The sequence below is a fragment of the Lissotriton vulgaris genome, chromosome 5, assembly GCF_964263255.1.
Source record: "Lissotriton vulgaris chromosome 5, aLisVul1.2, whole genome shotgun sequence".
In the NCBI taxonomy this organism is placed as follows: Eukaryota; Metazoa; Chordata; class Amphibia; order Caudata; family Salamandridae; genus Lissotriton; species Lissotriton vulgaris.
In genome coordinates, this window is record NC_141693.1 from 1384398643 (window position 1) to 1384470731 (window position 72089).

Here is a 72089-nt window from a genome sequence, read left to right on the forward strand (position 1 = left end):
CCGGGGACGTCTGCGTGGGGCTCACTCGCACAAAGAGGAAGGAGGCGCATGGGGTTTCCAACGCAGTGGCTGCCTGTCTATCTCCTCATCCTGCTGACAGCGAGGAGGGTGCTGGAGAACAGTTGCTGGTTCCAGCGCAGGTCGGTGCTAATGTGCAGGAGGAGACTCTTGTTCCGCCCACTTCACTGCAGGCTACCGGCCAGGTATGTGCTGATGCTCGGGATTCTGTGCACACCCAGCACTCTGTCATGGGCAGGAGGAGGGGCAGTCCGCAGGAGGGCCTGGGAGACTGAGGGGAGGTGCCCTGGGCAGGCTTGCTGCTGTGGATAGGAAAAGCTTTAGGGGGAGGAGGGCTAAGAGTGCTGCTGCTGTGCCTGTTAAGAGGGGACAGTTAAAGGAGCCGGCACCCCCTTTCTGTTGGGCAGTCTACCAAATGCATGTTGCCTGGAGGAGCCAATTTAATTAATGTACAGGGCCAGAATTTTATTCCTGAGCCCTGCCTCGTCCTTTCCATGTTTGTATTCCCCAGCATTGCCTTGTGATGCTATGTCTGCGGGGACAGTGGGGGGTTTGGTACCTGGTGGAGTCTGCTCATCTCAAAAGGGGTTTTTATTGAGGCAGGCCACCAGTGGTGGGGACAAATTGATGCTGCCTGGGATGCAGGACTGTGTTGAGTCCTTACATTTGCATACCTGGTCTAGACGAGGAGGTAGCGCAGATGCCCCAGTTTCTAAGGATGTGGGCACATGTCAGGATGCAGGGCATTTAGCCAGCCCTAAGATTAGGGTGAGCCAACAGTGCTTGACCTTGGGAGGGAAGATTCAGAAGGTCGTCCCTGAGCCAGGTACAGGTCAGTGGGTATGGGTGGATAGTGGCGCCACTAAAAGAACGGATATTAGCGCTAAGACTGTGGGCATGGAGGGCAGGACCGGATATCAGGAACAGTGAAATCTGAGCGGCTTGCAGAGTAAGGTGCTCGCTCCCTTAATGGGGGGAAGTGGCTGGCAATCAAATTTCACGGACAGAGCATTATGCGACTCCTTCAGGTTGGATAGTGGATAAAGGGGGATCTGGAGCGGATTTTCCTGCTAATGTAGACAAAACAAAGACTATGAAAAAGTTCCATTGGAGATTTAATGACAGAGGGGTTGGTGATGGGGAGCTGCCGGGGGGGTGAGGGGCAGGTTTGGGTCGCTGTGATGAGCATTTGGTCCTGGATGCAGACAGTGATGACCTCGAAGAGGGTGAACTGAGGAAGGCAATTGTGGGGACAGTGGGGTGAAGTATATGAATACCGTTGGGTAAAAGAGGGGTTTATTGGTGCAAACCAGTGTTCTTAGTTTTTTGCAGAAGTAAAGTGCGGACCATGCAATTGTACGGGAACCTGCAAATGTCAGTCTGCAACAGTATGACTCTCAGGACTTTCACAAATGAGCATCTCAATTAGCAAAAGGTAAGGCGAGTGTTGGACAGCTTGGCAGCAAGGGGGAAAATCACAAAAATCGAACAGATCTATTGGAGTTGGGGGGAGGCAGGTCTGGGCACATATCTTCCTGGGGTAGGGCATCAGGGCCCTTTACAAGAGGCGATATTTGCAGGGAAAATTGTGCTAAAGGTGTTAAGGAGGTTAAGAAGGTTCCGAAAGATGGCCGAAAAGTGATGGAGGAAGATAAAACTATTCATAAGAAACTTCCCTACATGGGGATCGCTACCCCTTTAGATTCTCATGTATCTGAGGATACCAAAAGCAGAATTTGAAGACATGAATTCGTCAATGTTTTTAATATTTTACATTTGGATATTCCGGCCAAAGAAGGCTCAAAGGAGGAGGAATGGGAATTGGCCAGGAGACCTAGTGTCCCCAAAACAATTGAGAACTGGACATCTGCTTTTCTTATTTATGCTAGCATCTACGGCAAGAAACATCAGGATAGAGCGGTAGCTATGTTCAAATACATGGATATAATAAGGAAAGCTCAAAGTTATTTTGGTGGCTATGCTTGGCTATCATATGATGAGGAATTTAGAGCCAGACTAAACGTTTTTAAAGATAGGCTGTGGGGTGTTGTGGAATCAGAGTTATGGTTACAAGGGATTGCGTCTTCTCAGCTGCCAGCAACCACCCACAATGCGAGTGGTCTACCAGTATCTTACCGGCCCTTTCAGTACCGTCCCACCCAGGCTGGGGCGGGGTTTAGTGGGAGGGGGCCAAACGACCGTTTCCGGAACCTACTGGAACTTCAACAGAGGTTTTTGCAATAGACAATTCTGCAGGTACAAGCATGAGTGCTCTCAATGTTGGGGCAAACACCCCCTCACACGATGTTTCGCAGGCCAAAGGTTTGGTGATCAAGGAAGGGGGCAGAGGGGAAGAGGTCAGGCATTTCAATTTGCCCCAAAGGGCTCATACTCTAATTAGGCTGGAGATTTTGGTCAACTGGCTGGGGGACTATCCCGACACCGAGGCAGCATCCAGACTACTTTGGGGTTTCAAAAATGGGTTTAAAATAGGTTACCAGGGTCCTCGACAGAGCAGGCAGTCTGATAATTTGAAATCAGTTAAGGAGTTTCCACAGGTTTTCAGCAGAAGTTATGGTCTGAAATAGAGGCAGGAAGAGTTGCTGGTCATTTCGTCCATTGCCCAATGAGAAATCTGATTTTTTTCACCTCTAAGGGGTGGTGCCTAAGAAGAAAGCTGGGGAGTTTCGTTTAATACACCACCTGTTGAGGCCAGAGGGCTCTTCAGTTAATTACTTAATCTCACAAGTGGATTCTACTGTGTCATATGCCTCACTGGATGATGCACTGAGGTTGGTCAGGTCAGCTGGGAGAGCTGCGGAATTGGCTAAAAGTGATAAACAGTCAGCTTTTCAGTTCTTACCCAGTCACCCTTCTAACTTTGAAGTTTTAGATATGCACTTCTAGGGAGCATTCTATGTTGATAAAGTTCTTCCAATGGTTGTGTTCAGTATCCTGTGCCCTATTTGTTTACATACGTTAGTGGTCATGAACTCATTTGTCACTACTTGGACAACTTTATGTTCATTGGTGCACAGAATACAAGACAATGCCAAAATGCTTTGCACATTTTCCAGATTATGGCCCAGGAGCTTGGTGTGCCATTGGCATCCGACAAAACTGAAGGTCCTGGTACAAAGTTGCCTTTTTTGGGAATTGAAATTGACACTATGGAGATGGTAGCTATGTTACCAGTGGAGAAAGTGCAGGAGATTTCAGCCTTTTTGTTATCACTGATTGAGCAACATAAATTGGAGCTCAGGAAGGTGCAGACATTGTTGGATTGTCGTTTGCTTGTTAGGTGGTCAGGGCTGGTAGAACCTTCCGTAGGAGGCTGGAATTGTCCATGTCGGGGGCCTATCACCCTCACCACAGAGTGCGTATTTCGGCAAGCACTAGGGCCGTCCTGCACATCTGGTTGACTTTTGTAGCAGAATTTAATGGTGTATCTTTGTTTTTTACGGGTGAAGATTTGATTTGGCAAATTCAGATTTACTCGGATGCATCTGGTGCTAAAGGTTTTGACATATTCTGGGTGGGGTGTTGGTGTGCGGAAAGCTGGCTGGGGCATTGGCTGAAGCAGGGTCACAGTATAGCTTTAGAGTTCTTTCCTCTGCTCGTGAATTGTGTGTTTGGGGTGAAGAATTCTAGAGTAGACCATCCCTTTTCAATGTAGATAATTTAGCTGTGTCGAGTTGATCAATAAACAAAAGGCCAAGGATTTGAGAGTCTTGAGGTTGTTACATGCATTTATGCTCAAATGTCTGCAGCTTAACATTGTTTTTAAAGCAAGATATATTTCAGGAGTCAATAATTGTATAGCAGCCGCTCTGTCTCATTTTCAGTGGATGATATTTCGCAGTCTGGCTCCTGGGGCAGAAAACAACAAGACTTAGATCCCACAGTGTGTCTGGGCATGGGGGGACTGAGAATTGTCGAACTGGTAGAGAAATCAGTTGCGGCCTCCACGAGATGAAGCTATCAGCAAGCATGGACCGAGTTCATAAGTAATGATAATACCTTTGCTAACAATGGGAGGATGGTTAATGATAAACAGTTTTTATTAGGTTTTGTGTTACACTTAGTAGATAGAGGTTTTTCCAACACAACCATTTCTGGCAAATTAGCAGGAATTTCTATTTATGGGCAGTTAAGGTGGGGGAAGGATCCGGTGGGAGGAGTGATAGTAAAAAAGGTTCTTAGAGGTTTAAGTAGGGAACAGGCTGGTAACATTTGATTTCTTACAAAGGATGTTGTTGCCGTTGCCTTCTTGCTGTTATGTTGAGTTTGAGTGTTGCAAGTTTAGGTTATGTTTTTTATGGTTGTTCTTTGAAGCATTTAGAGCATCTGAGTTACTCGGTTTACGAAACAAGGCAGGCATACGCAGTGATGAAGTTTTTATAGAACAAAGGTTGAGGATTTAGTTGAGGGCTTCCAGGACGGATCAATTGGACAGGGGAAAATGGGTTTTCTTGAACAAGAGTGGGGTGGAGTTTTGCTGTCCTGTGGGGGAATGGGAGGTTTTCCAAGCCTCTAAAATGTTAGCACCAGGGAACATTTCTTGCCACGCCCAGGGATGGGCGATTTCTATTGCCCAGCTGTTAGCAGTAATGAGGAAAATGCTCATTAAGTTGGGTGAGAATCCTTTGCGATTTGGCATACACTCCTTCTGTATTTGGGCAGCAACGGAGGCTGCAAGATTGTGATGGTCCTGGTTAGACATACATCGGATTGGGAGATGAAAGTCCAAAAGTTGTGAAAAATATGTTAGGAAATAAGTTCAGTGTTTCAATTTGTTCTCTTGTTAATGTTTGTTTTTCTGTCTAGGTCTTGTTCAAGGGCTTGTAAGTGAGAAAAAGACTTGGATAGTGTGACACTACTTCGTAAAGTGGGCTGCTGTTTATGCTGAGCAACAGATTTATGGGAGATCGCTTGGACTTACAAGTGTTAATCATGAGGTGGTATGGAAAGGATAAGGGTGAATGCATTGGGGGGGTTTGTTTCCCACATTGTCTCTGATGTGTTCCAGGGGGGCCCTCCTGATTTGCTTATCATTCTCCTAGGTGAAAATGATCTGGTTAACTTTTCTGGCCTGACTCCAATAAAGCAAATGAAACTGGATCTGGCCGTTATCAAGAATAACTGGGATGGTACCACGGTGATTTGGACTGAATTCATAACACGGCTGCATTAGAGAGGAGCAAGATGCCATACATCATTGGAGAAGGCAAGACGTAAGCTTAACCCCTTCCATGCTGATGACGGTCATGCACTACGGTGCTCGTGTCCTGATGACGGCTGGGGGCAGTCATGAACCTGCCCACTCGCGATTCTGCCGCACAGGCGCAGAATCGCAGCCGCATGGAAGGGGTTAATAGAGCCATTAGAGTTTTCTTTGGGGACATCGGAATCACAGTTGTGTCTCACTGTAACATAAACACTACAGAGGGGCATCTTTTTTTGTGAGGATGGGGTGCATTTGTCCCAGATGGGACAAGCATATTACTTACTGGAGTTGAGGGATTTGATCACACAAGTTTGGAAGGAAAATATATGGTGCTCCAGCAGAATGTCATAACTTTTCTCGTGGGGGGGCAGGAAAATTCTTTAGATTTCCTGGATGGTTGATTTTTTGGGGGGTTGGGTAGTCTTGAGCGGGATTTTCTATCTTCCAAGGGGGGTGGTGGGGTATACAGATCACGGGGAAAGGAAAAGAAAATGATGGGCATCTCTCAACATGAGGGGGTTGCTTGGGTCAACATTTTGGGGGTTATATTTTTGAAGATATGTCAAGCTGAGTTTGGGGATCGCTTTATCGTCTATCTGTAAGATGTGTTTTTGAGAAACATAATATGCACCTGTCTTATTAAAGTAGCCTTTTTTGCTATTAAAGAAGTTGTGGGTTGTGAGTTATTGTGCTAGTGGACGCATCTCACTCTGAGAGGATAAAACAATCAGTGAATCAAATGACCATAAATAAACAGAGGAATTAACAGAATCATACAATCTAGCCAAATTGAGAAGATTTTTATTGAGAGCCCTGAGGAAGTCAGAAAGGACAAAAGATGTTGGCCACGTGTCTTAACTGATTATATAGAAGAAGATAAAAGATCATAAATTGAATATGCCTGATTGATGCTTTGTATTCAGAACATGTAATTTGTGTCACACTAAACTGCTTTGCTGAACTTTTGCTCAAAGTAAAATTATTTGCTTCACACAATGTTGGGTGCTAAATCATTATGCATTACGTCACATTACTTTGAGTAACAAGCTTTAGTCCTGCTACCTGCGATCACAGTTGAGCAATAGGGTCCCAACCACCCCAACCATTTTCTGGACCATCAAGCAAAAAATATTGTCCTTGGCTTGAAAACAAATCAAGTACTGCCTCCTGACATTTTCATGTGTTTCTGTGGGCATCCTCGTGTTCTGAAATTTGGCATCTCCAGGGTCATGTAATTGTCTATTCCTGTACTACAATCTTAAAAAGAAGGGGGCTCAAAAGCCTTGTCTTGGATGTATCCCTATTAATAACCAATATGTAGCAGAGACATGTTATAAGGGTTCAAACTTTTATCAACATTTGTGTTTAGCAGGGAAAGTGCAGAAGTTGCCTCTTACCCCACCCCACTACATCTTCCAGCATACAGTAAAAAAAACAACTTTAAAAGACCTAATTTTTCTGCTATGCTGGAGCGTTTATATAAAGTCTCCTGCCTGTCATTTACACCACAGGCATACTGGGGAACCTCCATACATTAAAAGTTGTGAGGTAGGTGCAATAGATATTTCAGATGAATAGGTCTGAACTGCAATGCAAGGGCTGACTCTTGTTCGGCATTTTTGCTTCCTGGAATTCATCACTCATCTGTTCCCCCATATCCCTCTGTCATTTCAGCTATTACAGATCTGGGATGATGATAATTAGTGAGCAATACCTAAATGACAATTTATGCTCCTTTAATACCCCAATCAGTAATTTCAACTCCACTAGATTGCAATGAGAACGTTCCCCAAGATCAGATATATATGGAGTGAGCGCAGGACACAACCGGAAATATCGGATAGGCTGTGGTGCTTGTATTCCTACTGGATGTCCACAAAAGAAAGAAATATCATCCTGGAGATCACATATCCCTCTCTAAATAATCTAATGGTATAACACCCCCAAAGGCCAATCAATATGAAAACAGTGATCTAGCCACTTACCTATCCATAGAGGGGTCTCCTGAATAATGTATTCTTCATCTCAAGTCTCTCAAAGCCTTGTCCCATAACTGAAGCAATGTTTGGGTGGTAGGAGGGAAGAGTAACCTGGACTTACCCTCACAGAGTACTCATTATATATGAGCACTTTCCATAGCCACCAATGATTCACAAGAGCAGGGTCCCCTTGTGTATCATAAAATATTTGGAAAAAGGGGACCCCTATATAATACAGTTGCACTTGCTATACATAGGGAAGAGACAGAGTTGGAAAAGGTCTATAGCCAAGTGACAGACAATGATTAGATTATTTAGTTTGTAGTTTTTTGTAAATAAAAACCTGGAATGAACAGTATATTAAGTCCACTTATGTACAGAAATCAATAAACAAATTATTTCTGATAAAGCTTTATTGTTTATTGTTATTGATTCTTTTTTCTTTGTTTTCTACTGTTTTTTTGTATATATGGTTTTTATAAGTGATTATGTGTTTAAATTTATATAGTCTTGAATTAAAAAATACAAAAGAGAAAATACACAATCAATAGACATGAAACATATATACAGTGATGAAGGCAAAGCGGTAGACACCACTACGCGCGTTTCGGCTCTTGAGCCTTCTTCAGGTGACCGTCTATTGTTAGGATTTCAAAGAGTTTGGGACTCACAGTTAGGTGTGGCGTGGCTAGAAAAGGTCAGTCGGTAAAAGCAGCTTCTCAAAGTCTTGAGATGCGGAACGATGTAGTCCTATAGCATGTCATATGATGTAATGACATCAGAAAAAAGAGGGCGTGGAACAGTATAGTGGAGGTAGCTTTGATTCAGATAGTTACTTGTATTAACATATGTCGAACCTCCACCCTGCTTGCATTCCAGCATACCGGTGTGCGGTCTTTTGGCGGTCGATTGCTGTTACCAGTCCCTCTATACCAGGAGCGTTACTATCTTTATCAAAACTCACGGGTGGATACAATATATTCGTGCTAACAATTATACATCACTGTTGCTCACCTCCGGATACTTTATCTACTTGTGGAGATAAAATACTCGTTTCCTTCTCTATCGCTCTCATCACCGTACCATCTATTCGAAGGCAGTTATCCTCGTGGAGGTTCGACATATGTTAATACAAGTAACTATCTGAAGACGGCGTGGAGGTTCGACATATGTTAATACAAGTAACTATCTGAAGACGGGGAGCCAGTATAGGTCTCTCAGGTGGAGTATGATGTGGCAGAGGCAAGGGAAGTTGAGGATCAGGAGTGCAGAGACGTTCTGAATGTGTTGTAGTCATTTCAGGAGTATGGTCGAGGTACCTGCATAGAGGGCATTTCCGTAGTCCAACCTGCTGCTGACGAGGGCCTGGGTGACTGTTCTTGTTTTGGTAGGGATCCACCTGTAGATCTTGCCAAGCATGTGGAGGGTGTTGAAACAGGAGGACAAGACAGCGTTGACCTGCTTTGTCATGGAGAGAGTAGAATCGAGGATGAACCCCAGGTTGTGTGCATGGTCAGTGGGATTTGGAGCTGTTTCCAGTGCCGTCAGCCACCAGGAGTTGTTCCAGGCAGAGGGGGTAAAGCATAGGATGAGGACCTCCGTCTTGTCCGAGTTTAGCTTCAGTCAGCTGTTCTTCATCGATTTGGCGACGGCTTTCATCCCTGTGTGGAGGTTGATTTTGGCGGTGAGGGGGTCCTTGGTGAGGGAGAGGATCAGCTGGGTGTCATTGGCATAGGAGATGATGTTAAGGTCGTGCAATCGGGCGACATGGGTGAGGGGTAACATATAGATGTTGAATATTGTTGGGCTGAGGGATAAGCCCTGGGGTACATCGCACATGGTCTCGACTGCATTGGACTGAAGGGGGGGGAGGCGGACGCTCTGAGTTCTTCCGGGGAGGAAGGAGGTGGTCCAGTCCAGAGTCTTGTCTCGGATCCCAGTGTCATAGAGGCGTGTGCGTAGGATGCGGTGGCAAACGTTGTTGAGGGCGGCAGACAGGTCCAGGAGGATGAGTGCCACGGTTTCTCTATTGTCCAGCAGGGCCCTGATGTCATCAGTGGTGGCGATGAGGGCGGTTTTGGTGCTGTGGTTGCTTCGGAACCCGGACGGGGATAGGTCCAGGATGCTGTTCTCCTCCAGGTAGCGGGTTAGTTGTCTGTTGACGGTCTTCTCGATGACCTTCACCAGGAATGGGAGCAGAGAGATGGGTCGGAAGTTCTTGAGGGCTTTGGGGTCGGCATTGGGATTTTTGAGTAAGGCTTTGAGCTCGGCTTGCTTCCAGCAGGTCGCTGTCTCGAAGGAGATGATGGCTTTCCGGAGGTGGGGTGCGACGGTGGTGCTGGCTATGTTGAAGATGTGGTGTGGGCATGGGTCTGACGGAGATCCAGAGTGGATGGTGTTCATGATTATGATGGTATCGTCATCATTTATGTTGCTCCAGGAGAGCATGGGATTGGTGCGGATGGTGGCTGTGGGGATGGAGGTCTCAGTGGTTGTGGTTGTGGTTGTGGTCCTGACTCGTGACATTGAAGCTGTCGTGGATGTCTGCGATCTTGCAATGGAAGAAGGTGGCAAGGGAGTTGCACAGGTCTTGCAAAGGTGGGATATTGTTGGTGTTGGAGCTGGGGTTGGAGAGTTCTTTCACAATGTTGAAGAGCTCTTTGCTGTTTTGTGCATTGTTGTACAGGCACTCTGTGAAGGAGGCCCATTTGGCGGGTCTGACGAGGTGATGGTGTCTGCGGGGGGGTGTTCTTGTGGGCTGCGTAGCTGTCCGGTGTTGGTTCCTAGAGCTATTTCTTCTCAAGCTTTCGACAGGTTTGCTTGGAGGCCTGGAGGTCCTCGGTGAACAGCTGGCTTTCTTGCTGCATGTCTGTTGGAGGGTTTCTTGATCGGGGCAAGGTGTTGGTGCAGTCGTTGATCCACTCTCTGAGATTGAGGGCAGCAGAGTCGGGGTCAGTGGGGTCCGTGGGTGGGCTTTGGACGAGGGTTGTGTTTGGCTGGACTTCAGTGACTTTGCCCCAGCACCGCCGGGGCATCTGTTGAGTGCGGTGGTGCGTGGTGGGTTTCCAGAAGGTGAAGTGGATGCAGCAATGGTCGGTCCAGTGGAGTTCATTGGTGTTGTTGAAGGTGACGTGGGAGCTTGCGGGGAAGATGGGGTCAAGCGTGTGGCCGGTAGAGTGGTGGATGTTGTGACGAGTTTTCTGCGTATCTGAGTGACGGATTCAAAGGTGGCATTGATGGTGAGTTGTAGCTGGGGTGCTATGGCAGCTCTGTGGAAGATGTGCAGAGGGCAGGGGTCTGTGGTGGCTCATGAGTGGATGCTCTTCATGGTTGTGGTGGTCTCTTTGGTGGTGAATGGTGTCCAAGTTGTGATGGTGGGCCAGCTTTCGTTGCTGGAGGAAAGGTTGGGTTCCGGGGTCTGCTTGCTGAAATTGTCGTAGAGGGCTTTGATTTTCAGGTGAAAGTAAGAGCCGAGTTTGTTGCAGAGGCCTTGGGAGGGGGTGAAGTCTGTGGCTTCTCTGTGAGGCTTGGTGAATTGCCAGATGATGTGGAAGAGTTCCTTTGAGTTGCTGGAGTTGGTGAGGATTTGGTTCTGGATAAAGGTCTTCTTTGCAGATCTTATGCATTGGTGGTAGTCTGTCATGCTGTTCTTGTAGATATTTAGGTCTTCTGTGGTTTTACTGTTTCTCCATCGTTTTTCGAGAAGTCTGCAGGAGCATCTGGCTTCTTGGAGGTCGGCGGTTGTTACCCCTTTCCCTGTTTTCTATGCTTCCCTTCCATTACTTTCCTGTCCTGCCCTTCTCATGATTTACTTCCACTTACTGACTGGTCCTTATTGAGTCAGGTTTGAAGGGAGGTAGCATATAAGTCCCTCCCATACCTGACGTTAGTGCTTGGCTCTATAGTAACTTTTGTTTCAGGCCCCCAGTGAATGCTGGAGCGTCTCGCTCTGTTGCACTTTTTTTTCTCCTTGCTTCCCACTTGTCACCGGGAGAATACGGCAACCATTGCTACCTAACAGTGCAGACACGGCTGGAGCTGCAAGACACTCTGAACGTGGCAACCTCTGTTTGATTTTAAAAATACGCGGTCAGAACCGCAAGAAAAACCCAGACACGGAACAGCTGCTTGACATTTGAATCGTGGCGAGAGCCGCAAGGAAATCCCAGATGCGGCAACAGCCACTTTCCATTTGAATCACGGCCGAAGCCGCAAGGAAATTCAAGACGCGGCTACAGCAGCTTGACATTTAAATCGCGGCCGGAGCCGCAAAGAAATTCCAGATGCGGCAACAGCCGCTTTACATTTGAATCGCGGCCGAAGCTACAAGGAAATTCAAGACGCGGTACCCGCCGCTTAATATGAAAACACAGTTGGAGCCGCAAGGCAACACGGACGCGGCAACTGTTGGTTGACATTAAACAAAACACAGCCAGAGCCGTGAGGCAGATCAAACGTGGCAACCGCAGCTTAACATTGTAAGTGCGATTCAGAAAGGGGGTGGTGATGAACAGAGTGTCTGAATTAAGCAGACCACTCTTACCCAGTCAAGAGATCAGGGCTGAATACATCACCGTTATTTAGCTCACTGCATCACCCCAGTTCAAAACCTGGCTATATGCAAATTAGTCTGACCCAGTGCCTCATGGGAACAGGGCAGACCAAACTACCAAGCCAATTCTTCACCGGAAAGGAGACAAGCTTCCGGGGACCGGTTTCCGGCATTTCAGCCGTCGTCGGCCCGGCTTGCTTGAATCCTGGTGGTGCAGTGAGCAAGGGACTCATGTCTGAGTATACCCTGCCACACCTGTAGTGGCCAAAAACGATTCAGAAAGGGGGTGGAGATGAACATAGCACATAGCCAGGTTCTGAGCTGGGATGGTGCAGTGAGCTAAAAAACGGTGATGGATCAAGCTCTGATCTTTGGACTGGGTAAGAGTGGTCTGCTTAATTCAGACACTCTGTTCATCACCACCCCCTTTTCTGAATCATTTTTGTCCACCATAAGCGTGGAAGGGTATACTCAGATGTGAGTCCCTTGCTCATTGCACCATCAGGATTCAGGGGATACAAAAGAGGGTTGCTGAACTGTTCCTATGGAGAGCTAGGGAAGATTTAGCTGGCGTGACCAAAGGTGTTGGAGTAACACCCTGGGGCATCCATTTTGTTGGATGTAGTTGCCTCACACACCCAAAAGGGTGTCATGCTTCATCATAGGCGGTTGCTCCTCGTCGGGGAGGCGGTGCAATCCCCGACGGGCTCACCTCGAAGAGGGGCTCTTTGGCGGAGATCTTTTATCCAACAGCCTTATGGTGAGGTGGGGGTGTGTGGGCAGGATGGTGTGTTATTGTGAATGGGATATTAAAATGTAGCAAGGGGTACCGGAATTCACTTTATTTTGGGGGTCCCCTGGCTGCAATTAAAACGAGGGGCTAGCTCGCTAGATATCAACAGGTTAGGTCGGGTGACCCTAGATGAGACTAGAAGTGAAAGTGGTCGACATGTTTCTCGCAATGGGTATAATCACCCGCGATTCATCAGGACCTTACAAAAGTGAGGAAAAACATGCTAGTGTCATGTGTGTGGTGTATGTTACCTCTGTGGGTTCTCCTATGCCTACTGGTCAAGGACTATATGCCACATGAGGGATCGGCGGGACAAAACATCAGGGATGAGCCCATGGGGTTTAGCTCGAATCGCCTGTGTCCGTGTTATCAGACCTACCCATCTCCGCCGAGCTCGAGTAGATCATCTACCCTTTTGGGTGTGTGAGGCAACTACATCCAACAAAATGGATGCCCCAGGGTGTTACTCCAACACCTTTGGTCACGCTAGCTAAATCTTCCCTAGCTCTCCATAGGAACAGTTCAGCAACCCTCTTTTGTATCCTCAGTACTAGATACGGACACAAGCTGTTACTGGACCTTCCACCACTCTGAGTGGTAAATAGTGTCCGTTGATCAAGTGATCGATTGTCCTTCCTCCCTCTTTTTGATATAAACCATCAGGATTCAAGCAAGCCGGGCCGAAGACGGCTGAAATGCCAGAAACCGGTCCCCGGAAGCTTGTTTCCTTCCCAGTACAAGAATTGGCTGAGTAGGTTGGTCTGCCCTGTTCCCATGATGCACTGGGCTAGGGACAGACTAATTTGCATATATCCAGGTTCTGAGCTGGGATGGTGCAGTGAGCTAAAAAACGGTGATGGATAAAGCCCTGATCTTTGGACTGGGAAAGAGTGGTCTGCTTAATTCAGACACTCTGTTCATCACCACCCCCTTTTCTGTAACATTGTAAGTGCGGCAGGAGCCGCGAGGGTATTTGACAATGCAGTGAAGAAACCGCGAATGAGTCATGAACGCGGTAAGGTCCACTAAGCCTACAGACTTAACATTTGTTTAGTGCTTAAAGTTCTTACTATTGGGTACTAAAGTGCGAAACTCTGTCTTCTCAGCAGGACTCATCGCCATCCCTTAATTCCTTTTCTTTACTCACAGAGGTGCACGACAGGAGCCAGCAGCACCGCCTCGGCTATCCCTTGATTTCTTTTAATTGTTCAAAGAGGTGCACAGCGGGAGCCGGCGGCACCACCTCCAACGCAAGATATCTCGAGACTTTGTTTTGTTGTTTGCGCCATATTGGACCAATGGGAACATTCCTTCTTAGAGGACCATATCCTACCAAAGCAGAAGGTGTTTTATCCAGGGTAAGAGTATACTTCTGCTTTTCTTTACTCCGACATTGCATAAGAAGTACTTACTTTTCCTTCTTTGGATTCTCATCTTTTTCCAAACAACCTCTTATCTTTCTGTATTCCAGGACCTACTGAAGGTCAACCCGCAGACGCCATCTGATTTCCTTTTCCTTTGGTCAGAATCCCCTGTTGACGTCTCACCTAGTGCATCCCTTCATATCCTGAAAAAACCTTGTGAGTGATGTAAATTCTCTCTCCCTTCACCTTGGAATCAATTGCACATACTGAGATACTCTGTGTGGAGGATTGGTTTGAAGGTGAGAGAGGAGGCTCTCTTTGTTCCTGCTGTACCTGTTGTTCAGGTGAGTGGGGGTTGTGACAGTGATGAACCCGGGGGCCTTCAGGGGGCTTTGTATTTTCATGATGCGGATGGGTGTGAGCTTGTCTGTGCAGTTGGTGATTCAGTGAGGTAGTTTCTTGGCTGCAGAATTGGCATTGGTCGAGGCAGGGGGTGAACTGCTGAGTGTGGATTTGAGGTGCTCTTCCGTGGCCTTGCTCCAGTTCCTTTGCGGAGGGCAAGAAGAGGGTTTGAGAGCTGTGGTGGTGTTGATAGAGAAGCGTACGCAGTGGTGGTCTGTCCAGAGGGGCTGGGTGGTGTGGCTAAAGCAGATGTTGTTCCCACTTGCGAAGATGGAGTCGAGGGTGTGTCCTGCCTTGTGGGTGTCGGTGGTGATAAGCTGTTTCAGTCTGATGTTGGAGAGGGTGTCCAGGAGGGCGATGGAGTTGGGGTCGCTGACGTTGTTGAGGTGGAATTTCAGGTCTCTGATGAGTATGTAGTCCATGAAGTCAATGGCATGGGTGCGATGAGGTCAGCAATAGTAGTGGTGAATGAAGCACGGAGTCCAGGGGGTCTGTAGGTGAGGGTGCTGTGAAGAGTGATTCTAGGGCTGGGCTGGATCTGGAAGTGAAGGTGTTCGGTGGTGGCCGACTAGTCGCTCATTGTGGAGGTGGAGAGTCAGAGGGAGCTTGTTTGCAATTGTGAGTCCAAATCCTGGGAGATTGTGTCCTTCCTCTGGATCTTGTAGCTGTTGTGCATGGCGGTGGCAATGTCAGAGGCATGGGAGGCATTGGCCCAGGTCCATGAGGAAGGTGACATCTAGGGAGAGGCATATCTGTGCAGGGAGCGCACATTGAGGAGGATGCACTTCAGGGATGGCTACGGAGAAGCACGCCTCCGAGTATGAACAGGTGACCACTGCCCGCCCCTAGCAATGGAGGTTCGTACCTGGCTTGTTGCAGGCTTGCGTTCCTGGTAAACTCTGCCGAGTGAATGTGTTTTTTCATCGCGAGGAAGGCGCTCGATTCCAATACCAGGACTGGGCTGGGCTGGACTGGACTGGGCTGGATACAGGCTCTTCAGGCGGCGGCGGTGGATTGCCTGCTATGGTCGTGGACGACATCCGTGCAGGTGAGGAGAAGGTGGCTTTCCTGAGCAGTGATGGCTGCTGGGATTTCCGAGTGACCGGAGGCGACCTGAGGCTTAGTGCCGAGTGCAATTAGTAAAGCAGCTGTGGGACCCTTATAGCTGGCGAAATTCCCCAATTGGAAGTTGCGTTATGTGAAGAAGGCATCAGTGGGGATTAAAAAAAAGCCTCCTTAGTAACAGGGGAAAATAAACAAAACAAATAAATAGAGTGCCTTTATGGAGCCTTTTGAAGAGAAATAGAAGAGATGAAGGGGTCGACCCAAGGTATGTGCAAATAATGGGAGATCTTCAGTCCTGGCATGGGAAAAGGCAAATAAGGATGACTAAAGGGGACTAAAGGCGAATAAAGGAATGGCAAGGCTGCAAAGAGACAAGAAAAAGGATATATCACAGTCATAGAAGCTAAAGAGGCTGTGAACTAAAGGCAAACAAAGGAAAGGCAAGGCTATGAAGAGACAAGGGGAGGAAATAATATAAGGATATATCACAGTCAGAGAAGCTAAAAGAAACAGAAGAGGTAAAATTAGGTAAACCTCTTAAACATGGGAATGTCATTGCCAAAATTGACTCTGCGGCCCGTCTTAAGGCTAAAATACACCGAGTCCAGGCTAAGGAGGCTAGAGAGGCAGCCCGGCTGGCTAGTGATGAGAATATCTCCAACTCGTACGGACTTGATAGCACTTTTGAGAGTTCGGAGAAGGACCTGCCTCCTACTATATCTCCTGAACAGGTGGATGAAGCAAATATGACCACAATTCCAGATACATCCTAGCAGGACAACCCTGTGGCAGAGGGTTTTAAGAAAGGGAATTTGAGTAAACAAATTGCTCTATTCTTGAACAAAGCTACCCTACAGTCTCCTTCTCCAAGCTGTAGCCTAGCCCCGAAACTATCCAAAGTGCCTTCAGGAATATCAGCACTGCCTGTATCGGCAATAGATCCGGTAATAATCAGGAGAAATCTCAATACAATCCGAAATCTGATCATCTGACAAATTCTGAGGTATGTGTGAGCCAAGACCAAAGTTGTGGTGGGATGACCCCTCTAAATTTATTACAGGAACCAACTACTCAAAGTGTGAGTCAACTCCAGACACAAGGAATATTAGAAAAAAGCGAGCAGAGTAAACAGATTGCTCTAAATATTTCTGCAATCTCAATGACGACTCCCAAGCTGAGATGCAACCCCAATCTTGTGTACCATTGCAGGATCAGACATCGTCAAATGGCCAGTTGTCTCCTGAAGACGTAATAGTCCGAAATATGTCTTCTGGTGCTGGTATATCTCAAATGTATCCTAGCCTAAGTGTGGAATCAGTAGGCGAATATCAACTGAGTACTAATGATATGTTGAATTTAACTCTGGATGAAGTTCGCGAGATGAAGAGTTCTCGGAAAATTGAAATTCCCTCTCTGCACCAACGATTAGTGAAAATTGAAGAAACAATGTCATGCCTTCCTATCAAAATTCAGGATGCAGAAGCCCGAATTTCAGTTTTAGAGGACCAGATGACTATGGTAATCGGGGAAGTTAAAGAGGCAGTCAAAAACAAGAGCTATTTGGAAAACAAACTCGAGGATCTTGAAAATCATTCTCGGAGGTTCAATCTCCAGATAGTTGGAGTTACTGAAGGCATTGAAAGCTCTCAAACCCTGCTATGGGTTAACTCTTTTATCAAGCAAAATGTTCTTCCAGAATTTGAAGGTGATCTCACTATTACCTGGGCTCATGGTGTCCCAGCCCATCTTTCCCAAATTCTACGATGCCGCAGACAATATTATTAAATTTTGCAGACTATCGGGTAAAAGAAAGAATTTTGGCAAAAGCTATTCAACAGAGACAGTTTATAGTAAATGAAACTGCTAAATGTCGTATTTTCTCCGATATGACTGCTGCCACTGCACATAGGAGAAAAGAGATTCTTCATTTATTTAAAGCCAATAGTGTTGAAGCATCAAATGCTCAGCAATCAAAATTGAGAGTTTTGGACAAAGGCAAGTTCTTTATGTTTTCTGACCTAGATAAAGCCCAGGCACTATTGAAAGAGATCTTGCAAGGCTCTCGGGCCTAAAAAGAAAGGAAAGGTTTAATGCAATTTTATTAGATGGAAAGGGAGAGTAGGTAAGGCTTCTTGTAAAGCTTTTTTACTTAAAGGCAAAGTTTAAATGTTGATTTGTTAAATAGCAAAGAAAGGGGTCTTCCTCTCTTTTGCAAGATGAGCTTGCCAGCACGCTAACTGATGACTGTGTCAAGATGTTGTTGGGGACATAGGGGCTAGTTGAATCATTCGGGTGCAATTACATGACACCCAGGTTAGATGGCAGAGGTGAAATGTGGGCAGCGTGGTTGGTAAGAGTTTTTCCACATTTCAGAGTGTTTTTATTTCTAGGGGTGGGAAGGGTGAGGGTAGGATTGGGTTTATTGCAGTGAAAAGAGTGAGAGCAAAAAGTACAGATATTACACAATTGAAAGCTTGTATTAATTCCATAATTAGAAAACTTGATAGAAACTAATAAACATAGGATCCTGTCAGTCACCGCTAATGGAATTCTAAATAAACAAAAATACGGCGCTCTTATAAAATGGCTTATATCATTCAATCCCCAACTGGTGTTCTTTAAGGAGACAAATTTAAAATCATATTCTACTAAACTATTTTTACCCAGGTTTTATTCTCATGCATTCTTTGCGTCAGCCGGTCTTGCCTCGAGAGGAGTTGCCATCTATTTCTCTAGAAAGTTACCCTGGGAATTTCTACAAGTTCATAGGGATCAGGGGAGATGGTTATTGGTCACGGCAAGGTTACAGGGGAAGATTATGAATTTTATAAATTACTATGTTCCGGTTTCGGATGATATTTCCAGTCTGGTCAGAATTAATGAGCTTTTGAGGGAGTTCCTATGCAGCGTATCATAGGAGGGGATTTTAATTTCATACAGGATTTAAAAAATGACACTTCAAATAAAAATAAAAAACAGCTGAAACCAAACACCAAAGAAATTGTGGAGGCCATTAAGCTAGAATATCAACTAGTAGATCTCTGGTAAAATAACAAAATAACAATCCTGACAAAACAAATTTTACTTGCTATTCGCATCATTTTAGAACTGCATCTCAATTTGATTTTTTTCTTATATCAAGATCTTTCCAGGTCTCTAGGGTAGATAGTGAGTCTAATCCCTTCTCGGATCATGCAAAAGTCGAGCTCAAACTTGTAGTTGAGGGGTAGAACAGAGAGCGGTCCAAGTGGCAGCTGGCCTGTACTCTGCTCCAGAATCAGGATTGGGTGACAGGCTTTAGAAAATGGATCTATGAATATTTCAAGATCAATGAAAATACTGCCGAGCCTTTCTCTGTGTGGGGCGGGTTTAAGGCGGCAGCCCGCGGTCAAATGATCGCCTAAACAGCTGCTCAGGCAAATGCTAGGAGGCTTAAAATAGCCAAGCTACAAACTGCAGTCGAAAAAGAATATATCCTTCAGCTTCAGCAGCATCCCAACCAACTTGAGCAGGCGAGAACAGCTCTGATGGACTTTCTTGTGTTAGAAAAGATTTGCAGTTTTAAAATGAACCAGCAAAAGGTTTATGAAGATAGCCAGTTAGCAGGGAAACTTTTCAATAATACTACAAAAAAAAAACAGGAAGCATCAATAATATCGCAAGTGCTGGACCCCCAGACTGGTCTTGAAGTGGTCGATGGCGACAAGATTACACAGATTTTTTAAGAGCATTTCCACCGAATTTACTCTACAGAATATTTGGTGGGGGAAGAACTGATCTAGGATTATTTTTTTAATGTAGATATTCCTAAACTGTCAGATAACCGGAACAGTCAAATAGGATCTGATATAAATTCCGCTGAAATATTGACTTCTATTAACGTAACAGCTGGGGCAAAAGCATGTGGACAGGACGGCTTTCCCATCAAATTTTATAAAACCTTTTCAAAACAATTGTTTGCACATTTGAAAAAATGATTTAATTATATTAAACAGAGTGGTTCGGTTCCTGCAACTTTTAAAGAAGCTATAATTGTGTCATTTGTTAAAAAAGATAAAAGTCCTGATGTTGTCAACTCCTGTAGGCCCATTAGTCTTTTGAACTTGGACTATAAGATTTTAATGAAAGTATGGGCCGAACATTTTTTATTTGCTGCTCAAGAGGTAATTCATAGGGATCAGATGGGATTCAAAGCAGAGAGAGATCTATGGCAACTAATACTGAGTTTTTAATACAAGCCCTGGACTATTTTAATACAATTTTACACAGGCATGTATTACAATGGTCGATGCTGAGAAAGCATTTGAACTGGTTAATTGGACAACCCTGTTTTTTGCCCTTAGTCAATTTGGTTTTCAATCTCAGGTTATTGACATGCTGCGTAATATTTATCAGGAGGCCTCGGCCCAGGTATCAATCAACGCGAGACGAGCAGGATCTATAAAAATAAATCGGGTGACTAGACAGGGCTGTCCACTTTTGCCACTGCTTTTTACTTTTGTTTATAGAACCATTAGTAATTAAAATTAGAAATAATGCTGCTATCCAAGCCACTATCCCTGGAATGGCCAAGCTAAAACTCTCCGCTGATGATATTATTTTAGATTTGATGCCCAATAATAAAAATATGGAAATTGCATTGAGGGAATTTAAGGATTTCAAGCAAATTGGTGGCTATAAAATAAATCCTAATAAAACAGAAGTCCTAGCCATCAACACTGATTTAAATCTTCTTCCATCTTGTTTGAGTGTTCAAGCTGCTAAAAAAAAAAAAATTAGATACCTTGGGACATTTGTAACTAGCTAGTACCATCAGCTATATCATCTGTAATATATAAGAATAAAAGATAAAATTAAGAGACTTCTGGATCAGTTGCTTTTACTCCCTCTGTCGCTAGTGAGCAGGGTTTCATTAATTAAAATGTTGATATTACATCTACCCATATTTCTTTTTAGTAATGTTCCTATAAAAACCAACTTGTCCTTTTTTAAAGAAATTAAAATGATGTTTAGAGGATTTGTATGGAGAAAGAAAGTATCGAGGGTCAAGCTGTCAGTAGTGCAAATATCTATTGCTCAGTAGGGACTAGCTTTGCCTTATTTAAGAACGTACTATGAGGCTGCTTTCATAGATATAGTGGCAGGATTGATAGGATCTAAATGTATTCGAGATAGCTTCTTCTTTGTTAAAATGTTACAAGAAATTGGTTCTCAAACTCAAGTGTTTTTAAAAACCTCCTAACTTCCAAAAAAAGACCTTAAAGGAGTATTCTCTCAGACTTCAGTCCTTTTTTAAAAAGACGGGCTGCTCGTATATGCAATATCTAAGATTAAGAGATTGTACCAGTCCTGGCCTCCAATTTAGAGAAAGCCATCTACTAAATTGAGAAAAATGTGGACTAAGGAAGTTAAGACATGTTGTTATTCAAAGCAGGGTGATTTCCTGTCAAGAAGTGATAGCAAGGACTGAGAACCCTAGGAAACCCATCTTTTTTGAATATTTGCAAGTTGTTCACTTTGAAAAAAAATATTAGTGGTCTTTTTGATAGTTCAAACAAACTTGTGGTAGCCCTTTACGGGGCCAAAGTCAACGGCATAGAAAACTGGTATAGGTTTCTACATAGCCAGGGACAAGTACCACTGATAGAAAATCATCTGGGTAAAATAGGCCATGAGACACTATGTATTTTCTCCTTCAAGGACTGGGAAACGCTATGCCACCTAGGAAGTAAATACCTGCGGGCGGCCAATTTTAAAAGGATGGCACTTTTATCATGATGGCTTGCTTAATTGACTCTGGAAGCCTTGGAAAAAGATATCAGAGATTGAAAATAAGTGTTTTAGATGACAGGCCAACTGTGAGGGCGGGTGGCACCACATTTTATTTACCTAACCATGGTTAGAGCCCTTTTGGGAGGCAATTTTTGCGGACATAGAGCTGGCAATTGGAAGGAGAATTCAGCCCGAGGCTGAGGGTTTTTTGTTTGGTTTATGTAAAGATAATATGATGTCAACCTAGGCTGAAGACGTTTTTTTGATTATTTCTTGTATGGTAGCCCGCTCTCTAATTCTTCAGAATTGGAAATCTCATTTGAAGTGGTTCAATAAAATTTAAAGGGCTCGAAACTTTGTAAAAGCATATGCAAGTCGGGTGGGAGCTATTAGGACATTTGAATAAAGTTTTTTAGTTACTTAGAAAAGTTACAGGAGGGAAATTAACACAGGATATTGATGTTGAAATTGTAGCAGTTTTTGTGAGTAAGAGCAAAAGCACTTTCTTTCTGTGGTTGCACTTAGAAGCATTAGCACTTTTTTCGGATGCTGCACTTTGCAATATTTGCAATATTTGCACATTTCTTGACTGTTGCACTTTATTGTAAGTTTTTGCACATTGCCTTTTTCTTAAATGATTGATGATGTCATTGGCTGCTACAGTTACATCTTTATAATCTTGTTATGTAAAAGAGGAAGCTATTCAATTTTTTTTCTATAAACAAAAAGTTTCAATAATTATTATTTTTTGTTTCCTTTAAGTGTAAAATGTATATAATGTACCTAATGCTCTGCTCAATAAAAAATAAAAAAATTAAAAGGATGCACTTCAGGGCTTCGGTCATGTTGGCATTGGTGTGGGGGCAGAGACCATGGCAGTGCGGAGGGTGGTGAAGGTTCAGCGGCAGTGGCGGCAGGAGAACTGACAGTGGGTGGTGTTTGCCGTGGACAGCTGGCAGTTGTTGTTCCTTCCTAGGTTGAGTACGTGGAGGGCAGATTGGTTGTAGCGGGTGGTGGTTAGAGATTCAGGGCGCTGGTTGCGGTTGGGTCGTGGACTGGTGCAGACGGGATTGCCTTTGGCACGCTTAGGGTGCACCAGCCATTAAATAGGGAAGGGGGAGGGAAGCGCAGCTGGGAGGCGGGAGCAAGAGTGGCAGAGGGAGTGGCCATGGGGGAGCAATGGCGGGAGATGGGAGGCGGGGGAACAGGCATGGAGGAAAGAGAAGCGCACAGGCAAAATATGGAAAAGGGCTAAAAATAGAGTCACAGACAAACAGGCACAGAAATCGCTATACAAATACAATAAAAAAAGACCGACAAAGACACAAAGACAAAACGGGCACAACAAGGCAGACAGACAACAGAGGAACAGCAGAAGAGCAAGGCTGTCCCACTGGACCACGAGGGATGAGGCGCAGGCAAGTGCCTGTGGGTGGAGGAGGGCCTCGAACACCTACCAGAGAGAGAGGTGTCTAGGGCAGTGGCAGGCAAGGCTGCAGCGGATCTGCTTGTGCAGAGAGTGGGACTTTGATCCCGCTCCTGCTAAAAGGCAATATTGGTGGAGCCAATAATCCCATCGTACTAGGATTTTAAAGATTCCGCAAGAGCTATTCCAGGGCTTCCCTGCTTCCATAGAAAGATTCTCATTTTGACATTAAGTTGTATGAAGAAGGTATGTGGTACCCCAACAGAGAAGCACTGGAGCTGAAAGGTCACTTGCTGCAAAGCTATTTTTTTGAATATTAAAGCTCTGCCCATTACAAGTAAAGGAGAAGTTGACTAGACCATGATGTCATTCTGTAATCTATCTATTTGCAAATTAATGTCATTCGACCAAGTGGTGCCTTATAAGTGGTACCATACATTTTTAAGTATTTAAATCCCTGCTAAACAATCAGTAAATCATGTATCCAACTCAGATCCTGCAATTTTGTGTGTACCTGTTATGCTGTAGATTTTGGGAGATTAATCTTGACACCTGGGTATTTGCTGTAAAATAGTAGGATCAGGTGTGCCTTCTGGCCGGACCACTATGAGACAGCCTTCTATGCAGATCCATTCCGCCATTGCTTTTACATCAATGGCAAGGAGCGGTTGGGTGGCAGACTGCCTAGTTCCAATTTTTTAATGTGGAATGCACCATAAACTTCTCAGTCCACCCTCATTCATTTTCTTCATTAATTTAAATAGCCCCATCCTACAGAATCAAAGGCTTTCTCAAAATTGGCCATAATCAGTACCAGTGGCATCTCCAGTCTGCCAGCAAGGACTGATATGTGAATAGATGCCTTATCTTGTGCCTGGTGACCCTTCATGTCATGAAGTTTAATTGGTCCAATCAGAACAGAGAGTAGATCAGGTTTTAACCTTGGTATTTATGAGAAAATTGGGTGGCAAAAAAGGCATCTCTCAAGGGTCTTTCTGATAGATGCGTCATAAACCCTGCTCATCAGTTACCTGAGCAATGTATCCCATCTCACTGTCTTTAAATGCCAGTGAAGTGTTTTGCTGCCTTTATTGTCCCATTGACAGATGCAACTCTGGATGTGAGGCCTTGACGCCCTAGCTTCATCAGTAAAGTGTAGCTGTATCATCATTTTACTTTGCACAATATTACAGTGTATGGCCAGGTTCCAACTATTGGGTTTCCCGTTCTAAGAAGTGTGCCTCTAGTTATTATTATGGCTTCTTTTTACTGACTATAGTTTTCACTCATCGTAACGCTAATGATTTTACTCCAGATTTTCACCTTAAAGGCATCCCAGAGAAACCCAGGTTACATTATCTTGCCACAGTTTTGCTTGAACCATCTGTCTGTCTCCTCACTAGTGTGCATTCTACATTCTGCATCAGTCAACCACCAGGTATTAAGGTACCACTCTATCTTTCCTGCCTTTGGCCTGGACTGCATGGGTAATTCAAATGGCGAGTGGGCCAAAAGGCCCTTAGCCAGTATGTGGGTATTCAACACAACCCAGCATAGAGATTGATATTAGGAAGTAGTCTATTCTGGACAAAATGTGTGGGCTCCACAATAGAACGTGAAGGAGTACTCTCAGTGGTGACGCATGAGCCTGTCATGAGCAATCCAGCTGGCCTTAAGAAGTGTGTCTAGTGTGGTACGTCCCTGGTTCAAGTGTCCCGTCAGCCACCCCTTTAAGGTCACACCCCCAGAATCCAGTCTAAGACAAAAATTTGAGCCAGTAGACCACCAATGCACAGCTGAGCTCAGTGGACGGGGTATAGATCACTCACAAGGATCTTCCAGGCAGTGTTCAGAGAAGCCAACATATCTCCCCATTATGTTTTGCTTTGTACATGTTAGGTGAAAGGGTAAGTAGCTACGAATTAGTATAGCTGTTTATCTTGAACTCTGTGGTAAACCCTGCATAAAACACCTGGGAGAAATCATATGTTACAAAAAAGGGTATTTATTTCCCATTGGGTGAGTCTCCTGCCGAACGATTACATCAAGTTTAGCTTCTTCAGGCTGGTGTTGCAGTTTGGTTTGGACCATTTTGACAACTTCTGATGTCAAAGAAGAATAACCCTTCATAAGGAACAAAGATGCCTGTCACCCACATTCCTTTAATTTGACTTTGAGGGATGGGCTGGCACTGGGCAAAAATGTCAACCACCTCACCATTTGCAAAGACCCCCAAAGCCCTACAATTATATGTTGAGGGAAATGAATGTGCTGCTTGAGGACAATTCGCATTTCTCCGAGTTCTAAACATTTGTATCAAGAAAAAGTAGATAACTGGGACATTAGATGATAGTAAATTGCCAATGGCAACCCCAAGATTACATGAAGATTTCATGGGAATAGGCATTAAGGCAAGATCATTTGGTAACAGACCTTCTGACCCAGGTGAAGGAGGTTTCCCAAAAAAGAGGACCTCAATCTTATCTTGGGTCGAGGCCTCAGGAATTCCTTTCAATTATATGTGCAATGGCCAACAGACGGCTATTCAAATTCAACCGGTCTTCAATGATCGCTGTTCATAGAAATTATGGGGCAGATTTACAAGAACTGATGAATCTCTGAATATCAGCAGGGATGCGCCAGTTAATTTGCATCACGCAAAAAAAACCTTGCGTTACCATGGAGGCATTGCATTTACAATTCTGCGCACCGCAGCGCAAGTATTAAGAGAAGCATGACGCATCTATTGGGGTAAAGTCAACGCATTGCTGGAGTTGTGTCGCAAGCATGACGCAACTCCAGCAATGCTTTGGAATGCCTATTTCTATTATGCTGCATCACTCCTTATGCCTGCTTTAAGTAGGCATAAGGTTTTGATGCAGTGGCATCGCAATTGTGACTCAGTAAAATCTTGTAGATTTCAGAGCGCCACTTTTATGAGGCTTTCATGCGTTGGAACGCCCACCCTGCATACATTATATTTGACGCAGGTATAATGTACAATGTGACACATCTCCCTAGATGCATCCAGTTGTAAATATGTTGCATTGTTTAGATGCCGCAGCATCACAAAAGTGACGCAACAGCAGTGCAAAGGTGTTGCAAGGGGCATGTAAATCTGCCCCTGTGAATTGAGGGTTGTCTGAGTCTGGCTAAAAGTGAAACCACTGGAATTAAATCAGCAGGGGGCTCACATAGTATAAAGAAGACAGGCTTTATCCTCAACCCTGTTATACTCTACATGTTATCAGGATTTGGGTGATAGTTTAAAAGGACACAAAACACTACTCGTGGTCTATCTGCCAGGAAGGTTTTGAGATGAGATGAGATAGTCAAATGGGAGAGTGTTAGACCTCATATCCCTGTTGTGATATTCCCTCTGTCAGGTTTTCATTCCTCAGGGTCTGACGAGAAGATACAATGACCCACCTCTTGACACTTTCAACTCTGATTTAGATTTTAACAGAGGATTGAAGTGATCAAGTGGGGGGAAGGGAATTAGGGTAGGAACCAGCAGGGAAGGAGATCTGCAAAGGAAAAGGTTAGTAGACAACAACATATTGTACCTTTAAATAATAAGCTTCACAACTTGTTCTGAGTTGTGTGTTACAATCAGCTCTCAAGCAGTATGTATCTGTAAACAAGTTTCAGCACTTCAATCAATACACTGCATAAGTCTCCAGCTTTTATTACCAAAAGAATCTTTTAAGTATAATCTGCTAGGATTAAATGACTAATTTCTGCTGTTTTGTCTTGTATTTTTGACAGTCTATGATTTAGTATGCAATTAGGATGCTTTTCTCAAATTCCTGAATATGTAAAATATTGCAAGGTCTTAATGCAAAGAAAACAAAATATAACAGTTCTTACACGTTTGCTTGTGACAATATGCTAATCAGTTGTTAAGAGACAGAATCGTAATACCAGGTCTCATAAAGGTAATTGAGTTCTCCCCTTCAGAGTACGACCTACTCTGTTAACTTTATGAGGAGAAACCGGATTCAATTATGAAAGCCCTGTGAGCGCCGGCACGGCCTTGCAGAGAACAGCGGGAGGCCAACGAATGCTGCGGGAGCTGGCGGTAATTACCAAAACGCTCTGGGAAGGCTGAGGTGAAATAAACCCGTCCAAAAGGATTTCGTGCCCCTGAAGAGGAAGAAGTAAGGCCACTGACCTGATCAACTAGGCGTCTGCACAAAGAACACCGGAAAAACAACAGAAAGCTCCTCAACCGGTGATGTCAGCAGAATAGTGAGCACGGGACAAAGGGCGTGGCCGCTGACTTTGGCATTGCCACGCTCACTGTGTTGCTCGCTCATGATGGGAGTTGTAGTGTAGTAAGGACAGGAGCCCCTAAAAAGATAATAAAGAGCTCTAAGAAGAGCTTTTAACCATACAAACGGCAATAGTCCAAACATGTTAGTAATAGCCTGCACATATTATCAGTTTGTAATACATAAATACATAATAAAAATAATACATAATAAGATTGTCCAACAAACAGGTCAGAACACATTATCTCAGATGAGAGCAGTATAACCACCAATGGCTTAAAGAAGCAGACTCGTGTTTTCCCACAAAAACCCTTGGCGCATAAAGGCATACATACATGAGTAGAGAGTGGGGCAGGCCCTAGACCGCATGCCGCCCTAAACTTGACAGTACTTCCCGCTCCCTAGCCCGGTCTTGGGCCTGGCTTTTGAGGATTCTGGGGGTGGAAGCGTCGTATCAAACGAGAAGCATGAACATTCATAGCAGGCTCCCATGAGTCATTTTCGGGTCCATACCCTTTCCAGGATATTAAATACCACAATTCTGAACCTCTGAATTTGGAATCTGAAATGTCTTGCACCTCATATTCCCAGTGTCCATGAACCAGAAGTGGTGCCAGACGTTCTAAGTAGGGGTGGGCGGAATTTGTGTAATCGCGTTACGTAAATCTCCGCAAAATGGTTAAAAATCTCCGTGATCACAGAGAAATTCCGCGAACACGCGGAATTGCATGTTCGCAATGCTTTTTTCCTGTTCGCAAATGCTGTTTGCGTGCTCGGGAGGAAATATCTCACGAACACGCATTTTGAGAACGCGAACAAGCAAAAGATTTCGCGAAGTCGCGGAACGCAGAATTTTGGGCAATTTTGCGTTCTCCGCCTAATGCGAAATTACCCAAATTCTGATGGCGTAACGAAATTTATCACCTGTGCCTAGTTCTAAGATTGTGTTTCCGGCAGGTTTTAAAAGAGAAGTGTGGAAAACAGGATGGATTCGTAAAGATGCTGGCAAAATTAATTTGAAATTAACTGGATTAACTTGACACCCCACCTTTTTTGGCCCAATAAACTTAGGCTGAAACATGCTTTTTTGCTTGAAGACAAAGTTTACTGTGGATAGCCACACTTTATGCCCTGGGCTGTAGATTGGACCAGGTCTATGATGTTTATCATACTGTTGTTTGTACTTTCTTTTAACTTGAATAAGATGTTTGTGAATCCGATGATGGATTGCATATGACACACCGTATCCTGTACTGCTGGTGTATCTGAGCTTGTCTGAGGTAAGGTCAATGGGATAGTGGTGGGAACATATCCATATAAACCTTCAAAAGGAGATGTCCCAATGGATGAATGAGGTGATGAATTGTAAGCTACCTCTGCCATCCACAATAAGTATAACCAGGAGTTTTTTTACTTCAGAGGAATATCACTGTAAATATTGTTTCAAAGCCTGATTGAAACGCTCAGTTTGACCCTCCGTTTGTGGGTGGTAACTTGTTGACATATTTGACATGATCTGTAGACTACGAACCATTGCTGCCAAAACTTAGAAGAAATTTAAGATCCACGTTCTGATAAAAGCACAGATGGCAATCAGTGTAACTATACAATTTGTTGCAGAAATATCTGTGCCAATTGACTGGATGTTGGTAAGGCCTTACAGGCAATGAAATGAGCATACTTCGTGAAACTGTCTATGACCACTAGAATAACCGCATGTTGGTGCACAGGAGGCAACCTTGTGATAAAATCCATGGAAACATATTCCCACGGAGTGGAAGGTGTGGGAAGAACTTGTAATAATCCTCTTGGTTTTCTATGAGCAGTTTTATTTCGTGCACAAACTTCAAACTCCTGAACCATTCTTGCAATGTCTTTATTCATAGTTGGCCACCAAAAGGTTTTTTGTATCTTCTCCACCGTCTTTTTAGATCCTGGATGCCCAGCCAAAGGGAAAAAGTGAAGCCAATCAAACACCGTTTCTTGTAATGCTTTGGTAGAAAGATATACCTGTTTTCCAAGAAAGGGTATACTTCTCTGACGGATTGACTTTTGCTTTGTTTAATTCACTGCCACCAAGAGGAAGGGGGAAAACTCGAATGGATATTGTCCAAAAACTGTTCAGCTGTTAAAACACATACTACCTTGGTAGGGGTGATGATAGATTGAGGTGAACCTTCTAGTCTTTGTAAAGAAGAATCTCTTCAAGATAAAGCATCAGCTTTTTTATTGTCAAGCCCAGGTCGATAGGTTACAAGTGTAAAAAACATCATCCAACGTAACTGACGTTGAGTCAAAACCCTAGTTGAACTCATAAACTGTAGATTTCTATGGTCTGTATAGACAGTAACAGTAAAACATGCACCCAAAAGGTAATGCCTCCATTCTTTGAAAGCATCATGAATGGCAAGCAATTCTTTTTCCAGCAATTGTATAATTCTGTTCAGCCGGATTTAATATCCTTGAAATATATGCCACTGGATGCAATTGACCTGATTTTGAATTTCTTTGGGATAAGATGGCGCCTACAGCTACATCTGATGCATCTGCCTCTATGATAAATGGTTCTTGAACATCAGGATGCATCAAAATTGGAGCAGCTGTGAATGCTTTCTTCAGGGCTTGAAAAGCTGAATCTGCTTCTGAGGTTCACTCAAACTTTACCTTTTTCCTCAACAACCTTGTGAAAGGAACTACTACTGATGAAAAATTATCAATAAAGCGACAATAGAAATTTGCGAAGCCTAAAAAGCATTGCACATCTCTGACTCTTTTAGGAATTGGCCAGTCCACAACTGCTTGTATTTTCCTATCGGTCATTTTCATTCCAGATGGTGCCAAAAATTCAACTTGGGTAACGTGAAAGTCACACTTTGATAGTTTACAGTATAAATGTTTTTTTTGAAAAGTGGCTAAAACCTTTTTAAAATGACTTTCATGAATGTCAAGAGAGTCAAAATAAATCAATATGTCATAGATGTATACTAAGACAAATAGGTCCAAAAATGCTCATAGGATGTCATTTAAGAAAAATTGGAACACCGCTTGGGCGTTACATAGCCCAAAAGGCATGCTCAAGTACTGTTTAAGAGAGACGGCTGGGTGGTTGCACAGGAACTCCCTACAATTTAACTCCTCCAAAACAGAGGTTCTGTTTTGCGCTGGTAACAACATACCTCGCCAGTTCCCGAGTGATTTCTGGCCTCCAGAGACTAGGGACAAACCCCAGCCAGTTACCTCGGTCCGCAACCTGGGAGCCATGCTCAATAACAAGCTGAGTATGGAAACCCAGGTTGCCAAAACAGTGGGGATCTGCTCAGCTCTTCTACGCTCCCTGCGTAAAATCATGCCACTCCTTCCTGCACAAGCTCGGGCATTGATAGTCAGGTGTACTATTCTCAGTCGCCTTGACTATTGCAATGCACTGCTCCTTGAGTCCCCAGTCACACTGCTAGACCGGCTTCAAAGAATTCAGTCAGCCGCTGCCAAGCTAGCTCTTGGTTGGACAAGGAGATCCTCGGCCACAGCGGCCCTAGCTGAGCTGCATTGGCTACCTTTGAAGCAGCGTGTGGCTTTCAAATCCCTCTGCATTATCTTCAAGGCTCTGCATGGACTCGGTCCCAGACCTCTACAAGCTCTGTTCCGGTGGTACACCCCAACCAGAGACCTGCGATCGTCCTCGGCCTATCTGGTAATAGTGCCCAGATTCAACAAAGCCAGAACCGGGGGCAGATCTTTCAGGGTCGCAGCGGCCAAATTATGAAACAGACTGCCCATCGACATACGCCAAATCCCTCAACTCCTTCCCTTTCGGAAATGGATTAAGACCTGGCTATTCCCCTAATTCCTCCCGCCGGCCATTTTCCTCAGTTTCTCCTCAGTAGAGTATTCTCCAGCGCCAGGAAGCCTGCAAGGTATCAGCCGCGCTTTACAAATACTCAAAATAAAAATAAAAGAGTCCATATTGTGTTTTAAAAGAGGTTTTCCTCTTGTCTCCTTGTCGGATGCGCACCAAATGGTACGCACCCCGAAGATCTTGTTTGGTATAAATCACAGTAGTTTTCACCTGCTTCCAAAAGGACAGGGATCAAAGGAAGGGGACATTTATTTTTAATTGTGATTGTGTTTAAGGCTCTATAGTCTATACTTGTTCTTAATTCTCCGTTGGCCTTTGAAATGAAAAATAGAGGAGACTGCTGGAGATCGAGATGGACGTATAAAACCATTCTCTAATTATTGGTCGAGATATTGTCACAAATGTTGGTTCTCATTTTCAGATAGAGTGTATATACGACAATTTGGTATACAGGAACCAGGTACACGATCTATTTGACAATCATATGTCCGATGTGGTAGGAGAATGGCAGCTTTGACTTCACTGAACGCGTCTTGAAATTGTTCATATGATGTGGGAAAAATTATTTATTTTTCTTCTGCTGTAGCAATCTGTCCTTGTGTTTGTTATTTAAATGACAAAACATTGAGAGTGACAGTGACTAGAAAGGAATACAAGTTCTCTTTTTTGCCATTTGATGGTAGGATTATGTAAACAGAGCCAAGGCATCCCTAAAATGAAGCCATATGGCGGGGCTTGGATAACATCAAATTGCACTTCCTCAGAATCTTTTTGTTCTTTTGCATCAGTACAGGACATGGGTATTTTGGAAGTTTGCATGGTTACTGGTCCTCCTCACAACATTTTTCCATCAACCGCTTGCACAATTTCTGGTGATTCTTTCTTCTCACATATAATGCGTAACCTTTGTGCTGTTTCTTAATCAACAAAATTCCCAGTTGCTCCAAAGTACACTAACACTTCCATTTGCTGAACTGTAGTGATGAGTTTGGTTTGCACCACCAAATGGAAATGTGCTTTATAATTTGAAAGACAAGAATTTATTGAAGGGAAGGCAATGGTACCCAAGAGATCCCCTTCCAAACATCTTGGGCAAATCAGTTTTCCGACTCTTCATCTGTAGTTACTGCACTGTTTTACTATTAAGATTTCTTCCCTTAGGTTTTATGGGACATTCCTTAACAAAATGTCCCTTTCTGACACAATACAAGCACTGTCCATTCTTGCGTCCAGTGTCTTTTTCATCCTTGGACAATGGCTGTCGAAGGGTTCCTATTTCCATAGGTTCAACTGTAGACTCTGACATACTTGGCTGTATTTTGGACTTTTCGAATCGCCAACTCAATTTGTCACATTTTTTCTTATCAGTTCTTCATTCAGAGAGGCTGTGATCTAGTTGCAAAGTTAGATTAAATTTTGGTGGCTCACTATTCTGTCAGGTTTTCATTCCTCAGGGTCTGACACAAAGATACAATGACCCACCTCTCGACACCTTCAACTCTGATTTAGATTTTATCAGAGGATTGAAGTGATCAAGTGGGAGGAAGGGAATTAGGGTAGGAACCAGCAGGGAAGGAGATCTGCAAAGAAAAAGGTTAGTAGACAACAAAATAACGTACCTTTAAATAATAAGCTTCACAACTTGTTCGGAGTTGTGTGTTACAATCAGCTCTCAAGCAGTTTATTTCTGTAAACAAGTTTCAACACTTCAATCAATAAACTGCATAAGTTTCGAGCTGTTATTACCAAAAGAATACCTATCTTCTAAGTATAATCTCCGAGGATTAAATTACTAATTTCTGCCATTTTGTCTTGTATTTTTGACAGTCTATGATTTAGTATGCAATTAGGATGCGCTTCTCACATTCCTGAATATGTAAAATATTGCAAGGTCTTCATGCAAAGAAAATGAAATAGAACAGTTCTTACGCGTTTGCTTTTGACAATATGCTAATGATTTGTTATGAGACAGAATCATAATACCAGGTCTCATGAAGGTAATTGAGTTCTTACCTTCAGAGTACAAACTACTCTGTTAACCTTATGAGGAGAAACTGGATTTAATTATGAAAGCTCTGTGAGCGCCGGCACGGACTTGCTGAGAACAGCGGGAGGCCAACGAATCCTGCGGGAGCCGGCGGTAATAGCAGAGGCCAGCCCCAGAAGGGGGCCTCAAGGGCCGGAGCCTTAACGGCCACCGAGGTCCACAAAGAACGAAACCGGTTGGCGCTGGTTAGCGCCACCAGGAAGGGCTGCGCGGCGAAGAGTGCCTGAGGCCCTCCCCCTCCCCAAGGACAAAGGGAAGGGGGATATAAGGCGTGCTCCCCCTGGGCAGCTCACCTTTTTCATCAGGTAGCTGGGGGAGCGGCACCCACAAATTTCAAGTGGAGAGATACCTCAGCAACCGGGTGCACTGGAGGGCTCCTCAGATTACTGCCACGACTGAAAAAGGCATGACCAAAGGGACCCCCACTGGCAGATGACCACGGCACTAGTGGAAGCGCATCTCTGCAGGCGCAGGGGAAGCGGGGACACTGCTGGGTGATCAGCCCTTCACACCCCATGCCTGCAATATATCCGTCGGCGCACGAGTCGCAGAACCGAGGGATGCGATGTTTCCAGGGTGCCTGAGAGGCCATCTGATGATGCAGCAGCGGTGACCTCGGGCCGGGTGGGGAGAACAAGGGCCGGAGCCGGCATCCCACAGCTGCAGAACAGAAGTGAGCGGTAGGCATCAACAATGCAGGGGGCTCTGTTAAGTAAACTAGAACGTGGGAAGTGCGTTAGGAAAATTGCTTGCAATGTCGGGGTGGGGGTTGGCAAGCAACTGGGTTATTGCCTTGATGTGGGCAGCGATATTCGACAGTGAAGCCGGAGCCTCGGCCACACACGCAGAGATTAAAGAGCCCAGTGCAACGAAGCGAGGGTTATCCACGTGGCATGGTACGTGGTGTGTGCCTTAAAGCAGCTCCATCTTAGATAGCGCTCTACCATCCGTAAATGTGCGTGTAGCGTTGTGGAAGGCACCTTAGCAGCTGCTAGCCCCCAGGGCCTTGGAATCAGATATACAAGTTTAACCGCCCCCCATTCACCCAAGGAAGGGGTTCCTGCTCAGGAGCAAAGCTCGCAGGTAGATGTGTGAATTTGTGCCAAGAATTCACCTTTCCAAGGAAAAGGAAACAAATACCAAAAGTGAAATATTGTGCAGCTAGGCAATGCTGCCCTCTTGTGGCCTTATTACCAGAGGCGCTTTAAAAAACTTAGGATTGTATTAGGAACCTGTGCTTTGGTTACATTTCAATGTATCGCACTAACTGCGTTTTTGTTACCACCCTGTTTATGACTGGTTGCAATCTTAGAATATTCAACAACCCGTAATATGTTTGGGCACACTATAGACTTCTCCGGGCGCCATATATGTTGCATGCAAACAAGGTGCCTTCATAAACAGATCACTTTCTATTTTGGAAAGATTGGCTAACCCTTTAAAGAAAGGCATCAAGGCCCTGGCAATTCTTTGTCAAAAAAGGCATTTTCTGCAGCATTGCGTCGCAGCTTCGCAATTTTTGTCACAGTACTAGCATAAGAAATGCTGTGACTCGAAAGCAGATGAAGAGGCGGGAGTTACTTACTTGAGCCTCAGTATAGGGCGCAAAGCTAAAGGAAAATTCAAACGCCATTGACTGTCCAAATGTAAAGTATGGCCAAATCAGGTGTTCGGTAGAGCCGCGGAAACGGGGACACTAAAAGAAGGACAGTAAAAAAAAAAAAAAAAAAAATAAATAAATAAACATGTCTTTAGCTTCTCTAAAGGGATCTCCAGAAAGGAGAGGTTGTGGCATTATGATCACGGCTGCCGACTCTGGAGCTGGGGGATCAGGGTTCGATCCCCGGCATCAGCTAGCATTCAGTGATTTCAGTCAAATCACTTCACCCCCACTGTGCCCTCCAAACAATGAATGTGTGATGTATCTGGTGCCCATCTAAGGAGTCTTGGGGCACACGGACATTGAACTGGCTTAAAGGCTAGGGCTGAGCGCCCCCACTACTTAGAAACAAGGTTCCAGTCATGGCGTTGACGCTGAACAAAGCCGGTGATGCTGTGCAAATCACTTAAGCTACCTGTACCAAATAAGAACGCCCTTAAGCCACACAACTGGTGCTCGGGTAAAGCGCTCTGGCGCTTTCGGGCCAAGTTCGCTGTGCTGTTTGCGCCTGGTGACCCGAATGAAAGGTATACATTAGAAACCGCTGCCTGTGCGGTAACATACTTTTGAACAAATCCGTGGAGGTTGCCCTTAAAGTAGGGACAGATTGAACTTCTGGTGGAATTGTTTGTTTGGGCTGGATCTGCAATGAGTATCTGGAGGGCTTTACTTACAAAGCACGCGCTGCTGAGCCCAAACTGTGCACGTGGCAATCAGGGGGAGGACTGGGTATGAGGCGGGAATCAAGGCTTTTGAGTGGAATGCAATTCTCATTGCGGCCTTTTTATCAATTCATATCAGGCCAAAATGTGACTTGGCAGCTTCCCCTGTGCTCTCTAAAAGCTGTTACCAGTCATAAATGTTCGGCACAGAAGGGCAAGTTAAATACTAACGGCTCGTTTAGTCAGGTGCTGCCACTGACGTCTGGTGTGACCTGTAGGTCACGAGTTCTAATCCTGGCAAGGCTGACAAATTGTGTGAGAGTATATCGTGTGATGATCTTGATATACAGGTTACGCAAACATCTTCTACCAAACGTATTTTCAAAGGATTGGAAATACATCAAGCGTTTATTTATCACCACTGTTGAAAGCTCCTATCAGTACCCTGTAGAGTGAAAAGTTTAGACCTGCACAATACCTACTGCCATCAGATTTTCCTGGTTAAAAGTTTTAGGGCCAGATGCAGGTAATTCATATTTACCGACTCTTAAATACCGAATTCTACCGATTCGGTATTTAAGAGTCGGTAAATATGAAGGGGGGAGATGTAGGTATTACAGATTCTGTAAATACCGAATCGTTAAGAATCGGTATTTACCGAATCTGTAAATACCGAATCGGTATTGCCCATTGATTCCTATGGGCCGTAAAGCCCATAGGAATTAATGGGTAATACCGATTCTGTAATTACAGGATCGGTAAATACCGAATTTTGCAAGGGTGCAGGGGGTGTCACTTTGACACCCTCTGGCACCTCAAAAATAGGCATGTGCGCCATGTGGCACACAGACATGCCCTAAGGGCATGTCTGTGTGTCACATGGCTAGGTGTGCATGCACACATGTGCATGCACACCTGGATTCGGTATTTTAACACCCAATTGGATTGGGTGGTAAAATACTGAATTTGTAGGGCCTTTGGGACTCAGAAGAGTCCCACCTACATCTGGGAATTACCGAATCGGTAAAAATACCGATTCGGTATTTTACAGATTCTGTAAATTTACTGATTCGGTAAATTTACAGAATCTGTAAAATCTGGTCCCCTACATCTCAAAATGCCAAATACCGGTCGGAAACGGCCAAATTCAGCCGTTTCCGATCGGTATTTGCCACCTACATCGGGCCCTAGATGCGCAAAATTGCGGAATGCCAGAGTTCCTATAAAGCCCCCAACTGATCTTCAGTTTGCAAGGACAACAAACTACCAGGCATAGCTGTCTGCAGGTGGGCAGCTAATGCAGAATAGTTATCATTCGAGTTGTGGAGGAATGTGATGCTAAACACGCACACAAGCGGCTCTCAAGCAGCAAACAAAGCCAATCAACGATTTCTAAAGGCACTTTGAGTGAAAGGCAGAAGGTTATTAGGTATTGACAATGCACGTATTGCCACTAAATTCTGCAGGGTGACAGGATGGAGCCATATTGTAACTAAGGCAAGGAAAAGACATTCTAGCCAGATTCTCTGGGGAAGGTAGCTTCAATCAAATATAACAAATATTATAATATTTATAATATACTCTGCCCAGTTCTCCATGAGCGGGATGAGGGCGAAAGGGGGGCGTCCGAGCCAGAATCATCTGGTGATTTCACCGCGCCGACCAAATTAAGTGAGGGCCTAGACCAGTGCTGGCAAGGGATGTGGAGTTGCAGTTGGCAACAGCGCCGGCTATCAAAAGGAGATCCCATCCAGCGTAGCAAAACCCCTCAGGACATAGACACTCACATCATCTCCTGGCACAGATGCCAAGGCAAGGGTGAGAGATTTGGACACAAGTGTCTCTTGAAATAAAAGGCTGGGTGGGTGGAATGCTAGGGAGCCAAAGCAAAAAGAGGCAGAAAATCCGGCAGACTTGTGAATTGCCTCAGACCTGGGCAGCAGGCCAATATCCCAGGACATGTAAGTGGAGGGTGTTATTTAAGTAATGTAGGTGGGAGTGATTCTAGGCAGATCATGAATGCTCCCGGGGCCCACAGAAATAATCAAGGTGTCCTTGTGTAACGTAACTTATGCTCAGGTAAAACGACCCAATACCTTTGGGCCAAGATTGCGCCATATAAGTCTGCGAAACATAAATAATTATATAAATGACTAAAAGGGATACCGTTGTTAGTTTAACGAAGGAACTTCAAGAATTTGGCAGGAGGAATATTTACAAACTGGACAGTTCATCATACAAAAAAAAAACACACTTAGTCAAGGTCCCAAAAGGGGGGTCCTTTCCAAAGAGAAAGGAACAAATTAATAATCTCTTTCATATACATGAAGCCAGGTGCCCTCCATCCTGGGAGCGTAATCTTGGGTTTTTCTTCCTCCCAGAGTAAGAAAAGTTCAGTGGAGGGGGTAGTACACCCGGCAGAACACCTTTCAGGGTTACTAGTTTCGCAGGGATCCCCATCGGGGGGGGGGCCGCCAGGCGCATGGGTGAGGAGAGGACGAAATTAAGTAATGTATGTTGAAACGTGCCGCCATGAGAGGTATCTGACTATCTCCGAATTTTGTTTTTATTGCATGGATGACCCATGGCAAGAGGAGCGGTGCCATAAGACTCCGAGCAGGACACAAGCATGGCACGCTAGAATGACAAGGACGGAGCAGAGCAAATCATGGCGTTTGGGGGAAGATTGCCATCAGACCTTACCAGATGTCAGCCTCCCAGAAGACACAGCAAGAGGTGGGTGTCCTGGAGCTCCAGGGGTACAATAGCAGAGCAGTGGAGGCTCAAAGAGACGACACAGGGTAGGGTGAGCCGCAGGAAGATGGAAGCCTCCCTGGCGGCGTGGCGGAAACAAAAGGTTATTGGTTTGGTTATGGAGACACACCGACAGAGCGGTGTGGAGAAGGAGGGCCACTCACTCTCAGATGCCTCACCGCTGGGTGAGTACGCCTGATGAAAAATTGGGGTAGCAAACGGAAACGGCCCTTGCAGCTCAGCCCCGGCAGACGGCAGGACGCAGGAGAGACTAGCAAGGTAGCAAGTTGGGCCTTGCTCCGGGAATAGGCTACCCCCCACACACAAAGGGGCGTGGAAAACAACAAAGAACAATCTACAAGCTGTCAGGTTGATTTACGACCCTAGGATATGCCAATGAGCAAATGACAAACCAGTGATTTATGGTCAGCCGATGAATTATGGCCGATCATTTATGATTTGTCATAACAAGATGATGACCGATCTGTGACAGAATGATTTATGATACCCAATGATTTATGACCCACGATTTATGACGTTCGAATGACACTGATCGATAACCAATAATGATAATGTATGATAATGATTTATGACCCCAGACTGAGAAGGTACCCAGGGGAGTTGTATAAATATGGCGTATATCATGAGTAATAAAACTGCGGTCGACAACCACCACAAAAAAGCAATATCTGTTGGCTGTGTGTAGTTATACATGTACATGGGGATAGTACAGTTCTGGGAATGGGGTAGTGCGGCCATTATAGCAGAGGCCAGCCCCCGAAGGGGGCCTCAAAGACCGGCGCCTTAACGGCCGCCGAGGCCCACAAAGAACGAAACCGGTTGGCGCTGGTTAGTGCCACCAGGTATGGCCAAGCGGCAAAGAGTGCCCGAGGCCCTCCCCCTCCCCAAGGACAAAGGGAAGGTGGGAAGGGGGTTATAAGGCACGCTCCCCCTGGGCAGCTCACTTTTTTTCATCAGGGAGCTGGGGGAGCGGCACCCACAAATTTCGAGTCCCACCCAACCACACCCACCCACACCTACAACAGGTGACAGGGTGCTGACAGGGACAAAAACAATGTAAATGTAAATGTAAATGTATTTGAGCTTATATAGCGCACAGCTACCCACAAAGGGTTTCCCGGCGCTTGCTTAAAAGGGTGCAACAAGTGGCATTGGAGACACACCGAGCAGTATATGGAAGGAAGGTCACTCACTTTTGGATGCCTCACGGCTGAGTGAAGCGGTATAACAAGAAGGGGTAGGAAATGTAGACGGCACTCTCTGCCCAGTCCCCGCCGGATGGCAGGGCACATAAGAGTTCAACATGGTAGCAAGCTGAGGCCTAACTCCAGGAAGAGACTACCCCAAAGCAAGGTGACCCCAAAGAAAGGGCAAATCCAACCAAAATGGGCGGAAACAAAAGGTTATTGGTTTGGTTATGTAGACACACCGACAAGGCGCTGTGGAGAAGGAGGGCCACTCACTCTCAGATGCCTCATGGCTGGGTGAGTACGCCTGATGAAAAATCGGGGTAGCAAACGGAGACGGTACTTGCAGCCCAGCCCTGGCAGACGGCAGGACGCAGGAGAGACTATCAAGGTAGCGAGTTGGGCCTGGCTCCGGGAAACGGCTATCCCTCCACACGCAAAGGGGCATGGAAAACAACAAAGAACAATCTACAAGCTGTCAAGTTGATTTACGACCCTAGGATATGCCAATGAGCAAATGACAAACCAGTGATTTATGGTCAGCCGATGATTTATGGCTGATGATTTATGATGCCCATGCAGAATGATTTGTGATAACAAAATGATGACAGATTTGTGACCTAATGATTTATGAAAGCCCGATGATTTATGACCATGATTTATGGCGACAGATTTACGACGATCAGGCAGAGCGAGTTATGACAGACAACAAGTTGATGACCGATCCGTGACAGAATGATTTATGATACCCAATGTTTTATGACCCATGATTTATGATGTTCAAATGACACTGAGCGATAACCAATTATGATAATGTATGATAATGATTTATGACCCCTGTCTGAGAAGGTACCCAGGGGAGTTGTACAAATATGGGGTATGTCATGAGAAGTAAAACTGCAGCCACCAACCACCACAAAAAAGCAATGTCTGTTGGCTGTGTGTAGTTATACATGTACACAGGTATAGTACAGTTCTGGGAATGAGGCAGTGCGGACGGCATTACCAAAACGCTCCGGGAAGGCTGAGGTGAAAGAAACCCGTCCAATAGGATTTTGTGCCCCTGAACAGGAATAAGTAAGGCCACAGAACTGAACAAATAGGTGTCTGCACAAAGAACAGTGGAACAACAATAGAAAGCTCCTCGCCCGGTGATTTCAGCAGAATAGTGAGCACGGGACAAAGGCCGTGGCCGTTGATGTTAGCGTTGCCACGCTCACCGTGTTGCTCACTCAAAGGATGATGGGAGTTGTAGTGTAGTTAGGAAAGGAGCCCCTCAAAACATAATAAAGAGATGTAAGAAGAGCGCTTAACCATACAAATGGCAATAATCCAAACATGTCAGTAATAGCCTGCACATCAGTTTGTAATACATAAATGCATACCAAAAATAATACATAATATTGTCTAACAAACAGGTCAGAACACATTATCTCAGATGAGAGCAGTATAACCATCAACTGCTTAAAGAAGCAGACTCATGTGTTTTCCCACAAAATCCCTTGGCGCATGAAGGCATACATACATTAGTAGTGAGTGGGATGGGCCCTAGAACGCATGCCGCCCTAAACCTGACACCCTCCCACTTTCTGCCTTCACCCTTCTGGCTTGCTGAATTCCTTTTTGCTGCCATTAGGACTCTGTGCCCTTTACCACTGCTAACCAGTAAATAAAGTGCTTGTGCTCTATCCCTAAAAAATTGTAAAATTGGTCACACTCAACTGCAACATTTAATGTACTTGCAAGTCCCCCAGTAAATGATACTATTTGAACCTATTGCTGGTATGCTAAATGCGGGCCTGCAGCACTCATTGTACATCCACTGAAGTAGCCGTTTAAAACAGGAAACAGCCTTTACAACAAGATTTTTACCTCGTTAAGCCTTTACCACACATTTTTTAGCATGCATATTGATACCTCGAACATGCATATAAAACGCATGTCAATACCACTCATTTAAGGGAAGTTGGGGGGGTTTGTTGGGTTCTCCCCCCACAAATACATTGTTTTAAATGTAAAAACAATGTGCGGTATTGGCATGCATTTAAAATGCATTTTCAATGTAAAAACATGTGCGTTAAAAAAATGTGTGTCCAAGGCATGCAATGTAATTGCATGCGTTGTACCATCGTACAACCTTTTAAAATGTAGCATTCCTGCCATTGTAGTACGTAGTGCAATTTTAACCGCTATTTCGACCTGGCAAAGTAAACCTTTTACCAGGCCTAACACATCTTTTTTGATACTTATAAGTCACCCCTAAGGTAGGCCTGAAAGCTGATAGGGCAGGGTGGGTGATATTTAAAGTAGGGCCTTTCAGTCCCACTGACTACCACTGTTAAAAAATGCTGCCCAGTTTGCGTGGTTATAAAACAATGAAAACCTGAATTGAATATTGCAGACTCACATAAACAATATTGTGTACATTTTAACTTGAAGTATGTTCTACCTGTAACCTTTTTTTCAATCCAAATACCCAGAAAGTGTGTTGCTGCAACAGTCCAGAGGTCCTTACACCAGGCCTTATAAGTTTATAACAGAGCCACAGTTTTCTAAATCCATGTTTGGAGACAGCAGCTTTTTATCTACCTGATTACCATGTTCTATTTCTATCCCTTCAATACTTTCCATGGAAATTATCTACAAAATCGATATAAATAAATAAGAAATTATGTATTTACTTGGTAGGTACTTTAGACACAGCGTGAAAAGCCTGCCTGTGTAATGCATTTTAAGAGAGAAAAGAACAATTTAAATACTTAGAGGTTCTTATCTCGAGGGTTATTGATTCTAGTTATGTGCTACATTATATTTCTTGTTCGAGAAAATGTGTGAGGGAAGGAGAAGGGTTGCAGATCTCTGAAGCAATCGAAATAAATTTAAATCTAGCCAGTGTGCAGTCGATTTTGTAAAATGAGCAACATTTATACACAAGGTTTTGAAAAGAACACTCCCTACTGAGTGCTTTGAGATTTTCGAGAAGGCTGCCAGTGGGAACAGAACTATTCAGCTGCCACACAGTTCAAGAGCCCACGGTGCTACTTAGCTCGATCTATAGTGTGACTTGACATTTGTGTTGAGGGTGGATACTTCCCCCGAGTATTTACTAGTAAAGTTAATTCTGAAAGACTGTTGCTCTGCAGTTTAAGTTACCCCCTCCTCCTTCTTAAACGTAGATTCTTGCTTACTCTGATTTTCGTTTATGTTCTCTTGAGAACCGACCTATTCAGTCTTTTAGAAAGTAACCCTTCTTTCTTTGTGCATGATATGAATGTTGTGGTTGTGATTTGTAACGCGTGGACTTGTGAAGGCGATTGTTTTCAGCTGGTATCGCTGTAAAGCACAACATTACGTGGTTAAATAAATGTATAGAAACATATTGGGCATGATTCACAAATATTTAGCTATGACTTGCTCTTGAAATACTCGTAGCTTACTATAGGTTCCTGGCTTAAGTCAGGAGCGCTCCTGGGGCCTCATTTATGAAAAGTGACGCATCGCTGCGTGACAACAGCGATGCGTCACTTTTCACTGCGCACTCCTTGCGACACCAATGATGCGTCATATTTAATGTATGACGCATCATGTTGCAAGGACTTACAGATACGTCAGTATTTCTGACGCATCTGTAAGCGCAAAAGTGACGCATTGCTGGAGTGTGTCACAAAAGTGACGCAACTCCAGCAATGCGTCCTTTGACATGGGGAAAGCCCCATGTGAAAGGGCTTGCGTCAGTCTTACGCCTGCTGTGAGGCAGGCGCAAGATTTTTACGCAACAGCATCCTAAAAGTGACGCAGTGAAATCTCATAGATTTCACTGCGTCACTATTACTAGGCTTTTTGCAGGGGAACACCCCCTCTGCATACATTATACCTGACGCAGGTATAATGTGGTGCAGGGGTTTAAAAAGTGACGCATCTACCTAGATGCGTCACTTTTTAAATATGGCGCAACAAGGCGCATTTTGTACGCCGCTGGTGCGTCACAAAAAGTGACGCACCAGCGGCGCAAAACTGACGTTAGGCCTCATAAATAAGGGCCCTGGTTTCCTTCTGGAATTGGGTTGTAAACAATGGGATTCTACGAGAATAAGACTCAACTATCCACCTCAAATCCTTTGTGGATCGGGCCCATTGTTAACCAATCTGAATGCAAGCCTCCTTGAGAGCAACTCTGTAAGTAGCTAGAATGTACTACTTTTTCAAAGGTAGATCTTAGCACAAAATGACAAAATAAAACAATTGGCAGTAACAGGGGCTGATCAGAGAAAAATATAACTTCTTCTTCAAAGTTTTTCTGCGTTGTTATGAGGGCAGGTTGAGAGAAGGGAGAGGCACACTTAAACGGGTATGCAAAGCTCGAATCCTTTCTTGACCCGCCCTCTTCTTCATTATTCTGCCACCCAGTGTTTTCTTCCATCCTCTAGTCTCAAAAATGCGTTTGTAAACTAAACATGAAATACTTAAATGAAGATGTCTTTCAGTGAAAGTCCCTGATGTAAAATCTCAGTGGTGCAAGGGCTTTGGAGTTTTGTGTGCTCACCTTTCCTCATAATATGCAATGTCAGTGTAGGATCTTGCATACATTTTTCTTTGCAGGCCTTTCGTGCATTTGGGGAGGCTGAACACATATTCACTTGCTATGCAGTGCTTGGATGCTGGTTCTTGCTCTTCTGCCTTGAGTAGGGTTTACATTATTTCCTCTCACATAACTATGTTTTAGTCACAGCGTATTTTATCTGCATCAGAATTAGTAACTGCTTCATTTTAAGAAGCCCAGGTGGCTGGGTTGTCTGTTAGCGGTTTTAGAAGAGTGCAGAATGTATCTTTAGTGTGCAGTAGATTTGGGGCAGGGCCGGGTGGTGGTGGTGGAAGTCGACAGACGACGGGATATGTAATATTAAATAAAGAGTACCATTTACTGTGCACTCACCGCTCCGGCCATGCGGCGAGTGCAAAGTAAGTGGCTTTATTTATTTAATGTTACTTATCCAGTCGTCTGTCTACTTCCACCAATTCCCAGCCCACCCTGTCTCCACTACTCCCCATCGCCTCACAGCTCTTACATGTGATAGCTGCTACTGTTGGTTTGGCCTCGAAGTACTGGCTGTTGTATGGATTCCATTTCAAACATTTCTGATCTCTACATGCCAGACTGATGTGCTTTGTCATACTTTAATGGTGTTTTAAGGTGGTGCGTTCTACTCCTCGAGGTTGTGCTGCCGGCAGTGAGGTGGAGCTAGGGAGGGGCAGCGTGGGGATAAACAAAAAAAAAGTTTATTGTATAATTAATTAAAATCTTTACAATATTCCCATAGTAAAAATGACTGTACAGAAACAATTAATTTCGAGCAACATTAAAATTACCCATTCATTTTACGGCTAGCATCCCAAAATATTATAAATACAGTAAAAATTTGGATCTTGGCCGGCTCCTGCCATCTAAGTGGGCTCCTAATCGGCTTTAGATTCAGTCCATGTGTACCATAGAAGACCCATAAGGAGCTGGCCTGGGGGACTTTCTCCTCTGTATACCTCCTGCTCAGCTTGCCTAAGCGTTTTCTTACCCCTGCCAGGAATTTTACTCCCCGGCAAGCCAGAATTATGGAGGAACCTCCCAGCCAGCTTATCACTGCCTGTCTGCATGAACAAATTTTCCGTTCATTAAAAATGGGCTTCTGATATATAGTTATATATAGCCTGTATGCTGTGTTAAGTTAGCATGAGCTTTTAAGGAGTTTAAACGCCATTTTACATTTCTGCTGCTTTTGCACACGACACATAGCTGCTGCTTTAGATTTTAGCCTAGTAGAATGTTTTCGATTCATACGAGAATAATATGTTGTTACACTGATATCAGCCTTGCTTGGCGAGCTGTGTCTGTACATTGAGTGCAGAAAACTTCAAGGATATCTCAACACAGTAGTTGTTGTGAGCACTGATCTTCGCAAGTTCCTAGACATAACATACATGCAGCTGCAGCCAAGTTCTGGCTTTAGGCGCGTTTTATATTGCTTTGCACAAGAGCATACAAACACACTTGATGGTGCTTCACATGCAGAAGAGCTGGTTGCTGATGATGTGATCCCTTACCACTAGGATCTTGAGGTATGGGGCCGCTCTGCTAAAACCCAAAAGAGACCTTCTTAGATATAATATAATATACTAGCTAGGGAGGGTGAGAATTAGTTTTTATTAAACCCTATTCATTTTAGCATAATACTATGCTTTCACCGTTTGTGTTCTATGGACTAGTGACTATGCTGATTACTTTGTTTCCTATAATATGTTTGCTTGTATTAGCTAAGATACTGCGTTTGAGAACACTGCATTAGTGAATAAACATTTCATTGTTCTGGATTGAAATGATTGTATAACGAAAGAGTGTTCATGTGTTCCACGTTACCTGAGGTGTACTAAGTTCATGTTCTGGTTTGTCTAAGCATTGGGAGTTTATGATGACCAATGAGACACTGTAGCTAATTTGGTAGGGGATTTTTGGGTACTAAGGTGAGTTTTGGCACACCCTAATTCACTGAGGTTCCAAGCCTCTATGCACAGTTTTGTCTGAGCATGGAATCCCTGCGACACTTCAAATACCGTTTCCTCAGGATCATGACTGCTGGACATGCACATAAAAAGTGGGATAAGGATTCCGTTTTGTATCCACATAGACGGCATTGCTCAATTTGATGGTTATGTTTCCAGGATGGTAATAGATCTTTTGAAGCGTGCTGTCCCATCTGATAGTCTATGTAGTTATTTATTAAGTGCCCGCTAAAGTGAGATAATAAATATGCTTGCGCTTTAAGTGATTTAACGGAGGTAATGATGGTCCACCCATGCCGACGTTTAGAGGTTGTGTTTTTGTCCTCCAGGAGGGATTTCCTTTTTGCTGCCTCATTGACTGCTCTACTAATACTTGCTTTGTCTGCCCTGGTTTCCCATACTGTTTCTAATTCAAGCTCTGTCAAACAGGTTTTCAAATGCCTTCCCCAGGAGCTCGGTGTTTCACTGTCCACCTGATGTGTAATTTCTTCCCAGCACAGACTGTCCATGGTCTCTGGGTCGGTGGAGCGAAATTTTTGGCAGAGCTTCACGAAGCCGCTCATGCTCCGGAATTTCTGGTTTAGAAGGCCAATTTCGTGCCGCACTTGCGAAGGGGAGGCAGATTTTGGCAGATTGAAAACGGCCTTGTAGATCTTTGTCTGCAGGTCATTTAATAGATCAGCCTCCTTGCAGCACCAGGTGACTAAGCCGTAGGACAGGGTGGGCAGAATTTGAGCAGCCATAACCTTTAGGAGATGATTATCTTTTGGGCAATCCAGTTTTACTTTTAATAATCGATATGCAAAAATAAGCAATAGCGCTTTGGCTTTTATTGCTGATTTATGCTCCTCGTGTGTTAATCCTTGCCCTATTGTAATTCCAAGGTATTTGTAGGACCGTTGCTCTTCCACCTTTGCCCCATTCGCCGTCCATTTGTACTTGATTTATTTTTTTGGTTCCACTAGGCGAACAACTTTTGTTTTTGCTTTATTTAATTCTAGTTTTTCCCATTTCAAGTAGGATGCTAATTTATTTATTGCTCTTTGTAGGCCTATTGGTGTTTGATTTAGCACTACTATATCATCCGCGTATTGTAGTATATTGATTGGTTTGTCGCCCATGGTCTTTGGGTAAAAATCAGCAGCTTCCATAATTTTGCTAATATCTGAGAGAAAAAGGTTAAATAGGCTACGAGCTAACACGCAACCTTGTTTTAGGCCTTGTTGCATTGTGAAACTCGAGGTTATACTGCCTCCATTTCCTAATTTCACTCTTGCCCATGTGTTATTGTGCAGGGCAACTATTGCCTTTAATAGTTGTCTCGGCAGTCCCCAGATGTTTAACTTTGCCCACAGGTGTTCTCCGCTCACTCCGTCAAAAGCTGATTTTATATCAACGAAACAAGCGTACAACCGAGATCCCTAGTTTACTGCTTTTTTTCCATTAAGATCGAAAAAGTAGCTACATTTGTTATGGTTCCCATTCCTTGCCTGAATCCTGTTTTGAACCTAGGAATTATATTTGTGTCGCCTATCCAATCTTGTAGCTGTGCTAGGATACAAGCTGTGTAAAGTTTAGCCTCATCATCAATTAAGGATATCAACCTGTAATTTGCAGGGTTGCGATGGTCTCCCTGTTTAAATATCTGGTGAATTATATTCCCTTTCCAAGAGACAGGGACGCCTTTGTGTACGTATATATGGTTGAAAAGAGGCGTTAATGTCTCTGACCAGAAGTCTGGGTCATTCTTAAAAAGCGCGTGGGGCAGCCCATTTGGACCTGCTGCTCCTTCTGTCTTTAATTTTAATATTATGCCCCTCAATTGTTTTTTAGTGGTAAGTGGATTTATTTCTTTGCCCCCATTCTCTTGTTCCCAGTCTTCATTTTCTTTGTTATCCGTACTCATATTTCTATTTCTTTTCCCCACTTCTGGCTCCATCACCCGGGGACCTTCGTTGGTGCCTGCGTCTGTGTTACAGTACAGATTTTGCACATGATGGACCCACGTTTCTTCTACTACCCCTGCCTCTTGTTGGAGGCTAGCTCCTTTATTTAGATTGTTTATAATGCCCCAGAAGTCCCTACTATTTGCGATGTTCCAGCACACAATAATTTGTTCCAGATGGTTTCCTTGTGTGTAGTCTTGGAAACCCTCAACATCTTCCTGTAAACACTCCTTGCTTCCTTTAGTTTGCTTTTGTTTGGAATTTTCCCCATTCTTTTTGCCTGCACCTGTAATCTGACCTCACTTGCGACCCTTCTCTTTTGTGCTCTTAGGTCCAAGTTAAACCATGACTCCTTCCTGCTGTTTAAACTTATTCGGTTCCACCACAATGCTGGAAATTTATGGATAAGGTCCAGGGTCAGCTGCTTCCAGTTGGTTACATGAGCTTCCCCTAACTGAGGCACTAATTTAGTCATTCGGGGCCAGATGTAGGTGAAATAGTTTTACCGATTTTTAATTAGCGAATTTTACCGATTCAGTAATTAAAAATCGGTAAATCTATGGGGTGGACATGTAGGTATTCCAGATGTGCTGGAATACTGATTCGGATGATTTCGGTATTTACCGATTCGGTAAATACCAAATCGGTAATGCCCATTCGTTCCTATGGGCTTTGAAGCCCATAGGAATGAATGGGCATTACCGATTCGGTATTTACCGAATCGGTAAATACCGATTTTCACAAGGGTGCAGGGGGTGTCACTTTGACACCCTCTGGCACCCCCAAAACAGGCTCGGGTGCCATGTGGCAGGCATACATGCCCTAAGGGCAGGTCTGCCTGTCACATGGCATAGGTGTGCATGCCCACATGTGCATGCACAGCTGAATCGGTATTTTACCATCAAATTGGATTTGATGGTAAAATACCGATTCGGTAAGGCTCCTGGAACTCTGAAGAGTCCCACCTACATCTGGGTGGCTCAGATTCGGTAAATTTACCGATTTTTTATTTTACAGAATCGGTAATTTTGCCGATTCGGTAAAATAATGCCCCCTATATACCTATCACCTATTTACCGATCGGTAACGGCCGAAAATACTGATTTTCGGCCGTTACCGGCTGACCTACATCTGGCCCTCAATCCTTTGCTGTGTCCTGGATACATTTCAGCCCCCCCCACGCCATTTTAGCTTTTTTAGGTTGAACTTTTCGGCATGTTGTATAAGAGAGTTTATTCTTTGTGCCAAGGTGAGTAAGATGTTCATTCTCGTTATTTGGGGGAAGTGATCGCTTTCTGTGCGTTGATTAATTTGAAATGTTTCAATACTGGGGAGTAACTCCTTACTTGTGATTGTGTAGTCTATTATTGAGTGAGCCTTGCCACTCAAATATGTAATGGCTGCTCGTATGTCGCCCTTTGTTTTACAGTTCAAAATTGACAGCCCCGAGTCTCCTAATATATTTGTTATTTTTGGTCCACCACAGGTTGCTTTCATCTTCCCTTCAATCTGGTTTTTAACTATGAGGTTGCAGTTGTAGTCTCCTGAGATGAACATTGGACATTGTACATAGGATCTTTGCATTGATTTTATCAAGGACATTAAATTTGTATATTTTTCTTTCTAGGTCTTCCTATCTGGGTGGATGTAAACATTAATCACTATAAGTTGCCACGTTTGAGTCTCTGGTCGGGACCTATCACTAATTCTGATCACTTGGGCCCAGTTAAACCCCACGTCCAGTTCTTCTGTTACCCAGTCATATTTTTGGGCTGCGTATGTTGATTGTCCGCCTTGCGGATGCCCAAAAGAGGAAAATCTTTCAGCAAAGATGTGATGTTCTTTAAACCCTGCGATTGAAGTGCGCGTCAATTCCCATGTTTTCTGGATCAGAATTATGTCTTCTTGCTGAAAGAAGGCTAGGGTTTCATGGTCCTGGGCCATTTCTTGAAAACCATGGACGTTCCAGGAACAAAATGAGACACCATGCAGCCTTTTTTCCTTCTGGATTTGGTTCTGCTTCTCTGCTGCCATGGGGAAATTAGGGTCTTTGTTAGGTAAGTTTTTTACTCAGTGCCATTGGTACCCATGACCAATCCATCCTGTCCAGCATTCGATGTCCAGTGTGTTGCGTGCTTACTATTGTGTTGACCCTGTTCACTTTGATTGTAGATGCTGGCGTGGAGGCGCCTCACCTCGCACGCATGTGCTCTGGCTTTTCACATCTTTATTTTCCTTTTTTGGATTTCTTAGACTATCTGATAGGGGATAGGGATACCTTGGACACTTATGTAGCAATAATGTAATTCCCCATGCTCCAAAAACTTGATCTTACAGAGTATATCTTGTCCACCAGGTCCTTTGTAGCCCAGGTTGTCACGGATTCCTCAGTGTCCGGATTTTGTCTTTTTTGCTGGAATTCAACAGCTATCAAATCCTGGGAGGTGTCTCATTTAAGTTCTGGGATTTCCTTGAACAATTTTAACAGGTTCCCTCGATTAAGGATATACTGCCTTTCTTTGTGGGATATTCGGGCACAAATGTCGATTTTGATTCAAATACCTCTGTATGGTAAGGATGGTCTTTGGGCAATTGTGTAGAATCTTATTTAAAGGCTGAAAACTTGTGAATTGTAAAAAAGGTGCTCTCAATCTTCGTTAACCTCCTCTTTTTTTCCTTCTGTTATATCCAAAGATTTTATTTTGATTACCCTTGTTGGTTCAAGGGCTGCGTCCCTGAGGGGTAACATGCATCTGCTGTCCTTACCAGCTGTTGTGACTTGCAAGGGATTTAGCTCGATTACGTTTTCTGCTGTTATTTTATCCCAGTGTATTTCATTTATTTTATCTTACTGTATTCTGGATGTGTACTGTGCATTACTACCCTTTGTTCCCTGTATGCGGTCCTCCCCGTTGCGCTTTCTTAATGCATATGCACTGGGGCGAGTGTCTCTGTCGTTTGAAATGATCCTGCTTGACCTGCGCCTTTCATGGGCTCAATTTTATCATGTTGCATTTCCTGTCTGTTTTTTGATTCGGGGGCTTTTGCCCGTCGCAGATCGTGATCTGCGGGGGAGAGTTGGATCGTTTTGTTTTTTTGAGGAGGGTGGGTGATAGTTACTCCAGAGACCGGGCTACCTTCCATTGGTATTTTGGCTGGAGTATGCTCATGTGGTGGTACATTAAATCCTGATACTCCATCTGGTGGCATATTCTGTGATTTACTTTTGCTTTCATGGGGAGTATTCATTTTAAATATTGGGAAAATGTTTCCTCGATCTATACTTTGTTTCTTTTTTTTATACTTGAGCCTAGCCTTCCTTGCCCTTTTTCTTTGCCTCTTTGTTGCTTTTACATCGGTAGAGGACTTGTTGGTGGACTGAGTTGCTTCCATTACATTAACTGTTATTTCTGGTTGTTCTTCCACTAACACTTGTTCTTGGTTGTCTGTTACGTTACTTCTTGAAATTGTTATTACATTATTGCTTTTTTAAATTGCCGGCACGTCCAGATTATATTGCGTTTCCTTATTCTGTTTACTGAGAAGGGTTCATTTTACCTCCCTAGGATGTCTTTTAAAATGTCCGGAAGACTTGCTAACTTCTCAATTATGCGCCCAATTAAACTGTTGTTTGTCGTTGTGAGTATGAGGCTCCGGTTTCCCCCTGTTGGTTTGAAGGGACGAAAGTGAGTCCAACTTAGCGTTTATGCCTGAAATATGGCCAGCGATTAGGTTTATGAGGTCTATTTGGACCTCCATTTTGTCAGATTGATAATTCAACACCCTTGTCGCTTGATCTAGGGTGCCTAGCAAGGTCTGGCTCCATTGGGTGGGTGGCTGTTGTTTTTGTAACTTTCGAAAATCCTCTGACTCAAGGTCCGTCGTACTCACGGAAGAAATTGTTATAGGTGCTGAAAGGTTAGAATAATTCAATTTGGTTGGAATACTTCCACTGTCGTCCAGTACTAGCCGTTGTTGGTCTTTGTTTGCCAAAGTGGCTATGTGGGGTGGAAACCACCATTCCCAGGCTGCTCTGTTGAGTATTACCAATTGCTGCGGTTGAGGCTTTCACTTGGGGATCATTGTCCTTAGTTATTGTTTCAATGATTTCTAAAAATTTGGAGTCATTAGATAGCAGCATGAGGGTAGTTAACTTCGGAATGTGGCCGAATGGACTTGTGTATTTAAACAAATAAATAAAACAAATTACATTGCGCTCGCTGCAACGCCAAATCGGCGATGCAGCGTGCAATGTAATTCATTGTATTTATTTATTTATATACACAACTCAGTTCTGCCACATTCCGGAGTTTACTACCCCCACACTGCCCCTCCCCACACCCGCCTTACTCCACTGCCCCGCAGCACTCCCTCGAGGAGCTGCCACCGGTTCAACTACATCCCTAGGTTGTGTGACAATCTAAAACTCAACTAATTGCAAGCATATCATTTTGGCATCAGAGAGAATCAGCTAAATGCTTTTACTGGTTAGTTGTACATATTTTAGGTTAGTAACCTGCACATTGTCTGAATGCTATGTGCCTAAGTGAATATAAACTTAAAGGCAATGAGGGTGAGTGTTTGTCTCTCCTTGAGAGACATCAATCATGATCAGCGATGTGAATAGGTGTTACAACAATAATGATTTTACGCAAGTGTATTATTTTATTATGCAATACTACCTGGGCCTGTCTTATGCATGCAGCATGCTTTCCCTACAGCACACCTTTCTAAAGGTGTACCTTATACTTGAAGGGAGCTTATTGTCTAATTTTAAGAGACATTTTTTTGTGTTTCTGAATATAAATTTGGATCTATCAAGCTACGTTGTGTTGGAAGTAAATATGGTAAGTCAGTTTAGGGTTTCTACCCCAGGCCAAACTGGAGTATAGTTATTGGGGGGTGGGGGTAGAGCCAATATTAGCCCTGTTTTGCTAGAAAAACTGTTTGGAATTCACTAAAGCTGGCCAAATTAACTCCCCTAAGTGAGTTATCTAGTCTAGGTTTTTTGAGGGCTATTCTGTCTTTTTTGTCTTGCCAGAATAATTTTGACATCAGTTTATCTAGTTTGCGGTGGAAGTCTTCTGATAGTAAGAGAGGGAGCATATTGATGAGGTAGTTGACCAACGGGGTGACCATCATTTTTATTGTTTCGATCCTGCCTCACCAGATGATGAATTTAGGGGCCCCCTTGTCCAATATTTTTTTTTATTTTGTCTAGGGTAATGCTTTCGTTATAGTTATTGGTGTCCATTACATCGGTCCCAGGCTCAATTCCCAGGTACTTTGTGTAGCGGGATTGCCATGTTAGCCCAGAAGTCCCCAATACCTCTTTTGTGCAATTAATATTTAAAGGTTTTACTTCTGATTTATCTCTGTTTAATGTATATCCTGAATTTTCAGAGTAGGCGTCTATGGTGTTCGTAAGAGCTTTTATTGAGGGGGCCGGATTTCCATGACAATCAGGATCTCATCCACATATGCGGCTAATTTATCACATTTATCATTAAAGCCTATTCCAGTAATTTTGGGATTCTGTTTTATATCCTGTAGGAGGGGTTCTAGAGCTAGAAGAAATAAGGAAGGGGAAAGTGGGCAGTCGTTTTTCGTGCCTTGCTGAAGGATGAGTGGCTGAGATAGGGAGCCATTAATCGCAATGCATGCAGAAGGTTTCTCGTATAAAGCTATCACCATTTTTATGTAAGGTTCACCCAGGTAAATGGATTCCATGCACTGTTTTAAAAAAGTCCAAGACACTCTGTCAACCGCTTTCTCTGCGTCTAATGTTATTGCAATAGATGATGAACTAGCTTTGTACGCATTTTCGGTGAACATGACAGAGAAGACGTGTATTGTTGTTTCACATACAGTAAATATAGCCTACTTGGGAGTTGCTTATTAGCTTTGGGAGGTTTTCATAAATTCTAGTGGCCAGTTCTTTTGCATACATTTTGCAATCTATGTTTATTAGAGATATCGGTCTGTAATTTTTGGGTTGCGACGTGTCTTTGCCTTCCTTGGGTATCACAATAAAGTTAGCTTTGGCCATTAAATCAGTAACGCCACTAGACTTAGCAATATGATTGAATAGGTTTAGCATGGTTCGTTGTAGTAGATCAGAAAAGGATTTTAAAAACTTGGTGGTAAAGCCATCTGGACCCGGGGCTTTATTTTCTTTTAGGGTTTTGATAGCTTTGGCAGCTTCAGAGTCAGCTATCGGCTTACTGAAGGACAGTCTTTCCATTTCAGATAGTTGGGGGAGTTTAACACATTCTAGATATTCTATATATTTTTGCAATTTGGCTTTCTGATTGTTCATAAAAAGGATTCATTAAAAGTCTTACAGGAGTTTAGAATTTTCTCTGGTTTGGTGTGCCACAGATTGTTTGTATCTTTCATTGAAATATTTCAGTGTTGGTTTTATTTATGCTTAAGGTATAAGGCTAACATCTTACCCGCTTTGTTAGCTTCGCAGAGATTGAGGCCCTTTTTAATTTATTTATCCACACTCCTGCGTTTTCACTCAATATTTTGTTATATTCATATTACTTCTGTGAGAGCTGGGAGAGTGTGTTGTTATCTAGGGAATTGGTGTATGACAGTTCCATTTGTTTTATTTCTTGTTCTAGCGTTATCAATTTTGCGTTGTATCTCTTTTTGATTATTGTTTTGATTTCTATGAGAAAACCTCTCAGCGTTGCGTCTCATTGATTATTTATATTTTTTCCGGGAGGTCATTATTTCTGAGGTAATTTGTGATTGACTATTTGATTTTGTTCCCATTGCTAGGGTCTAGCAGAACTTTGTCATTGAAACACCATCTTTTTAATGGTGGGTTAGTATGACTGGCTGCTAATAGGGTGTTGATGCATGAATGGTTAGAGATAAGTTTTGGTGATATATTAGTTTGCTCAATTAGGTGTTTGTACGGACCTGATATTGGTATAGCCTATCATTGTGTATGAGTTTTGTGGTGCTGAGTAAAACGTGTAGTCCCTGGAGTCAGGGTGTTGTTGGCGCGAAAGTGATTAAGATTATATTTTGAGCATATTTCGTGTACTATGCGATGAGATTTTGTTGGATGATATTTGCAAGTGGATTAGCAATCTAGAATAGGGTCTAGGGGAAGTTTAAAATCACCATCACTATGATCAATTCTACCTTTGGTAGGTGCATGATTTTACTAGAAACGCTTTCCGAGAAAGATGGGTAATCTGTGTTTGGACAGTATATATTTACAATGTGAAAGGAGTCTTCTCCTCGATCTAGGTTTGTAATCAGGAGCATGCCCTTCTCATCATGTGAACATGATTCAAGAATGACATTGGATTTTCTTGCTATTAGGGTAATTACACCTTTTTTGTGTGATCTGCTGGGGAACAGGACACTTGTGAAATCCAGTTGTTTTTAAGAAACTCAGCATTTGTGGAACATAGTTTGGTATCCTGGTGGAGTATGGTGTACCCTTTTGATTTTGCTAGATAGCCTATCATTTTGCATCGTTTGATCGGGTGGTTTCAATATTTCACATTTAAAGCGATGACGTTATGTGTGTCTGTACAACTATGTGTCAACATATGCACATTTATTGTGGTGGAAGTATTAAAGATACCGACTCCTGTTAGTTTCACTAACTAGTATAGGAGAATGAATCACCATAAAGATATATGTGTGATTTCTTTGCTGTGTTCTCCCTCTGTCACTGGTATAGAGATATTGGTGGCATTCTTGGTTGTCTATGCAATGGTTGTGCAAAGGTGTTTGTTTTGATAGCTTCAAAGGGGTATAAAGCACTTGGTGAGGATTTAGGATGTGTGGAATCCTAAATCGTGAAAATTGGTATAGAATAGTAGCTGGTATAGTAGCTGGCTACAGTGCAAAACAAGAAGCAATAATAAGAGGGAGAAGAAACAGACTAATAATAATAATAGGAACAGAAATAATAGGAACAAAACCCCGGCCCTCCCTCCCACTCAACCATCCCTATCCCTGAAGGCATAAAGCAATGGAGGTGTGACGGCAGGAGTATTTGTCCACCAACCTGGAGAGAGGTAGGGCTACTTATTAGGCAGCCTTCTAGTACAAGTATAATGTTTCTGTGGATAGATCTGTGGAGCTTTAAATTGTCATGTTCAATTTGAGGCAAAGGTTATGTAGAGCATGATTGCGTCTGTGTAAGATGGTGAGTGATATGTTGTGGGATCACTGTGTTTGTGAACTCTTTGGAGCATCTATGTGCCATAGACATTTATAAGATCGCAGCTGTTATAAGATAAATTGAAGATCTCTTTTTATATTGACAGTTATAAGGTGGGTTAGAAGAATAGTAATTTAACTGATAGTAATATGTAATGACATATGGGCCCACATGCATCAAGCATTTTTGGAGTCGCAAACGGTGCGATTCCTTAAAATTGACCGTTTGCGATTCCAAAAATGCTTTTTGAGATGCATCATGCTTTTTTAGAAATCGCAACTTTTTTGTGATTTCTAAAATTGCGATAGCATTTCAGAAATCGCAATTTTGCGATTTCTAAAATGCTATGCATCATTTGATTTCAAATTGCGAAATTTGAAATTGCAAGCGCAAATTACCACGAAGTTGAACCTCGTGGTAATTTGCGAAATTGTTTAAAAAAGCACAAACATGCAGTTTTTAAACTGTAAAGTTACAGACACACATGCCCTTAGGACATGTGTGTATATAACTTATACTCAAAAGTACATTTCATGGGTGAAGGGGGGGTCATTTGGACCCCCCTCTCCACCCTTGAAATGCATTGCTGGATTGCGATTTCAAATTGCGAATTCGCAATTCCCATTCATTCCTATGGGCATTTTAGCCCATAGGAATGAATGGGAATTGCGAATTCGCACTTTGCGAATCGCATAATATTTGAGAATCGGTAAAAATTGCGATTTTTACCGATTCTCAAATATTTTGCGAAAATGTACATGCATCCCATTTTGCATTTCCTAATTTGCGATTCCCTAAAAATCGCAAATTAGGAAGTGCAAAATGAAACAATGATGCATGTGGGCCATAGAGTGTAGTTACATGTAGCAACTGCTAGCATTTACAATTATTAACTAGTATTAACTGGTATAAGGAATACCCTTCTTGGGATTGTCTAGGAAGAGTGCAACTCATCCTGAAAAAACTGAGATGCTTATATGAGCAAAGGATATCATAATTTCCTTTTGTTGGAAATGGAATTAGAGTGCTCCATGTCCTGGGGGTTCAGATTGTCCAGGAAGTTTGACAGATCAGGTGGACCAGTAAAGATGTGATATATCCCATTCACTGTGATTTTAAAATTGGCAGGGGCTGCAAAAGAGAATTGGATAGTCCTCTCTCGTAGCCTGTCTCTGAGCGAGAGGAAGCCTTTCCTGTTTTCAACGGTAAATTTTGAATAGTCCTGTGTGAATACGATTTTGTTGCCATTCCACATAATCTGGCAATTTTCTGGGAGCAAAGGTAAGGATGGCTTCAGTGTGTTGATATCTAAGGAGCTTAAGGATGATTGCTCATGTCATATTCCTTGTCAGGGAGTTAAATGTTGGTATTCTATGGGCCCAATCTAATTCCAGATTCTTACTGATTTTTATGCTGGTGATTTGTGGGATTCAATTCTCCAGGAAGGATATGCATAAACCGTCAGAATCCTCCGACCCTTCCGGCACACCAAAAATTCTAATATTTCGCCTTCTGTTGCGGTCTTCAAGTTTGGCAACATCTCTTTTTATACTGTTCTAGTGGTAAGAATGGATATTATGTCTTTATTGGATTGAGTAGTAGAGTCCTCCACATCACATATCCTTTGTTCTGCCGCAGAAACTTTAGAGTTGATTGTATTTATGTCCGCTCGAATGACATTCATTCCCAAATGCACAGCGTCCAAATTTTATTGGTTGACTTTGCCAAGTCATGTACTTCTGCAAAGTTTTGAGAATCATTTCCATTTTGTTGTTCATGTCAGCCTTGGATTCAATAGGTGAGTCTGATGGAGACGGTTCAGCTTTAGAACACTTGTAGTTTGTTTTAGATCATTTTTCTGCCATAACAATAGTTCCTGAGTGGCAGGTGGTAGAGACGATAATGTTTAATAGTGCTTAGTGGTGATCGGCTAATTTTAATTTGCTAGTGTCTGAGTTGGATGATGGTTAAGTAGAAGAGTGCACAGAGCCAGCACAGCTTGATACACAACACCTCTAATGTAGTGCAATTCTCAAGAGGGTGCAGAATTATTTTCGCGCCCGAAAGCTAAGTTGAATATACTGCCTATATTCCTGTGAAAAAGAATGCTGATTGGATAGGACTGTAGTGCTGGTACCCACGCAGTTAATCCGGTATTGCCACGGCATGGAAGCAATATTCTAGTGGTTACTGTGTACTGCATTTAATGGTGCGTGTTTTAGCACTTAGTCAGCCTCATGAGATACCCAGACAGGACTCTTGTACTTGAAAAGGAGAGACAGAGTGAGATCTTCATGATAGGCAATACTCCATTTTGCGGTCAGGCACAAAAGTATGATGATGCGACCATTAAGCTGACCACCAAGTCGCAGGAAGACACCACTGGGGTTATTAACCAGATCGCTGCTGTGGTTATTTTTCCCCTGTGCTGGAAATTGCCAATTTGCTGGTGTCATGACGAGCTCAGCTCGTCATCAGCACAGCTCAACTGTGCCTCATGACGAGCTGAGCTCGTCATGAGCATGGAAGGGGTTAAAAAGTACCTTGTGGGCTCCCGACCATGATCTGCTGAGAAACTCCTGTGGGTGCCTTCTATCTGTGAGACTTGCTGTAAGACTTGCTATCAGGAGACTCACCACATGCCATTCTGGGTCAGGCGTATAGTCAGGCAGGTGTTGAAGTCTGAGACAATTTAAAGACTGATCCTTGCAGAGATGAGCAGCGAAGCTTCAGTAGACGTCGGTAGTTTGGACAGCTGCTTGTCTTGGCTTTGTTTGGCTATGTATCAGTGATTCTGCACTTACAAGTTCCACTGGCTGAACTCGAACAAGCCAGCAGCCATTTTGTTATCAGGGAGATCAAGAGCAAATTATTAATGGTTGTTTCTCATTCCTGATTTTTGGGAAAAGCTATGCTAGGTGAGTCGAGGCCGCGCTGTGTTGGGAACGAGCTTTTTTCTTGCAGGTTCTGGGAGTCTTATTTCACGAGCTGCGCTGAGATGAGCTAATGGCACGATGTCATAGACAGTTCGCTGCTGGCGTGTTCTCCATTTTAAGGTCAGGCAACAGCAAGATGATTGAGATGGCTGTAAATAGGCTCAGAATCTGAAAGCACTTGATCAGTGGTTTTCTGGGCGACTCCTATGCGGGTAACAACCACTTGGGATGGGTATTAGATGCCCCAGCACTGTATTATCAATCCAGGCAAGTCCACTCAGCTCACCGCAATGTTGTGCTCAGAGTATTCAGAAGTGCACTGGATTTATAACAGTTGATTTCTTGCTCCTCGTCGTATCCAGATACTATTTAAAGGTGTCAAAAGATGCCTCAAAACGGGTGGGATCGAATCCCATCTTCGGTTCCCCGAGATACCTCATATAGAAGGCTAAGGTAGCATTTTGGTCTCCATGTCAGACAGAGAGATGGAATCAGGCAGCCATTAGCTCTGTCGTCCAAGCCACAGTCATCATTTGGGCAGTTTTGAAAGAAAGTTTATCACCCAAGGGAATGTTCTAGATGCATGTGATTGACCTTTCAGTCAGATATCTCAACATTGTTGTGTCATCATTTGGACTATTTATTCATCGATAAATTTGCACATAAGGCTTTCTACTCACATGGGACCGGTTTCAGGGGTGGGAGACATCAATGGGATCAAATTACATGCAACCCTGATTAACAAGATACCCTTGTCTGCATCTCACTTCCGTAGGGAGATAAAGACATTATGTATTCTTTCTTGTTAATTTTCAACTCGTAAGTTTACACTTCAGTACTAACCACCTAGGCTGATCCACAGAAGTTCACAGTTCAGTCCTGTCTTACTGGTTAAAAGGAGGAAAACCTACCTTTGTTCTTCTTCAAACAGCTTTTTCTCTGCATTGTGTGTCCCTGGTCCCAACTATTCTATGTAATATTCAATGTAGAGGGAAAAAGAAGCTATGATCCATTCAGCTTCCAGTGGTTACAGTAATATTCAGGGGTAGAATGGATCATTTGTCCTGTGCAATCAGGGTCTTTGTCGAATTTGAACCATATAAAATACCCTCATAAAACATACACAGGCCAGTGTCGGTATATCTTGATTCTCCGCCTGGGTGTAATGTTACAGCATCATCATAGGGTTCTTAGATAGTCTGTATACTGTCCTCCACCTGGAGGTAGACCAACTGATTTTCCAGTAGTGTCCAGAAATATCTATAGTTTTATTCTTGAGGAAGGTGATGTGAGAACATTTAAAAAAAACAGGTGCGTTTGTAGACCCAGTTACCAGTCTACCGGGATGCCGCGCAGAGCCAGAACAAATCAATGACTTGTTGGTATTGAGCAAGTTCTTTTACCACTCAGCAGCGTCCTGAAAAATGGAGCAATGACACATTACGAAGATACTACAGATCTGAATTCACAATGCTGGTGGTAAGTTAACGACTATGATTAGCGGCTACAACAAGCTTCCTAAACATTTCGGTCCTGAAGAAAGCCTTTAGAATTTACAAGAAGGCTGAAACATGTTGACCCAATAGTGCGGTAGACTGGTAACTGGGTGTACAAACGCACCTGTTTTGTTTTGACTTTCTCACATCACCTTCCTCAAGAATAAAACTTTCGCACAACACTGTGATGTAGAAAATTTTATTTCACAGCACCTGAGAACTTGCACTTTTTTAATGTTCGTATATTTCTGGACGTTTGGTACCTTGCATGCAGCAAGCGTCAACATCAAAGACTCGATGCGAGGAGGTGCGGTCATCATCGATCCCATGGATTGAGACAAATGGTCAGCTCTGATCCACGCACTTGATGAAAGCTTTGGGGTCAAGTCCCTTTACGATGTAGCCAATGGGTCGTCATCAAGCTACACTGCGTATTGTCGTCGAGCTGCCCAGTCCATCATTGCACCAAGAGCTGAATCATGATGCCAGACTGCAGCTGACTTATGCGGCTAAGGCAGCTAACATGGAGATTGTCCATCCAGATTAATACTCGGGATATCACAGTGGGCTGTCACTGTACCCCACACCTCAAAGAGATTGATTGCACCGCTACGGCTGTAGAGAGTTATTTGAAGAGCCAGCTGGCATTTCAAACATCCTGAAGTGCCTGCCTTGCATCACACTTGGATCCCGGATGGGTTCTCATGTGAGTTTTCACCTTTACTTTTTCACTGTGGCACCCTACTTTCACCAAGGCTGCACTATTTCCATTCCAGACGTCCCTACATTGTCACTCCTGAGGAGACCCCACATTGATAGAAGGGTCGAAGTGCCGTCGACAAGCACAAAGAAAAGACCATTGCCCAGTGTGTATTATTGTGTACCCAAGCTGTTGAAATATTATATATAAATGGTCCATGGAAACCGTGTACATAATTATTCACCTTATATTTTCAACACCTTGTTGGTTCCATTTTTCACTTAGGAACACAATGCACAAATATTTGCGCTGTTGACCAAAAAGAATTGTACATACAGTATTACTGTTGTGTATAAAATATGTTATACTGAGTAAACTGTGTAGATCGTTTTTGTCCTCTGACATTACTGCACCCTTTTTATTGGGATTGTGGATAAAGATTGCGTATAGTAGTTTCATTAGCCCACAGGAACCGTTGTTTTCTTTATATCCCTAGTACCCTGGGTCCATTGTGAGTAGGGTTCTCCTGTTCCTCCCCTTGGCGCAGTCCGTCAAAGCAATGTCATTGATCAGCTCCTGTGTCGGGGTCGAAGGGCAATGAGTCATTTTCGATTGGTGGAAAATCATCACTACATCAACATAGATGGTTCTAGACAGCAGAAAACACCTTTCAAGGGCCCAGAACTGGATTGGCACCACGTGTCAGGGTGGGACACACAGATGGCAGAGTACAGGTGCTGTTGTACAGCTAAAGGAAGTCTTTGATCGCCCTGAGACTTCAGAACAAGGGACAAACCAGGATGCCCTTGAAGTCACACTGGGTTCAAGTGAGATTGGTCCAGTCCTTGTTCTTAGCAGGGCAGAGATCAGCAAGCTGCAGGGCAGCTCAGCAAAGCAGAAAACAGTTCCTTCAGCGAAGCAGTAAGGCAAAGTGGCAATCCTTGGAGCACAGCAGTCTTTACTCCTGGCAGAGTTCTTCACAGGTCCAGTAGTGTACTGTCTTGGTAGAGTAAGAGCCCCAGTACTTCCCAGGTGTGCATTTATAGTTAGGATGAACTCAAAGCACAGGTCCCCTTTCCTCCCAGCCTTGTCTGCCAGGCTATATGTGTGGGGTAATCAGCCCGTTGTGTGGGACAGAGGACACTGCATATTCAGGTGTAATTGTTGGCTCCCCTTTTTCTTCCTGCCCTGGGAGAGCTATCAGAACGTAGATGAATGCAGATGAGTACTCTTTCACACCCACCTTTCCTGTATTTGTGGCTGTCTAGAGGGAATGCACGAAGTGTAGCTGTCACCATCCACAGATGTGTATTGGAGACAGGCAGCTGGCACACAAGTTAAGCTAAGAGCAGAGAAATGTCCTCTTTCTAAAAGTGACTTTTCTTAAATAGTAATGTTAAATCCATCTTTAACATAAAGGAGGATTTCTCATTACTAATCCAAAGACATGAAACATGATGTAGGTACTCCTTTCTAATCAGGAAATTTAGTTTGAACTCTCCTGATCATTGCAGCACTCCCCCTGCTGCTGACTCCGAAAAGCCGGGACACTGCTCCCAGTCCTGACAGTCGCCAATTTGAGTCTGCTATGCAGAGGCTCACTGGACTGAGACCTCCATTTAGAGATTACTCCTCTACTGGTTTGATTATTTTTAGGCAAAATCTCTTTATCATGCCTAATTTAGTTTTGAATTAGTTAATTTCAATTTGTTTGTTTGATTATCCGTTTTGGACACTTAGGGGGTCATTAGGATAGCGGGCGGAAAACCACCCCGACCGCCATGGAGGTGGAAAGCAACCGCCCGCCTGCACCGCGGATATACCGGCGGCCACATTAGGATCAACCACCACTAAAGACCCACCGCGGCGGTAGCGGGCCAAGCAAAGCCGTCTGACGCGGGCGGTGACGGCCAAAAATCGACCGCGGCTGTCGGAAAGGCTGCGGAAAAGCTACAACCTGCCGCAAGGACAGCGGACACACCGCACGGGAAATTATGATAACCCCAAGGGTGTTCCGGTCGGAACCACTGTTACCAACTGCCGCAGTCGCACACAGGAGTGAATGGAAAAATAGCGGAAGAGCCGCAGCATAGACACCGCAGCGGACGGTACATGAAAAACATGGCGGATGATGCCAAAACACCGCAGTGATGCCAAACAGTGCACAAATAAAATCAGCCATGCCCCCAATTACATAACACACATACAAATAAAACAAATAAAGCAATAATTTAAATTAAAAACCCTGGACAACACCTGACACCCAAAATCCACTTGGACACACCCACACAGCTGAGTATAAAGCCACCCCCTTCGCAAACCTTAGGGCGACCGAAACCCTCAGGCAAGGCGCTGATGAGGGACAAACCATGGCCTTAATCCTCCTGGACCTCAGTGCGGCGTTCGACACTGTAGCACACTCCATCTTGCTACAGTGTCTGAGCAAAGGTGGGGTGAGAGGGGCAGCACTGAAATGGATTTGCTCATTTCTTGCTGGCCGAGGCTTCCAAGTAAGGCAGGGCGACCATTACTCGGAGCGCATCTCATTGGATCAAGGGGTGCCGCAGGGCTCGTCCCTGAGCCCAACTCTTTTTAATCTTTATGTTGCCCCGATCGCTTCCTTGGTAGAAAGCTACGGCCTCCAAATGGTGTCATATGCCGACGACACGCAGTTGGTCATCTCCCTATCACGCGCGCCCGGTCCCTCGGCGGACATCTTCAGAGCTTGCATGCAAGACCTCGCGGCCTGGATGTCCGCCAATTGCCTCAAGCTCAACGGAGGCAAGACCGAGGTACTGGTGGTGGGGGGAGGCCAATCGGCGTGGACGTCGGCGTGGTGGCCGTCGTGCTTGAGTCCAGCACCTACCCCTTGCAAGAAAGCAAAGAACTTGGGCATTTGGTTTGATTCTGACCTTACCTTTGGTCCGCAGATCAATCAGGTGGTTGGATCCTGCTTTGGGACCCTCAAAAGTCTCAGGAAGGTATTAAAATTCTTACCTATCAGAGCCCGCCAAACCCTGGTGCATGCACTAGTCACGTCTAAGATGGATTACGGCAATCTCCTCTACTTGGGAACTCTGGAGAAGAATTTGAGCCGTCTTCAGGTTCTCCAGAATGCCGCGGCCAGACTAGTGCTTAGACTACCCAGAAAAGCAGGCTCCACAGCGGCCCTCCGGTCTCTGCACTGGCTCCCGATCCGTAGCAGGGTGGAATTCAAAGCCCTGTGCACGTGCCACCGGATTATCAACGGGAGAGCTCCGCTCCCTTTGAAAGGATTGCTGACACCCTATGAGCCGTCTCGCTCTCTGAGATCTTCCGGCTCAGGACTCCTGGCAATTCCTAAGGTGTCCAGAGCCCGGATGGGTGGAAGATCTTTTAGACACCTCGCAGCATCCAGATGGAACAAGTTACCTATGGCGCTGCGATTAGAACCTTCAGAAACAATCTTTAGAGCCAAGCTGAAGACTGCTTTATTCACACAGTAGTTTTTCTGTATTTGTAAGTTCTGGCAGGTATTAGCTCCTTAGCGCGGGGACACGCCGCTGTGCGTCACCAAGCGCTCTATAAAACCCCCTAAATAGAAATAGAAATAGAAACCACAATACTTTGCAACACTCCAGAATAGAAGGCCATACCCCACATCTAACAGGAGAGGCAAAAGAGCACAGCACACACACACATCCACCACCACCATTACCACAACCTTTACACCAGCACAAATAATCCCACAGCACACAACACACCTCACACCTCAACACCATACCCCTACAACCACACCCCTGCACCCACAAACACCTTAACCACCACACACCATGACAACACAAAAAATGCCCAAATTCACTGAGAGTTAGTTGACAGTCATGGTCAATGAGATTGTAAGAGTAGAGCCACAACTGTTTGGTAGCCTGGTCCAACAGACACCATTAGCCATGGGGACACAAATTTGGGAAAGGATAGTCCAAAGGATGAATGCAATAGGGACCACCCCAAGATCCAAGAAGGAGATTGTGAAGCGGTGGCATGATCTCAAGAGGGTTGTCAAGGAGAAGAGGAGTAAGAACTGGACGCTGGTGAACGTGACTGGCAGTGGCCCTCCCCTTCCACAGAAAACATTCACACCATGGGAGGAGAAGGTGCTTCCCATACTCCTTCCTGAGAGTCTCACAGGAGAAGCCGGGGGAGCGGAGGCAGGTAAGTACAAACAAACGCCAAACAACACACTGAGAACTACTTCCTTGTAATACCAAAACACCATTACACTGTCCACCCTCACACAACAGTTAGCTAGCCATCTTGTTTAGGAGGCCTGTATGGGGGAGGGAGGCCTGTACTACCACTCCCAACATGCCCCCTGTCCCACCGCGGAGCAGGATACAGGCCTCCCCCACCCAAGAGCAAGTGTCAGCCATTGCAAAGTTCAGCAAACAGACTTACAGGTCAGTATCCATCTTGTATTGGAGCACAGTTTGGGGGTGGGAGGCCCTGAATCACCCCTCCCAGCATGCCCCTTGGCCCACAACCCAGCAGCATGGAGGCCCCCCCACCCAGGAGCATGTGTCAGCCATTGCACAGGTCAACAAACAGACTTACAGGTCGGTATCCATCTTGTATTGGAGCATAGTTTGTGGGTGGGAGGCCCTGAATCACCACTCCCAGCATGACCCCTATCCCACACTCCAGCAGCATGGAGGCCTCCCCACCCTGGTTACATCATATTTCTCTAGTGTACAGACAGTCGTTTATACGCAGCTGACACAATACTTGCACAGTGCCCAACACTGACCATTCCCCATCTACTCCACAGGTGATGAATAACTCACTGCTGAGGACCACACCAACGACCAGCAGAGCCAGTCCCCACCCCAGGCACATGGACTCTCAGATGTGGACTCCCAGGACTGTTTGGAGGATGAGCTCCATCCCGGCCCATCTGATGTGCCACAGACCCAGAGGCCCAGGCCCCCATCCTCCCCACCACCACGTCTAATGCAACAACAGCACAGCAGACCCCTGCTGTCATGGCCTCTGCCTTCACCGCAGCCACCACCGTCACCACCGCCACCTCCACTAACACTAGTACCACCAGTACCACCTGCAGCACCCTCCCTGTCCCAGGGGATGACCAGCCCACAGCAACTACTGTGGAGGGCTGGGAGAGAGTGCGTGGACCGACAGTGGCGAGGCAAGAGGTCCGTGGCAGAAGATCAGGTGGGAGGGCCAGGGTCACCACCAGACCTCGGAAGAAGTGGACACCATGCCTGGACCACTTCACCAGAGTAGTGGAGGCATACCAAGAGGTCCAGGGACAAAGTGGCCGGTCGGATGAAATTTTAAGGGAGCTCATCCTGCTGATGAGGTCCATTGACAACCGCCTTGGACAGATGGTGGACCTCATGGGCCAACAAGTGGCGTTGCAGAGGGACAAGCCTGTGTCCCTACCACCACCTCTGTCCCCTCCCAACCCTGTATATCTCTCTCATGCAGATTCACAAGAGACCACGGAGGAACATGAGCCCGAACCCAGTGGTGCTGAGAGTAGCACTACAGCTGCAGCGGAGGCCAGTGATACAGAGCCCACCAGCGCATCTGAGGGAGACAGAAGTATGCAGGAGGAATCCGTGGCTGAGACACAGAGTACCACTTCATCTGATGCTAGTAGGGATGCATAAATGCTGGCAGGCACACAGGGGATGGGGAGTCTGCATCATCATCTACCACCCAGCGGCCAGTGCCCAGCCTCCCATCCACTTCTTCTGGTGCTGCCCGTATCCGTGTCACTAAGAGGGGACGGGCCACATTCACACCTGGCACCGCTGCCCCTGGACCTGTCCCCCCTGCTGCCCTCACTGCAAAGTGTGTAGAGCTCCTGCACCAGCTCTGTGTGGGTCAGACCGCCCTGCTCAATGCCTTCAGTGACCATGACAAGAAACTAGGCCAGGTGGTTCCATACATGGAGGGCATACACTCTGATGTGGGTGGGCTATACCGTACAGTCCAGGCGGTGTCATCCACAGTGACGCAAGCCTTTCAATAGGCACATGCACCCATTGCAGCTCAGGTGCCTTTGTCCACCCCCCAGTCAGTGGCCACATCAGGTGACAGTGATCACGGTTCACCTGCGTCACCAAAAAGATACAGCACAAGGAGCACACAACAGACATAACCCAGGCACTCCCGCCCACAGACACCATCCCCACTGAAGAGCAGGGCCACCCCACAATGCAGAGACAAGAGCCAGTCAGGAAGGATCAAGACCAGGTGATCAATGTGGCAAACATCAGGCTCACATGCCACAAAGGCATCACCCGCAAAAGACTCTCCTGTCACTGAAACTTCACACAGACCTACACATGCAGTGTCTGTGTCCATTTAGGAGGTGTTGCATATCAGGAGTACACCTAGAAAGAGTACAGGGACACATCCACCCACCACATCGACACCAATTCCGAGTCCATTGTAGCACGGGTACACCAGGCAAAGAGGGGAAGGAGGTCCTGAGGCATAGCCAGACCAAGCGTTCTGCAGGATCCAGCACATCACCAGAGGTAGTGCCAGTGTCTGCACCTGATGTGGGACAATTGGTGTGTGTGCCTGTTGGGTCATCAACACTTCCCATCAACCCCAAGACAGGGAAGCCAATTCATATTCCCAAAAAGTGGAAGGGCACCCCTCCAACCTCTCCCACCCACACTGTATCAGAAGTCTGCATGACTCCACCTCCACGTTCCACTATGCCACCTGGACCACACAGCCGTCCAGCTTGCCAATCCACTGTTAGGCCCATATCACCTGGGGCTCTGTCGCCCCAGTTAAGTGGGCCTGCTGTCACTGACACACAGCCAGGTCCAAGTCTGCATGACTTCCAGGAGTGAGTTGACATCCCCCTCATGCTCCTGTGCCTCATACAGGTGTGCTAGTCCTGACCATTGTTTACTAGAATGGACACTGGGCCTGTTGCTCTGCTGTGTTGTGCTCTCACCTGTGCCTTGGACATTGTCCCTGTTGCTCTGCTGTGCTGGCCTCTCCCCTGCCATGGACACTGTCCCTGTTGCTCTGCTGTGTTGGCCTCTCCACTGCCATGTACACTGGCCCTGTTGCTCTGCTGTGTCGTGCTCTCACCTGTGCCTTGGACACTGGGACTGTTGCTCTGCTGTGCTGTACTCTCCCCTGTGCAGCCTCTCATGTCCTTCCTGGCTCACCTGCCATGGACACTGGTCCTGTTGCTCTGCTGTGCTGGCCTCTCCCCTGCCATGGACACTGGGCCTGTTGCTCTGCTGTGTCGTGCTCTCACCTGTGCCTTTGACACTGGCCCTGTTGCTCTGCTGTGCTGGCCTCTCCCCTGCCATGGACACTGGCCCTGTTGCTCTGCTGCGTCGTGCTGTCACCTGTGCCTTGGACACTGGGCCTGTTGCTCTGCTGTGCTGTACTCTTCCCTGTGCAGCCTCTCATGTACTTGCTGGCTCACCTGCTATGGACACTGGGCCTCTTGCTCTGCTGGGCTTGCCTATCCCCTGCCATGGAAACTGGGCCTGTTGCTCTGCTGTGTCGTGCTCTCACCTGTGCCTTGGACACTGGCCCTGTTGCTCTGCTGTGTTGGCCTCTCCCCTGCCATGGACACTGGCCCTGTTGCTCTGCTGTGTTGTGCTCTCACCTGTGCCTTGGACACTAGGCCTGCTGCTCTGCTGTGCTGTACTCTCCCCTGTGCAGCCTCATATGTACTTGCTGGCTCACCTGACATGGACCCTGGGCTTGTTGCTCTGCTGTGCTGGCCTCTCCCCTGCCATGGACACTGGGGCTGTTATTCTGCTGTGTCATGCTCTCACCTGTGCCTTGGACACTGGCCCTGTTGCTCTGCTGTGCTGGCCTCTCCCCTGCCATGGACACTGTGCCTGTTGCTCTGCTGTGTCGTGCTCTCACCTGTGCCTCGGACACTGGGCCTGTTGCTGTGCTGTGCTGTACTCTCCCCTGTGCAGCCTCTCATGTACTTGCTGGCTCACCTGCCATGGACACTGGGCCTGTTGCTCTACTGTGCTGGCCTCTCCCCTGCCATGGACACTGGGCCTGTTGCTCTGCTGTGTCATGCTCTCACCTGTGCCTTGGACAATGAGCCTGTTGCTCTACTGTGATGTACTCTCCCCTGTGCAGCCTCTCATGTACTTGCTGGTTCACCTGCCATGGACACTGGGCCTGTTGCTCTGCTGTGTCGTGCTCTCACCTGTGCCATGGACACTGTCCCTGTTGCTCTGCTGTGTTGGCCTCTCCCCTGCCATGTACACTGGCCCTGTTGCTCTGCTGTGTCGTGCTCTCACCTGTGCCTTGGACACTGGGACTGTTGCTCTGCTGTGCTGTACTCTCCCCTGTGCAGCCTCTCATGTACTTGCTGGCTCACCTGCCATGGACACTGGTCCTGTTGCTCTGCTGTGCTGGCCTCTCCCCTGCCATGGACACTGGGCCTGTTGCTCTGCTGTGTCGTGCTCTCACCTGTGCCTTGGACACTGGCAATGTTGCTCTGCTGTGTTGGCCTCTCCCCTGCCATGGTCACTGGCCCTGTTGCTCTGCTGTGTCGTGCTGTCACCTGTGCCTTGGACACTGGGCCTGTTGCTCTGCTGTGCTGTACTCTTCCCTGTGCAGCCTCTCATGTACTTGCTGGCTCACCTGCCATGGACACTGGGCCTGTTGCTCTGCTGGGCTGGCCTCTCCCCTGCCATGGACACTGGGCCTGTTGCTCTGCTGTGTCGTGCTCTCACCTGTGCCTTGGACACTGGCCCTGTTGCTCTGCTGTGTTGGCCTCTCCCCTGCCATGGACACTGGCCCTGTTGCTCTGCTGTGTTGTGCTCTCACCTGTGCCTTGGACACTAGGCCTGCTGCTCTGCTGTGCTGTACTCTCCCCTGTGCAGCCTCTTATGTACTTGCTGGCTCACCTGCCATGGACCCTGGGCTTGTTGCTCTGCTGTGCTGGCCTCTCCCCTGCCATGGACACTGGGGCTGTTATTCTGCTGTGTCATGCTCTCACCTGTGCCTTGGACACTGGCCCTGTTGCTCTGCTGTGCTGGCCTCTCCCCTGCCATGGACACTGTGCCTGTTGCTCTGCTGTGTCGTGCTCTCACCTGTGCCTTGGACACTGGGCCTGTTGCTGTGCTGTGCTGTGCTGTACTCTCCCCTGTGCAGCCTCTCATGTACTTGCTGGCTCACCTGCCATGGACACTGGGCCTGTTGCTCTGCTGTGCTGGCCTCTCCCCTGCCATGGACACTGGGCCTGTTGCTCTGCTGTGTCATGCTCGCACCTGTGCCTTGGACAATGGGCCTGTTGCTCTACTGTGATGTACTCTCCCCTGTGCAGCCTCTCATGTACTTGCTGGTTCACCTGCCATGGACACTGGCCCTGTTGCTCTGCTGTGTCATGCTCTCACCTGTGCCTTGGACACTGGCCCTCTTGCTCTGCTGTGTTGGCATCTCCCCTGCCATGGGCACTGGCCCTGTTGCTTTGCTGTGTTGGCCTCTCTCCTGCCAAGGACACTGGCCCTGTTGCTCTGCTGTGCTGGCCTCTCCCCTGCCATGGACACTGGCCCTGTTGCTCTGCTGTGTCGTGCTCACACCTGTGCTGTGGTACTGGGCCTGTTGCTCTGCTGTGTTGGACTCTCCCCTGTGCTATGGGCACTGGCCTTCCTGTTTGTGTTTTACCTGTGCATGGTATATAGCAATTTTGCATCATTTTGAGCCTTGCTGTTGACTACTATTGTTGTACCACTGCATCTGTGCAATATGTGAATAAATACAGTTACTTCTGGTGTGCGTTTTGTCAGTGTCCTCTCTGATTTCAGTTCTGTTTCTGTTCGCATTTGATTGACTGTGCAGCATGCTCCATGTATCACTTCAACATTGCAAGGCTCTTTGCAGCCATCATAATTTTGGGCAGGGGTGACAGGGTCTTAAGTCCATTCTGAGCCTGCAAATTGTGTGATCTGAGATGGCTATTTTACCTGGCATGCAGTCATCTTGTTAGTGATTTGCAGTTGTTGCCTACACCGTTCACATGTCTGGTTTGGGGACACTGTGATTTTAGGCCATCCCGTATGTGTGCCACTTGTGCCTGGCCATTGTGGGTGTTCCGTCCCTCCATTTGTGTGTGGTACATCCCTTACATGTCTGCTACTGACATGCAGGCTGCTTGACTTAGATGTCAGCTTTCCCCTTGGTTTCCATGTGTGTGTGCCTCCCCATTACTTCATATGTAGGCTTGTGCTTTGTGGTGCAGTTCTTGTGCCATAAGTGTTGTTCCACTCTGGACATTGCCCCAATGGTTTATGTGTGCTCTCCTTGTGCTATTGGTCATTCTGTAGTGGTCATGTGCACTTCAGCTTTGTGTGCTGGCCAGTGCTCTGGTGGAGGTGGCTGTGCTCTTGTAGTTGTTGTGTTGGATGTATGGATGTAGGATGTGGTATTGCTTCAGTTCCTGGGTGTGGTGTTGTATTTGTGCAGTGCTGATTTGTGGTGTGAGATGCAGTTGTGCAAATCATGCCTGTTATGCAGACAATGCTTGTCGTGCATGCGGTGCTGTGTGTATGTGGCCTTGGCATTGCCTGATGTGCATCCCCTGATGTCCTGTAGTGTTCGTTGATTGAGGTTTCATGTGCCTCTATGATGGGTTTGATGTGGCTGTGTGTGTTGGTCCACATGCACTTCTTGTGTGATTTGTGTTATGGTGTGTGTGTTTTGTTCCTGAGTGATGTTGTTGTGTACTCTTGTTGTGTGTGTTCTCCCATTGATTTTCCCCAGTTTGGCTGACAGGGTATGTGTTTTTCTGTTGGAGTTCAGTATGTGTTCCCGTATTGTTTGTGTGTTTTGCTTGTGCAGGCATCGGTTGAGGCATCCCTGTGTGTGTGTTGTGTTTGTGGCTACACCCAGGGTGTGTGTTTGTTTGTGTTTGCGTGTGTGCTGGCAAGGATTGTGAGCCTTGAGTGTGTGTGGCAGTGGTGTTGTGTGTTCCTTGTCCGCCACTCCTGCAGTGGCGGTCTCCCTGGTTGTGTGGTGCAGGGAGTGTGTATTGTGCTTGTTGTTGCAGTGCTTGTTGGTGTGCATGGGAATGCACGGGATGGGCACCTGGCCTGTGGGTTGATTGGGTGTGTTGCTGTGTGGTTGGGGGCTGTGTGTCCCTGTGGTGTTTGTGCCCTGCCCATGCCTTGGAGTGGCCCTGCCTTCTGCATAG